At 40.0% G+C, this 70,047-nt stretch overlaps 7 protein-coding genes across 7 annotated transcripts; 5 read left to right on the forward strand and 2 right to left on the reverse strand.

Annotated features, from left to right (window-relative positions):
- Positions 1-2,731: 2,731 nt before the first annotated feature.
- LOC146630137 (uncharacterized) lies at positions 2,732-12,088 on the reverse strand. The gene is made up of 4 exons (XM_085356536.1): positions 12,019-12,088; positions 4,340-4,502; positions 3,359-3,482; positions 2,732-3,052 (listed from the first exon to the last, which is right to left on the reverse strand). The coding sequence occupies exons 1-4, from the start codon at positions 12,086-12,088 to the stop codon at positions 2,732-2,734; spliced, it is 678 nt and encodes a 225-aa protein (XP_085212662.1).
- A 7,169-nt stretch (positions 12,089-19,257) lies between these two features.
- On the reverse strand, positions 19,258-22,162 carry rps19bp1 (ribosomal protein S19 binding protein 1). Its single transcript, XM_085355614.1, has 4 exons — positions 22,018-22,162; positions 20,595-20,768; positions 20,241-20,338; positions 19,258-19,849 (listed from the first exon to the last, which is right to left on the reverse strand). Exons 1-4 carry the CDS (start codon positions 22,070-22,072, stop codon positions 19,700-19,702), a joined length of 477 nt encoding a protein of 158 aa, XP_085211740.1. The 5' UTR covers positions 22,073-22,162; the 3' UTR covers positions 19,258-19,699.
- Positions 22,163-22,839: 677 nt separating this feature from the next.
- LOC146630139 (3-mercaptopyruvate sulfurtransferase-like) lies at positions 22,840-27,173 on the forward strand. Its single transcript, XM_085355615.1, has 2 exons — positions 22,840-23,489; positions 26,380-27,173. The coding sequence occupies exons 1-2, from the start codon at positions 22,910-22,912 to the stop codon at positions 26,676-26,678; spliced, it is 879 nt and encodes a 292-aa protein (XP_085211741.1). The 5' UTR covers positions 22,840-22,909; the 3' UTR covers positions 26,679-27,173.
- Positions 27,174-37,291: 10,118 nt separating this feature from the next.
- On the forward strand, positions 37,292-42,227 carry LOC146630140 (uncharacterized). The gene is made up of 9 exons (XM_085355616.1): positions 37,292-37,487; positions 37,591-37,702; positions 37,820-37,910; positions 38,546-38,633; positions 38,754-38,887; positions 39,050-39,254; positions 40,270-40,354; positions 40,483-40,561; positions 41,244-42,227. The coding sequence occupies exons 1-9, from the start codon at positions 37,397-37,399 to the stop codon at positions 42,222-42,224; spliced, it is 1,866 nt and encodes a 621-aa protein (XP_085211742.1). The 5' UTR covers positions 37,292-37,396; the 3' UTR covers positions 42,225-42,227.
- An 8,225-nt stretch (positions 42,228-50,452) lies between these two features.
- Positions 50,453-55,037, forward strand: LOC146630141 (apolipoprotein L6-like). Its single transcript, XM_085356537.1, has 9 exons — positions 50,453-50,461; positions 51,602-51,703; positions 51,823-51,915; positions 52,188-52,280; positions 52,372-52,411; positions 52,506-52,557; positions 53,902-54,031; positions 54,106-54,294; positions 54,615-55,037. The coding sequence occupies exons 1-9, from the start codon at positions 50,453-50,455 to the stop codon at positions 55,035-55,037; spliced, it is 1,131 nt and encodes a 376-aa protein (XP_085212663.1).
- Positions 55,038-56,782: 1,745 nt separating this feature from the next.
- LOC146630142 (apolipoprotein L6-like) lies at positions 56,783-60,669 on the forward strand. Its single transcript, XM_085356538.1, has 9 exons — positions 56,783-56,791; positions 57,367-57,492; positions 57,612-57,704; positions 57,977-58,069; positions 58,161-58,200; positions 58,295-58,346; positions 59,501-59,630; positions 59,710-59,898; positions 60,247-60,669. Exons 1-9 carry the CDS (start codon positions 56,783-56,785, stop codon positions 60,667-60,669), a joined length of 1,155 nt encoding a protein of 384 aa, XP_085212664.1.
- A 1,765-nt stretch (positions 60,670-62,434) lies between these two features.
- atf4a (activating transcription factor 4a) lies at positions 62,435-67,214 on the forward strand. The gene is made up of 4 exons (XM_085355617.1): positions 62,435-62,613; positions 63,867-64,028; positions 64,284-64,592; positions 65,547-67,214. Exons 2-4 carry the CDS (start codon positions 63,980-63,982, stop codon positions 66,506-66,508), a joined length of 1,320 nt encoding a protein of 439 aa, XP_085211743.1. The 5' UTR covers positions 62,435-62,613; positions 63,867-63,979; the 3' UTR covers positions 66,509-67,214.
- Positions 67,215-70,047: the final 2,833 nt, after the last annotated feature.

Below are 70,047 nucleotides of genomic sequence, written 5' to 3' on the forward strand. Positions count from 1 at the left end.
GTCATGATAATCCATTGAAGACTTACTTTTACATTTTAATGTGATATTTATTACTTCTTGCTCATTTGTAGCTGAGAGGAACAGTGAAAAGGGATTTGATTTTATATTACTGATATTTTCATTTTTATGACACGGGATGTCCGCTGCTAGTTCAGGGCCAACATTTATGAAGAATTTATTGAACCCATCGGCAATATTACTCATGTTGTGATTTTCACCATTTGCATCAGTAAAATATTCAGGATATGATGTTCCAGAAGATCCTTGTTTAATTAAGTTGTTTAACACATCCCAAGTTCCTTTTATATTGTTTTTATTTTCATATAATCTTCTTCTATAATAAAGTTGTTTGCTCGTTCTTATAATATCAGTCAATTTATTTCTATATGCTTTATATCTTTGTTCCACTTCTTTTGTTTTTACTTTGATAAACTGTTTATACAGATTGTTTTTCTTTTTGCAAGCATTAATAATTCCTTTTGTGAGCCAAGGACTTTTTATCTTTTTTTTCTTTGTCATGTGTTCGTTTACAGGACAATGTTTGTTGTACCACATAGTAAAAATATCTAGAAAATTATCATAAGCCTTGTCCACATCTGACTCTTCATACACCGAACTCCAATCTTGTTGTGCTAAATCGAAATTGAAGGCATGAATTGCTTCTTCATTTATTGTTCGCTTTGCTATCATGATCTTGGTATCTATTTTTTTTAAATCACAGTCACACAAAGTAAAAACTGGTAAGTGGTCAGTTATATCACAGACAAGCAGACCACTATTAATTTGGAAATCCATGGCATTAGTAAAAATGTTGTCAATAATAGTGGCGCTATGTGATGTTATTCTGCTTGGCTTTGTTATTGTTGGATATAGTGATAAGCTGTACATTGTGTCAGTAAAGTCATCAATGGCTTTTAACCTTGTTGGATTTAGCAAATCAATGTTAAAATCACCACAGATAAATAGTAATTTTTGGTTCACCGAAGCAAACGTTTTTTCTATCCATTCATTAAAAGTGTCAATACTTGAACTGGGTGTCCGATATATACAACTTATTATAACATTTCTCTTTTTTTCATTCATAATCTCAATAGTCAAACATTCCAAAATTCCATCAATAGCCATAGACATAGTTGTTACAACATTATATTTTATAGAGTTATGAACATATATAGCAACCCCGCCGCCCGCCTTATTTAATCTATTCATGTATTTTAAATCATATCCATTCAAACAAAAATTTATTCCTTTATCGACATTGAACCAAGTTTCAGTGATGGCTATAACACTAAAGGGGCGAGAAAATTGTTGCAAATAGTCCTTAATGAAATCTAAATTAGAGTACATACTTCTGCTGTTAAAGTGAATTAATGAGAGCTTCCCGTCTAGGTTAATTTCTTTTTCATATTGTTCCTGAGTGAAATAATTACAATTTTTAACAAAAGAAGAGAGAAAGTTACTTTCAGAATCTATTTCTGGATCTATTATATTATGCTCCTTATATTCACAATCTAGATCAATTACTTTCTGTTGAAGAACTAATTTCAACGTGTCCATGTCATTTCCTGGTGTAATTGATACATTGGTGTCAGTTATACTTGTCCAGATCCTCCATGTTCCTCACTATCAGTACTTTTGCCTCTTCTGGTGTCCCGTTTAGCTTAATGAAAATCTTACAGTTTGTTACCAATGTATGTTGTATTTTACCGTTCTTCTTCAGTTGCCTTGCCTTCCTCGCGATGTCTGCGTTTTTTCGTGTCAGATGCTCATTAATGAAAACGTCCGTGCCTTTCAGTTTGCGTCCTTGTTTCAGCAGTGCGACCTTGTTCTTCCGATTGACAAATCTCATAATGATGGCCGGCAGTCTGTCACTCCTCCTGGGCAGTGAGTGACATGCTTCTATGTGCTCCAGGTCCATCTCTATCCCCTTGCTTTGGAGGAAGGACGCCACCTGTTGCTCTACCGAGCGGGTCTCCTCGTCGCTGGGCTCCCCGACGTTCCCGGCCACCGCGCGCGCGTACGAGCGCGGCTTGATTTTAATACCGCTGATGACCACGTCGTTCGTACGGGTGTACTGCTCCAGCTCATCCACCCGCCGCTCGAGATCCATGATCCGTCTGTCCTTCTCGGCATTTTGGAGGCGTAGCTGTTTTACCTCCTCCAGAAGCCCCAGAAGCAGCTCCTGCTGTGCCCTGACTGCGGCCACGTCTCCGCACAGCGCTCCGAGGGAGGTTTTAATGTCCTCAACCTCCTCTGGTGTTGGGCCTTTCTTGGGTGGCATACTGAAGCGAGAGCACGAGGCGGCCACCACGAGGGACCCGGAAGCGGAATTTCTGATGATGGCGCCTGGCTAGGCCTGCTGGCTGATGGTGGAGCCTGGCTGTGGCCTGCTGGCTGATGGTGGGATAAACAACCTCCCTGCCCGTGCACACTCTCTGATGCACAACAGCAGTCACCGGCTGACCTGGGACGAAAGACAGATTTCATGGAGACCCCTCTCAGTACTCATGAAAGCTGTACCCCAACCTGAAGCCGAGTCAACAAAGTCTCCATGTGCTTTGAAGAGGTGTTGCTTGTAAAAGATAAATTAATATCTAGGCTGTCCAAAGGTCAAACGTAAAAACGTTGCTGGAACTTTACATGTCTAAATAACACTGAGCAACTTGTGTGGTGTATCTTGCAAAAGTAACACAAGAACATTTCCAGTCAAAGTGCTGTATAGTCGATGTCTTTAGACTGTACTGTGAAGGATTCTTGCTCTGATTTCCCTGACCCGAGGACTCTCTTTCACGCTGCCAACATCAATGCCATACACGGTGGTCTGGATGAATGTGCAGAAGTTGTGCAATGCTTCGTCATAGGACACAGCAAATACAAAATGTGCCTTGAAAAGCTCATCAAAAGCTGCAACTCCCGTCTGCGTCACACAGGGGATGACCTTTTGATCTAGGACAATGTAGAAAGTCTGGATGATGTTCTTTCTTTCTCCAACACACAGGAGGAATGGCTGAGTGGGGCCAGCCTTAAGAAAAGTCTCCATGCTACCTCCCACCTGAGGGAGTGAAAGAAACCAAATGATTCACATTAAACAAAATTGGTAATTGGATGTTGAGTGGCAGTGCTGCCTAAAATTAAGACAATATTAGAATGTTTTACTTCGGGCCCACAGTTTTTTGTTCCAATGTGTAATTTTAGTTTTAATGGAAATAATAATGTGCCGGCGCTGCAACACCAAGCCTATCTGGCATAGATATATCTGCTGCACAGTGGAACCCCTTGCCCTCTTAAAACATCTGATAATCTGGATCTTTTCTCATCAAAAGAGAAAGCTACTTTAACACATTTCTAAAAATCATACCTTCATGAATTTCATTAGGTGGTGAGCAGCATCTGATGTGCTAATCTTTGAAGACTTCCTTCCTTTAGATGTTGGAGGTAACAAGTGAAGCAGCAAAAGAATGGCAGCCAACTCGCAGTCCCAAACAACAGAATAGGAATTAGGATAATCGCAATTACTGTCATTTTACCCTTCTCACCCTGCACACAGTCTGTTTGACCTGCTCCCCTCAGGCAGGAGGCTCCGGTCCATTCGCACCAGAACCTCTCGCCATAAGAACAGTTTCTTCCCCTCTGCTGTTGAATACATGAACAATAACCGTATAACTGTTCCCACCACTAACACATGACCCTATGCTGTGTTCACTGCATCATTCCATGTTTGGCACTGATCACCACCTGCACTCATGTATATATCATGTATATATCTATCTATCTACTTAGCACTTTTAATTCTTGTTCTCATTTTTATTTTCATGTCTATTTAAGCTTAATTTATAACAGTATGTTTGCACTGAAGCACCGCAGCAATTTCCTAATGTTGTAAACCCGCTCAACATTTGGCAATAAAACCCTTTCTGATTCTGATTCTGATTAAGGTCCACAGCAGTCATTTTTTCAATGTTATTCAGTTTTAGATAACTGATAATTTTTCAAATAAAGCAGTTTTCCACTGTCATCAGTATGGTATGAAAATTCATTTCAAGACACTTAAAATCTTCTGGCCACCAAGTGACGTAAATATTGAGTCATAACAATACTACATTATGTAACTTTTTTTGTCAAACTTTAAATGCCATTAAAGTTTGTAAATTCCTTTTCATACCATACTGAAATGAACAGAAACCCAACGTAATTTATAAAATCAAAAGCTGTATTCCAATTTGTTGTAAAGGTGCCAAAACATGTTTTGATTTAATAGTATGGTCCACTAATATATTGTGCTGTGGGAATTGTGAAAATGCTGTAAAGACATGTGAAGTCTACCATCTCCAACTTACCACCCTCGTCAGAGTCCCCCTGTGCAGAGACGAGCAGGTCATCCAATTCTGTACTCTGAGACAGATTTTTGCAATCTTTGATGATTCTTGGCTTAAAGAATGTTGGCCACTTTGCAAGGAATTTACCAGACACTTCCTCCCCAAACAGCATTGCGAAGTCTTGGTCTTGTTTTAACACCCACAGTGTTAAAATGCAGTAACGACTAAAATCCACACTTACACTTTTCAGGAATCAACTCCCGATGTGTTATTTTAACTCAATTAAGTGTTGAACTAACTCGGAACTCTGTTGAAATCTACTAACACTGAAAAATCAACACTGGCATTTTTGCTGTGATGATGTTATCCAAACTTACGTTCCGTGATGTTGTCGTTCTTTTTGCTCAAAGAGCAGGTTCTGAGAACTCACGACCGCAGTGCACTTCCCCAAGATGTGATCGAATTTGCGCTCAAAGGTGTTATTCGAGCTAGCCCCTCCAGATGTAATCCAGTTTTTCACTCAGAGGTCTTGTTCTGAGTATTCACGGCAGCTGTGCGTTCTCCAAGATCTTCTCCGTGCTGCACTCGACGAGCCCATTTTGAGAAACTCACGCCTCGTCCCACCATTTCAATCCCAGCGGGCAGCCTTGTGGGGGTTTGAACAGCTGGTTCCGCTTCCTTAATTCTGCGATAAGCCAGGGCCAAGCCAGCTCCGATCAACCAGAACCCTGTTATCATGGTTCCGAATAGGTAGATATCTTCAGCAGTCAGGCTCACCCGAGCCCAGACTTCTCGTTGAGAAGGGGTGTCAATTGCATTCAGAGACCAGTTGATCAAATCCATAATTCTCTTTTAGGTTTTAGAGAACAGACTGTAAGAGAATGTTCCAGGGAAAAGTAATACAAAAAACACGAGACTAGACAAGGACTAAGCAGGGAAGCTAAGGGAGAGGAGGAGGAGAGGAGAAAAGTGCGACCGCCTTCGTCAAGAGCAAGTCAATTTGGGGTTAGTATCTTGCCCAAGTACACTTGACATGCAGACTGGGGAAGCCTAGGATCGAACCACCAACCTTCCAATCAGTAGCTGATCTGCTCTACCACCTGAGCCACAGCCAACCTAAAAATAACAAAAATAAATAAATAAAAACCAAGCAACCTTTGTTACTTAACCTTAATTAGTTAACTAATTAGCTTTACAGCATCCACACTATTATGTAGCAAAGAAAAAAAAAAAACCTATAATATAGATTCCTGAAAGTAGCCACCCATTGCTTTGTTGAAAGTGCTGCAAACCCCTGGCCTTCTCTTAATAAGCTTCATGATTTAGTCACCTCACACCTGTTTCACTTTACAGGTGTGCCTTGTCAGGCCAGGTTGGTACCCTGCTGACAGGCTGATTTCACAACTGTTAGAATTCATATTATGGCAAGAACCAATCAGCTAAGTAAAAAAACAAAATCCATCATTACATTAAAAAGGTCCTGTCTTTATTCATTCATCCATTTTGTGCCACTTATCCAGGTTTGTGTTGTGGTCTGTCAGTTGGTTTGTGTACTAACTCTTAAAATTTTGTATTAGAATTTACTGAATTCCTTTCCTCCCAGTCTTCATCAGATTATCTGCCAGTTTTGTATGGTAAACAGACTAAACCAAGTTAATTTTGTGAAACTTACCTTTTGTGTTCTAGCAGTCCTTTCCCTCCTCTTCCAGTATCTCCTCATTGACTGCAGGAGTACTCCTCCTTTTCCATCTCATCACATGGACCCTTCAATGATTACCTACCGCTTCACCTGCCTACCTATGCTCAAACAACTCCTCAGCAAGTCACCACCCTGCAGACCCAAACCCCTTCTGGACGTCGCCTTCTAATAAATCAAGTAGGCAATCTGGATCAGTCTTTTTTTGTCTTTATGGATTTTTTGGGAAGCTTTGGGATTAACTCATCCTGTGTCCTTCTCCCTAGACAACTCACCTCTGCGACCTGTACATTTTCCCAGAGCTTTGTGAAAGCCCTATTTGTCGAAAAAAAAGTCCTTGGTCTTCCATGGTCTCTTGTGTTCTGGGGGCCTCTGGATGTCTGGAGTTTTGATCTCCTCCATACCCGCTTCACACCCCGGAGGACGGGGCTGTGGCCCCCCCACACACTCCCTAGCAGATCATTACATGGAGAAACCTTTGGAATGCAAGCGCGCGGATCCACACAGGTATGCACACGGGTGTTCACTGCTCGTAGACCCAAATTACACCTTTCTTGGCTGCTACTTCGAAGCACATCTGTCCTGTGTGCTGCACAACAACATTGAATATTTAGTATTTACTGCTGTTTACACTTAGCTAGATTAATGCGATGGTGTTGTGTTTAGTATGTTGCTTTGGTTTTTTTTTCTGCTTGTTTTCTATTCTTCTCTCAACAGGTGATCCATGAGATTTTTATTTTTTTTCTCCCCCCCCTTTCTCACTGTCCCTCTCCCCTTCTGTTTTTCCTTTCCTTCCTCTTTCTTTCTCCCTTTCCTATCCCTCACTCATGTCTGTCCCGTCTGTAACATCTGAAAATAAAATATAATAAATAATAAAAACAAAGATCGACCAAATGGACCAATACGGCAATGCCACGATGATCCATTTGGCAAAGTAAATCCATTGGGTAACCTTGTTGGTCTTCAGACAACAATTCTGATGGCTAAAGAACCAAATGGGACAGGCAGAAAAAAAAAAAGAAAAAAAAGAAAAAAAAAGAAAAGAAAAAAAGTCCTGGGTCTGCCTGGGTACCTCTTCCTGTTCAGACTTCTGGTGTTTATGGTAGGATATTAGAAAAGAAGTAAACTATTCATTCAAATATAGAAAGCTGCTGGTTGCAGTTTTCTATATTACTTAACAACTGATTTATTGTAAGCTTCAATGGCAAATCCTCAGTTTTAGCAAGTGCTACATGCTGGTATATACAGATATATATGATATGACTTCTAATTGTGATATTAACTAAATAGTCTGACTAAAGTCTCAGGCGAAATCCTTACAAAGAAAATATGACTAATAAACATGTTTAAGACATTTACAGGCTCATCATTTGGAGAACTAGTTTCATGACTTTAGTCAGAGAAATAACTGCTGACTGCATGTATCTGCATAATTTCTGGTAGGTTTCGAAACAGATACTGATTAAATGTGAACGTCAATCCGCGGTTTGTTCTGAATGGACAGATTTTAGTCATAATAATACACGTAACAGAAAAAAGAAAATATGAGGAGGGTTGGAAAATGGCTTCAGTGGCTTGCGTCACTATTTCATACTGTATGAGGTGGTAACTGTACTTAAATCTATACTCGGCTATTTGTTTTTCTCTTTACTTTTACTACCTACATTTTTTAACAAAGATCAGTAGGTTCTACTCATCATATTTTTAAACCAGATTCGTTACTCCAGGTTTATTTATAGCGTTTATATTCAGGGGTTAAAGTGGGCTGGAAGGAGTGCAGGTGTCTGCATTTTGTGGTCGCAATACTTCAAAATCTAGCTAGCTCTACAGAAGAAGAGGAAGCAGGAAGAGAGACGTGTTTTCAAGTGGCAGGTTATTTCAAATTCAACATTGTGTTGCTAAAGGCCCAGCTGCTTTACTTCACAGGGTGGGGGGGTCAGATTTGAAGGTAAAGACTGCTCAGTGACACTTGATAAACTTTTGGATTGAATCTGTATAGGAAGTGTTTTGATTATGTACAGTGGGGCAAAAAAGTATTTAGTCAGCCACCGATTGTGCAAGTTCCCCCACCTAAAATGATGACAGAGGTCAGTAATTTGCACCAGAGGTACACTTCAACTGTGAGAGACAGAATGTGAAAAAATAATCCATGAATCCACATGGTAGGATTTGTAAAGAATTTATTCGTAAATCAGGGTGGAAAATAAGTATTTGGTCAATAACAAAAATACAACTCAATACTTTGTAACATAACCTTTGTTGGCAATAACAGAGGTCAAACGTTTACTATAGGTCTTTACCAGGTTTGCACACACAGTAGCTGGTATTTTGGCCCATTCCTCCATGCAGATCTTCTCGAGAGCAGTGATGCTTTGGGGCTGTCGCCGAGCAACACGGACTTTCAACTCCCGCCACAGATTTTCTATGGGGTTGAGGTCTGGAGACTGGCTAGGCCACTCCAGGACTTTCAAATGCTTCTTACGGAGCCACTCCTTTGTTGCCCGGGCGGTGTGTTTTGGATCATTGTCATGTTGGAAGACCCAGCCTCGTTTCATCTTCAAAGTTCTCACTGATGGAAGGAGGTTTTGGCTCAAAATCTCACGATACATGGCCCCATTCATTCTGTCCTTAACACGGATCAGTCGTCCTGTCCCCTTGGCAGAAAAACAGCCCCATAGCATGATGTTTCCACCCCCATGCTTCACAGTAGGTATGGTGTTCTTGGGATGCAACTCAGTATTCTTCTTCCTCCAAACACGACGAGTTGAGTTTATACCAAAAAGTTCTACTTTGGTTTCATCTGACCACATGACATTCTCCCAATCCTCTGCTGTATCATCCATGTGCTCTCTGGCAAACTTCAGACGGGCCTGGACATGCACTGGCTTCAGCAGCGGAACACGTCTGGCACTGCGGGATTTGATTCCCTGCCGTTGTAGTGTGTTACTGATGGTGAGCTTTGTTACTTTGGTCCCAGCTCTCTGCAGGTCATTCACCAGGTCCCCCCGTGTGGTTCTGGGATCTTTGCTCACCGTTCTCATGATCATTTTGACCCCACGGGATGAGATCTTGCGTGGAGCCCCAGATCGAGGGAGATTATCAGTGGTCTTGTATGTCTTCCATTTTCTGATGATTGCTCCCACAGTTGATTTTTTCACACCAAGCTGCTTGCCTATTGTAGATTCACTCTTCCCAGTCTGGTGCAGGTCTACAATACTTTTCCTGGTGTCCTTCGAAAGCTCTTTGGTCTTGGCCATGGCGGAGTTTGGAGTCTGACTGTTTGAGGCTGTGGACAGGTGTCTTTTATACAGATGATGAGTTCAAACAGGTGCCATTCATACAGGTAACGAGTGGGGGACAGAAAAGCTTCTTACAGAAGACGTTACAGGTCTGTGAGAGCCAGAGATTTTCCTTGTTTGAGGTGACCAAATACTTATTTTCCACCCTGATTTACGAATAAATTCTTTACAAATCCTACCATGTGAATTCATGGATTTTTTTTTCACATTCTGTCTCTCACAGTTGAAGTGTACCTCTGGTGCAAATTACTGACCTCTGTCATCATTTTAAGTGGGGGAACTTGCACAATCGGTGGCTGACTAAATACTTTTTTGCCCCACTGTATTTTCATATTGTGAAAACTCCTGCAAAACAAAGCTATATTAACTATATACTATACTATATTTATTCAAATGATTTTTATGCATCATTACTTTTTGTGCAGTATGTGGAGTTCTTCTTCGAAGTTTAGGAGACAAGTCTCTATTTCTTGTTGACTAGAGCACACCATGGGGTTAATGCTTGTATCCTTTTAATGAGTATTGCATCAACTATTATACATTGCAATTCATGTTAAAAAGAGACTTTATCAAAAATCGTATGTCAATCGTATGCCAACAACCTTGTCCAGGTCATCTACGCTGCCTTTGCACCTATTGTAGAACAGGATTGCTGCAGGTTTCATATTTTCCCCATCACTGCCTGTGCTTTGTGCTTAAAAGCATTCTCCCCTCAACTGGGGACGTAGGACTCCGCCATGGTCATTTTGGTGAAGGCAAAGACGGATGACAGAGTCTTCCTCTGTTGGAGCGAAACAAATCTATCGTAACTCTGGTTTGTTTCTTGTGATTGTGCCAACCAGAGCCAATTTTTTTTTCTCCCTCTTCCTTCTGAGGAGTTATACTGCCAAGATGAATTACGCAAAGTTGTCCCATGTGACAGTGTGTCCTTGGAGTCCTTCTGTCAGTTGGAGCACAACTGCCTGGGAACTACCGGGTGGGGAGTGTGATTTTTTTTTCCCCCCGTGTAAATTTGCACCTTCCAGGCATAGGAGGTTACCGCAGCACGGGTGACCCAGATTTTAATGCCATATTTTGCGGGCTTGTTGAGCATATACCGTCGAAATCAACAGCAGCCTTTGAATGCAACAAGCTGTTCATCAACACGCACGTCAACCCCTGGACTGAACAACAGGGGAAAACAAGCAACCCATTTTTCCCACAGGATATGAAATGCAGCAAGCTTATCATCCCTGAAGCGTCCCGGGCAGGTGAGCCTGTCATCAAAGTGGATGTTAGCACTGATCTGAGAATAGCGGTAGTGGGACATCATCGCACGAAATATTGCCCATCTGGTCTTGTCATCCCACAAATCACGTGTTGCTTCATGCCTTGAGTGGTAGATGCCAGCTAGAATCAAAATTCCAATGTAGGCTTTCATCTCAACTTCCTATACATCCCTCCAATTCTCACACCTTTGCCACCCATGCACGAGCTTTGTCATTCTTCATTGGATACAAGTTCTGTTTGGATCCCAATGGCTTTTTCCCCCAAAATCACCTGGGTTCTACTTGTGTGTAATTCTGAAATTTAATAGTACATTGGTTAATTTATTATATGTTATTCTCAATTTGCTCTACAACTCCTGCTGCACTTATCATCTTCAAAATACCTGGTTCTTGGATTGTGTTTGTGATTGTGTTTACTGAGCTAAGTAGGCAGGACAAGTACCATGACATCCTGGACCCTCACAGTCCAGTAATGCTGCATGAACACTTTCCAGGAAATGGGTCTTTGGCGGGGTTTCCCCAACATCTTTCTGTAAATGAATATTCAGTGATGTATGAAACAATTTTTAACAATATTTCTTACTTTCATGCACAGTTATGTGTGGTGTTATTTAAATTTCTCATTAAGGTTTTGGTAGTTTAGATACACATGACAGTATGATTTCAAAATTCTATTTTTAAAAACGAACAGATTGCATTTTATTCAGTTAATTTATCTTTTTTATGTAACCTGCACCCAGTTTCTGTGAGACAATGAGACACATTCATTTGGAATGACAAAGTAATATTACTAACTTACTTTCCCGTCTTTGGCAATCACTTTTCATCAACATCCAGAGTCCCCTTTTTTGCATGAGGAGTTTCAAGTTGTAGTGCTTTGTTACGTTCCTGCCACTACAAGGCCTGCAAAAACATTACTGCTACACTATGGACAACCCCATCCATGTCATGTCTTTCATTGAAGAACAACATTTAAGGAGCCCAAACACATGCATTCCAAGCCTGCAGTTTTCTGAAATGCAGGGAAAAGTACATGGAACTACTGTTAGTAGTACTTTTAAACCAGAAATATTAAATTGTCATACAGTTATTGATATAAATGTACACACATTTCTTAATATATACACAAAGATCCTTAGCATTTTTCATGATGTGGCTCAAACATCAATGAAGACCAGGAAGGTTGAACGTCTATGATGGATGCTGACCAATGATTATTGAAAAGTACTTCTGCAGCAGATCCTCCAGACTTGTTTTGCAGAACGTAATTGAAATTGTTTGGAGGAGTACCAATGATCCATCACACACAAACATTACACGCCTTTTGTAGACCTTTTTTGAAGTACTTCTTGGGAAGAGAAAGTGGTTTCATTTAGGTTACAAATTAATTTCTTTAAGAATATTTACAGTGTCAAACTACATCAACTGAAATACGTTACCTGTTTCTTTGAAGGTAACGAGTTCATATTCTCCTTGAGCATGGAGGCTCTGGAGCATCAGCAACCTCATCATCAAGTCAAGTCAAGTCAAGTCAAGTTTATTTATAAAGCACATTTAAAAACAACCAAGGCTGACCAAAGTGCTGTACAATAAAATACAAATATAAAATACAATAAAACGCAAGTACATAAAACATCTCACTGATAAAACAATAAATTAAAACAATAAGTTAAACCTTGCTAAAAGCAAATGAGAAGAGGTGAGTTTTAAGAGCAGTTTTAAAAGTTCCTAGGCTTGTGGAGAATCTGATGTGAGGAGGTAAACTGTTCCACAGTCTGGGTGCAGCCACAGCAAAAGCCCTCTCTCCCCTAGTCTTTAATCTGTACCTGGGAACATCTAAAAGCATCAGGTCTGCTGACCTCAAAGATCTCCTGGGGCGGTAAATGCTAAGAAGCTCTGCCAGGTAAGGAGGTGCAGTACCGTTAAGAACCTTAAAAACCAGCAGTAAAATTTTAAAATCAATCCTAAAAGCAACTGGGAGCCAGTGGAGAGAGCAGAGGACCGGAGCGATGTGGTCTCTCTTTTTGGAACCGGTCAGCATGCGAGCAGCAGCGTTCTGCACCAGTTGGAGGCGATGCAGACAGGAACGATCTAAATCATCATTCTAACAAATCAAATCACTTTTATTGTCACATCACATGTGCAGGTACATTGGTACAGCACATGCGAGTGAAATTCTTGTGTGCGAGCTTCACAAGCAACAGAGTTGTGCAAATACAATAATGTAAACAGGCAAAATATACGAATGGCTAAATCTGAAACTAATAAATATATGTACAATATATAATAGTATATGCAAAAAATAATAATTTCTGGATGTGTATACTAAATGTTTTTCTACGTGTGTGTGTGTGTGTGTGTGTGTGTGTGTGTGTGTGTGTGTGTGTGTGTGTATACACACATATTTTACAAATTAAATAGAGTCAACAATAAATAAAATATATAAAATATACAGAGTTGAGACATGTGCAAAACAGTGGCATTACTGTACAGTACGGAGTGCATAATGTTGAAGTTCCAGTAGTGAAGCTGAGGTGTCTATGACGTGTTCAGCAGTCTGATGGCCTGATGGAAAAAGCTGTCTCTCAGTCTGCTGGTTTGGGACCGGATGCTGCAGAACCTCCTTCCTGATGGAAGTAGTCTGAACAGTTTATGGCTGGGGTGACTGGAGTCCTTGATGATCCTCCCCGCTTTCCTCAGGCAGCGCTTCCTGTAGATGTCTTGGAGGGAGGGAAGCTCACCTCATCAAATGAACTAATACTAACTAATTAAAACATGCTGTTGATGGACATTTCTATATCTTGGTAAACAAACTGACTTTTACGACCATATTTTTCAGACCATAAAGCGCACCGGGTGCACTGTCAATAAATGGGTCTGTTTTCATGCATAAGGCGCTCTGGATTATAAGGCACATTAAGCAAAACAAAACAGTCAGATAAGTCAAATTTTACTCAACTAATTCTTCTTGCTTCCTCCACTTCCGTACCATTGATTTATTAATGTTGAATTCTCTGGCAGCTGCTCTATTCCCATGTTGTTGCAGTATATAAATGACTAACCTCGTATTGTGGATGGATTGTCTCAGTTGTTCTCTTGACTTAAGGGAGCTGTTCTGATGGACTTTATAATGATAACGCAGTGCAGCCTGGTAATACTTATTTAGTGATGAAAACTTTATATGGCCTCATGTAGCCATCTGCCTGAATCACTTCACCGAGATGATATTTATAACAAGCTGAACAGTGTTACTTATTAAGCTTTTTTTAGTAACTATGCAACATACTTGGGCTTTTCAATTCACATTTAATTTTGATCTAAGTAATAACTAAAAATGCTGATCTTTCATTCCCTTATGTGATTATGTCACATTTGATACGGCAATGTGAGAAACTAGTATCATGTGAAAACGGTGACAAAAATAGGTTTTACAGAAGTGATCACACGATGGATGTGTAACAGCAGTAGAATAACACAAGCTGCTGTGTGACTGATAATAACAGTGATCATTGTATCAATAACCCACTAAACTACACAGAGGAGAGGCCAAAACACAAGGGGAACCTAACAGACAAGAAACTAAACAGGGAATACAAGGAACTCAGAGCATAGAATAAATTCAGGACTACCTAATGAACCTTAAATCATCATCATTATAATACATAACAATCACCAAAACACAAGAAAGTCAAAATGCTGGGTCAAATGATCCAGATCCATGACAGCTGCCCTGCCAAACAAAAGAGACTTTGAATTATGGTTCTGTCAGGAAGCTCCTCTTTGGTGCTTTCTGTGACCTGTGACCACGAGAAACATTAGGAGGTGGTCAGAGTAGGCCTTAGCAGGTCTACAGGGCTTTTTTGACTGACCGGGAGACACTCTGTGAGCCTCACACCAAGGACATCAATGGGCTCACTGAGTGTATCACTGACTACATAACCTGCTGCACCGACTCCATTGTTCCAGCTCTCTCTTCACATTGCACCGTTGCCTCTGGTGAATGTCCTGACACCCTTCTCCTACCTATCACTTTCACTCACGAACAGGTTCAGAGGCAAATGAGGAGACTCCAATCATGCAAGTCTGCTGGACCAGACAGGGTGAGTCCCCACGTCTTCAAGGTGCCCCCCAGCTTTGTGGAGTCTTTCAGAAACTGTTCATGTTGAGTCTGAGTCTGCAGAGGGTCCTAGTTCTGAGGAAGACATCACGCCTCGTCCCTGTACCAAAGACGCCACGTCCCAGTGGCCCCCAGGATTCCAAGCCGGTGGCACTGACCTCCCACATCATGAAGACCCTGGAAAAATCATCCTGGACCAGCTCTGACCCGTAGTCAGACCATATCAGCATCAGCTGGATGCATCAGCAGGGGTGATGAGATAGAGTACCGGGCTGTGGTTGACTCCTTCGTCACGTGGTGCAAGCAGAATCCTCTGCAGCTCAACGTGGCAAAACTAAGGAATTGATTGTGGACTTTAGGAAGACCAGGAAACCCTTGACCCGTGTTTCAATCCAGGGGTCGATGTGGACATTGTGGAGGACTATAAATACCTTGGAGTACACATGAACAATAAACTGGACTGGGTTACAAACACCACTGCACTTTATAGGAAAGGCCAGAGTCGTCTCTATTTTTTTTTTCAGTTCAATTCAACTTTATTTATATACCACCAAATCACAAAAATTGCTGAAAGCCAGGTTTTCATTGCGTAACTGTCTTTTTTTTTTTTTTTTTTTGCCTGTCCCATTTGGTTCTTTAGCCATCAGAATTGTTGTCTGAAGACCAACAAGGATACCCAATGGATTTACTTTGCCAAATGGATCATCGTGGCATTGCCGTATTGGTCCATTTGATCGACCTTTGTTTTTATTATTTATTATATTTTATTTTCAGATGTTACAGACGGGACAGACATGAGTGAGGGATAGGAAAGGGAGAAAGAAAGAGGAAGGAAAGGAAAAACAGAAGGGGAGAGGGACAGTGAGAAAGGGGGGGGGGAGAAAAAAAATCTCCTGGATCACCTGTTGAGAGAAGAAGAATAGAAAACAAGCAAAAAAAAACCCCAGGTAGCCACCGGGAGTGAGCCGGTACATACCTGAGTGCCCAGCCCCGGACACCAAGAACCACCAATGCACCGACCCCTGAGGGCATCAGTCACCGGCAGGGAGTGTGGTAAGGGGAGATAGGCCTTGGAGGGCCTGGGAGTTCCCAGAGAGGTGGAGTCTAAGACCCGACCTGACATATAGACACAGACAAACAGGCACACACAGACACAAACATGCATTCCCACCCTCATGCACACATATACAAACACTCAGCACTCACCCAACGTAAGGATTGACATAAATGGACATGTACACACAATCACACTCCCCAAACATACTCTATACCCTGGGTCCAGGTACCCTCGCCCCCAGAGGGGGAAACAGAACCCAGACCCAAGAGATGTTACCCTTCCCCCCGGGGTGGAGGCAAGCAGACCGTCCCAGGCTCCGCAGCAGCAGGTCGTCTCTATTTTCTGAGGTCCTTCAACATCTGTCAGACAATGCTCCGGAGTCTTTTGTGGTCAGTGCTATCCTCTATGTTGTTGCATGCTGAGCACCATGTCAACATTCTTGATATTTATTTATAATCACCTCCGTCAATCCTTGATATTTATTCTTGAGTGATTTGTATATATTGTGCTATTTCTTAAATGTCTTAAATCTGTAACATATAGTATTGTTATATAGTCTAGTCTGGTTCTGTTACTGTTATTTATACTGGAGCAACTGTAACCCACATAACTTTCTTAGGGATTAATAAAGTTTGCAGATTCTGATTTCTGGAAATCTGACCATCCAAAATGGAAGATATGGACCATAGAGACATCTCTGCAAACTGATGTAACAATGGTTGAAGTTAAGTTTTGGACTCAAATTCAAAATAATGGTAGAATAATGGACCAAGATACTAAACTGTATTTGAAAAGATACTGTGACGTCTTACAATCGCCAGTTAAACCATAAATAAATTTGGTCTGTGATATGGAGTAAAATATTTAAAGTTTGTTTGCAAAAAATACAGATTCTGTGGAGGACTGTATGTCTGGGACCAGCACAGAAGCACAGATGCACTTTTTAGAGATGTTTTAAAAGAAGAAAGACTATGCTATCAGTGCACCCAGGGTTCAGGTGCAAGGCTCATGCAGCTAAATGTTTGACAGAAATAGAGAAAATGTTATTTTATGTCATTTGTTTGACTTTTGTTGTAGAAAGTTAAGATGTTTCGTCGGCATGCAATGTGTCTGGGAGAATACGACGGCCGCGGGCTGAGTTCCTTTAGCCATCAGTATTGTTAACTTTAGCTAGTATACTAGTTTGCTAACATAGCTGATAAGACTAGTGTCAATCTCACTTTGGCCGTACAAATGATAGGTCCTGCATTCTATTGATATTATACTTTATATACATTGAACTATAAAATAAAATTTTCTTAAGATGGAAACTACATCAGAGCATTAAACAGGCTGATGTTATTTGGGGTTAGAGGGTCTAAAAGGCTAAAGATGATACAGATGATAAAGACATGACTTCCTTATGAAATATTATGTAATCCTGCAGATTAATTTACTCCAAAATATTGTTTTTGTCAACAAATGTGTAGCATTCATAGCATTATGTCCCATATTAATATAACGTTAAAACACAATGTTAGAAAAATGTTAATGATATAACTATGATGAAATTTAGGGTTCTAAAGTCACTTATGCACACTAGCCAAACAGCCACTGCGAAAAATCACATTAAGAACGTACCAGTGCTTTAGTGTGCCATCATGTCCATGTCTGGGTTGTTCACGTTGTACCCTAAACATTTCTTCGACTCAAGTTTGACTCCTTTTTTCTGAGAAAAGAGGATGTGGTGTTCTGATTTGCCTTGACGACATGAGTAATTAAAAAAACATGAAAAATGGTGGAAACCCTTTAGGTCTATGGTGGCACTCTTTCCCTTAAACAAAAAAGCCCATCTCGAAGGGGAAACAGTTAAGAGCTCACTAAATGAAACAGCTTTTTTTGGTTAATCTTTAAAAAAAATGTAAAGAGTGAAAATGTCTGTGCTCTTCCCCTCCAAACCTTATTAGTTCACCTTTTAACCTAATAAAAGCAAAATATTACAGTTTTTCTCCATTGGTTTGGCTCATTTCTTGAAACACTTATTTGGTTTCAATACCTCCTTTACCTGATTTCAGAATCAGTATTTGCTTCATCTGACTTCAACAATTTCAACAGAAAACTGCAGTTTACTGTATGATACAATTCTCATTATAATCCTTATTTTGTTGTCTCCCAATCAAATCTATCTAATATTGTAGGTTTTACTGTAACATCTCAGTAAGTCATCAGTATTTCCCACTCCCCTTTCTATCAAATACCCCTGCAGTACTTCCTCATAGGCCTATCACTAGTTTAGAACCACTGGAGTAGTGGCCTGTAGTATATTGAACCTGTGGGGGAGAACATGTAATTGTCTAACTGTAGTATATGATTCTTCTGTATGACTGATTTTACGTTCTTTACTCTATTTTAGAGAATAATGGCATTGGAAGGACATGAGACCCCTCACATCCTGGTGTTCGTGGATAAAGCTGGCTTCAACCTGGCCAAGGGCCGAAAACGTGGCCGATTTTGTGTTCATACAATTTACTACTGTAATGTACATTTTCTTTTTACATATGTATAAAACTTTCTTTGCATGTGAATAATAAATGGTTATAATTTCCTTGGTAGTGTGAGTGCAATCTGTGATGTCAAACCTTGGAGGCTACTCTTTTCTGTTGTATATTGTTGGTCCTCTGCTATAGTGACAAAACATCTAAACATTTTGTATGGCAGTACTCACACAATGCCAAAGGGACGATGCATTTTGGGGGCACTGACTATTCAGATTAGAAAGAAATATAGTTTTGACACATGAGTGAACTGTTTTAGGGGAGATATGAGCTTTTGCAGGTGGACCATGTTGTTGTGATCAACCATCCAGGTTTAGTTTGACAAAAGCACCAAGAATGATGAGAATGTCCAATCTGTGTCGAGAAATGAGCCAAAGCTATTGAGAAGGATCTTTGCCATTTTGGAGACACTGACTGTTTAAATGAGAAAGGGATTTAGATTGAAGCCCGAGTGAACAGTTTTGGAAGAGATATGAGCTTTTGCAGGTGAGCTATAGTGTTGTGCTAAACTGTAAGAGTGTTTTGCCAAATGATCTTAGAGTTTTGAGAATGTAATTTCTGTTTCAAGAAATGAGCCAAACCAGTAGAGAAAGACTGTAATCTGAACTGAACAAGAATAAACCCATGACAGGAGTCATTATTTCATTACTTTAATAAAGCAACAAGTTTGAGGACGACCATATCAAAACACGTGTTTATAGGAGGAATGATGAAAATGATGGAAGCTATTAATTCAAGGTCGTTGCAATAGAAATAACAAACCTTTGTGTTGACTGTGATATTATTTAATAATTGATTAATTAGCAACTAATATCTTTATATCTATCGAGTGTGTCATGCAGCTTTATTCCCAGAATTACAGCTTTTATTGAAAAAAATAATTCAATAATCTTAAAAAAAAATAAAAAATTCTAAGAAGTTATCAAAGAAGAAGGGATGAGAAACAGAAATGTATTGTATAAGTCATCCATAAGCCCATAATTTCAGGAATTTGCTCTCTCACACCGCCCTGTAATGGCTCTTGCTAAGCTTATCTGGTTATTAAGCCATGAATATGGTGTTTTTCTTGGCTGTGAATTAAAGGGGAGCTTCATTACGTTTGTAGTTCACAAACAATGAAACAAAGGACTCGCGAGCTATGACTGACACAAGTCATATCTCAGTCATTTCCTGTCTCTTTGTCAATGATTTTTCATACTTTGTCTATGAACTTCAACCTGTGGTTGGTTCAAAATGTACACATTACTCACACAGACACCCTTGAAAGAAAAAAAAGAAAAAGAAAAAAACCCTGAACCATACAGACACTACATGAACATTAATGAGAACAAAATCTGGTCCAGAAATCCACTTCGATCCTCCAAACGCAGCCCTGGAGCTTCTGCTGTGGGCGCAGTGTCTTTGTGTCTGTTTTATTTCTTTTCCTCCACAGTCCTGCCAAAGTATTCCTTCTGAAACTGCTGGAACTCCTCCTCTGTGAACAAAGACTTTGCCTCTTTGGCCTTCTTCACAGGCCTGTCCGGGTGATTTCTTGACTGCCTCCCTTTATTGTGGTTCACGATCTATGTCAGACAGAAATCAAATCAGCACGTTAGGGCCACCTGTAGACAACAAAAGCAGTTCATCAGTAGCCAGTGATGGCTATGAATCTATTTGGGTTATCAATAATGCAAAAAATAAATAAATAAAATCCTGGGATTTGGATCTTTACTGTACAGTTTATTTTTTGCCGACATTAAAATTGATACCACTGCTGAATCTACGAGCAGGCTGAGAGATACCACCGGATGCCACCAGTGTTTTTGTGGCTGTGAGCAAGCTGCTTTTTTATGTAAATATGACTCTTCTTTTTAAATCCTGCTTAACATTTTGGACTCCAGTGTTTCAAGAAGAGATAAAAGTCACAGACAATGACAGCACTTGTAAAATGTGAGGGACTGATGACCTGGTTACCTTCAGTGTGTCAGAATCTGTTGCTTTACAGCCAGTTGCCATAAAGTATTTGAGGTTCTCACTCAAATGGCTCTTCCCCTGCTTCTTCCTGAACTCCTCTACAATTCAAACCAAAGAACAAGAAATTTAGAGCAACATCAACTAGACTGTAAAAGAGTAACAGAACAATTATTCAGGTTTAAGTTCTTTTTCAGTGGAAGGCTGTACATTTTACAACTGAGTTTAAGACCAATGCTGCCACCTACTGGTCCTTACATAAAAACGCAAAAGCCTCTGTACCAATTGTTTTTACTTTTTCACAGATGTCTTTTATTCTAAGCATGAAGAAGACTGAAATACAGCAAGCAGACTGACCCACTGCAGACTTGATCCTCTTGTCTTTAACAGTGGCTTTGCTCTTGCCAGGCCCGAGACGGCCTTGCAGTCTTTTGACCTGCTTGGTAACTCCCTGCCGCTTGGTGCTCACCAGCTCCATCACTGTGGCTGAGCTGGGGGTCTGCTGCTGCTTCTTCTTCACTTTAGTGACATCTGGCAGGAAACACATGGCAAAAAGACACGCACAAAACCCAAAGTAAGCTGCAGACAAGGAAACATGTTCTTTTAAGAGTGTGAATCGATCTTTTTGTCATTCAAAAGCTATACACTAATTATAGCATATCTGAATGGAATCGTGTTGCACTGGCTCACAACATTAATAAAAATTGTAGTAACAAACAGAGCTATAAAAAAATGAATGTGAAATGCATAAAAAAACAGCAGTATTGTTAAATTACCAGTGTATTACACTTATAGATAGCAATGGAGTATCACAGCAGCAGGGAGATCAGTCCAAGTGTGGTCCACTGTGTGTGTGTGTGTGTGTGTGTGTGTGTGTGTGTGTGTGTGTGTGTGTGTGTAGATGGGAGGGGTATTAAAAAAAAAATAGAATTTAGAAGCCTGATGGCTATGAGAAAGAAACTTGGAGAATCTGGCTCTTCTGCTCCAAATACACACTCTTCATCTGAGACAGGAAGTGCAGACATTGCTGTGCTCCCATTACAAGAGAACAAAGCTAGAAACTTAGTGCTGCTGTCCACCTCCTCCACAATGTTATTGATGAGAAGCTGTGTGTGGTACACCAGTCCCCATCAATTGTCTCCACTTGCCGCATGCTTTCATGCTGGGAGATGATTTGTGTTGAATGCGGAACTGAAATGCACATTGTGAGTCCTAAAAGGTGATAATCATTAAGACATGGAACTGTGGACTGTTTTTAGGAACTAGTATAATGGTAAAATTCTTGAAGAATGATGGTACAACTGCATGGTTCAGTGAGGTATTGAAGAGGTCTGTGAGGACATGACCCAGCTGGTCAGCACATTCCTTGAGCACCAGTCCCGAGGCGCTGCTTGGGTACGTCAGTTCTTCTCAGGGTCCTCCTGACATCAGCTGTGCTGAGACCAAGTACCCGCTCACCCGGATGAGGAATTGCTTTCCTCACAGGAATGTTATGTAGGTTGAGGTTAAGCATAGTACCGTTATTCAAATACGTCTTCTTCGGGCTCTACGTTGCTATGGTTTAATGACGACAACGTGAAAACCTCCGAAATAATATTCAAGTAATCAATTTTAGACCTTAAAGCAACATTGTAAACCCCCTCTATTACGGCCTAACTATAACAATGTAAAAAAAAAACCCAGATCAGTCACAAGTTATGGTCAGAATTATAATAGCGAGAGCGCTAATATCCAATACTGTTAGCCAACTGGCACAGCAAGCTCAAGAGGCTAAACTGACCTTTAATGTCATTGCTCAGCAGCTCCAGTCCTCTCCTGATCAACGAAGCCGACATCCTGATTCAAGCTACAATCGTTTTCTTCTACTTTCCACAAACTACATCCACAGAAATGTGCTTTTATAACCGGGTAACAACATGTGGTTCCATAAACATCCGGCAAGCTCGCGTGCGTCGGTTAAAAGCAGTCGGCTTGACGATGTAAAATGAACAAAGTTCCTACCTGGATGACCTGTTGTGCTATTTCAATTACTTTAGTTTTAAATTTTTATTCTTCTTATTCTTCTTATTATTATTATTATTAGTAGTAGTAGTAGTCAGTGCGCCCCAGGGCAGCTGTGGCTACAACGTAGCTTGCCATCACCAATGTGTGAATGTGTGTGTGAATGTGTGGATGACTGAATGTAGTGTAAAGCGCTTTGGGGTCCTTAGGGACTAAGTAAAGCGCTATACAAATACAGGCCATTTTAGTAGTAGTAGTAGTAGTATCAAAACAGAACTGCCAACTCTCAAATCAAATATGCTACAATATTTGATCTTGTTCAAATATGGAACAAGTGGCTCCAATCCTCTGTTATTTTCACTTCACACGGAGATAGGTTAATAGATTACGTTTTCTGTTGGAGTTGGAAAAATGTGCATGTCTCGCTGCAGACTTATGAATGAGTGTCGGTTCAGACTTTGTCTAAAATGTAGGCTAATGCCATTTTTACTGTGTCCCCCTTTCACTTTTATCAGTGTCAGGTGAGCCGAGGGGCGTGACGGTTTGGCTTGCGCTCTCTCGCCACCATTAGTACCTTTGCTCACTCGACCGCTCCCGACTTTTGGCTCGGTTTTGTTAAATATTGTGAAACTTAGGTAAACTTTGTAGCCTGTCTGCATCTCCAGTTCACCATGGCTCTCCAAGCCACCGCTCTGGTCACCTCTAAGTGGCTGGCTCAGGCTGTAAAGGTCCAGGGGAAAATGCGGGTCTTGGACACTTCGTGGTATTTGCCCAAACTGCGGAGAAACGCAAAGACCGAGTTCAAGAAGAAGCATGTGCCGGGAGCAGCTTTCTTTGACATTGACCAGTGCTGTGATAAAACCTCTCCTCTGGACCATATGTTGCCGTCAGAGGACTATTTTGCGGAATACGTCGGGAAATTGGGAATAGAAAACGACACGCACGTCGTGGTCTACGATGGCAGCGAGTTCGGGGCGTTCTCGGCGCCCCGCGTGTGGTGGATGTTCCGAGTGTTCGGGCACAGTGCGGTCTCTATGCTCAATGGGGGGCTCAGGAACTGGGAGCTGGAGGGTCGACCTGTGAGTGACCGGTACGTCAGACCCACAGCGACCGAGTTCAAAGCCTCTCTGAACCGCTCGTGGATAAAAACCTATGAGGATATCCTGGATAACCTGGAGACTAAAAAGTTCCAGGTGGTGGATGCCAGGCCCACAGGCAGGTTCAAAGGACTGGACCCTGAACCCAGAGACAGTGAGTAGTCTGCATTAGAGCCTTTATGATGGTTACATGGTTACAGTCCTGCGTGCCCCACTCAGGCTTTTGAAGAGATCCATTCTTCTCAGAACTTCATTACATTTTCAGATTACTGACACCCTTATTTCAAATAGCATCCTCAGACTACAGGCACACTGACATGAGGGGGCGTGCACTGTATCTTTATTCTTATTGCCTCTTGATGACAAATGCGTTGATTATGATTAAGATAACTTCACAACTCAGCTATTGTTGGGACACACTTGTGCCAGGATTTCCGGCCTGACTCATGTCCGTGTGTAACTGAAATACTTCTAAAGAACCCAACGTTACACTCTTTTCCCTTGGAAAAGATGGTGACATGCATTTTTTTAATAGAATTTTTATCTTGGTCAAAGTGATGACTGAGTGACTCACAGTAACGTCCCACAGTAGCTTTTATTACGTGCATTGTTGATAGTAACTTTTTCATTAAAGGGTTTATAGACAACATTGATGATCTTATTGTGCCTGTTTTTAAGATAAACAGAATGATTGAACCAGTCAACTTGTTTAAGAGTGTTTAAGAATGACTGATCAAAAACTGGTTCGAGGATTGCACCTGGAGGCGGGTATCAATTACCAGTTTGAAATTCTCCAAATGTCTTCCTGTTGTCTGCGCAGATTTGTTTTTCTGGCAGTTGTACACTTCAGACTTCAAACTGATGGCAGTGGAGGTGGATAGACACACAAACGTGTCACAATAAGTTATTATTGGGGAGGATATCATGGCTCATGATATTTTATGTTATTGACCCCTGACACTCCTCTCTTTACTAGTGATGGGATAATTAATGAACAAACATGGACAATAATTAGTATCTTATAAAACACAATTACAGTTTGACTCTGACAGTGACGTCAGGGTGACACGGGTATGCAATGGGGGGGGACAAGATAATGGTTTGCTAGTTCCTTGTACATTACATAGAGTTTTATGGAGTTTGCGGCTTGGATGACTGAACAACACAAACATGAAAAGAGGTCAGGCAGACAGGCCGTACTTAGCCCACATTTTAGCTATAGTCAATGAACCACACACACACACACACACACACACACACACACACACACACACACACACACACACTGCTGTGCCACAGTAGCAGACAAAGTGAATGGTTAAACGTTTAGATGCAGCAATAGTCCAACCTTTGATCTGCTGATGTTTTTAAAGACGGCACTCAGTGAATGGACAAAACAGTGATAAGGTATAGATGTCTTATCCATATACGTCTCACAGTACACACACTGTTAGAGGGTAAAGCTCTGATGTGCTGTTACAGGGCTCCTCTGCAGGCAGAACACTTCTGAAAGCAGTTTGAGCAGTGACCTTTCTGACTGCTCTCTTAAAAAAAAACAAAAAAAACTTCCCTTTTCATTGCATGTGTAAATCCAACCTGGATTTAATTTTGGGGGAAACAAATAAAACTTTCACATGCTAAATCTGCTCTTCTGATTGACTCCCTTGGGAGTATAAGCATCAGTTTTTGTAATGTCTGTTTTCATATCAAACATCGATACAAACACACATATTTGTCTGTGGTAGTAAAAACGTAGCAAATGCGGGTTTCGCTTTCTTTTCCTCAATTCAGAGTTTTGCTTTTGAAACACTGAACCAATTTCCCACTATAACTGATATAGTCAAGACTAAAATACCGCCTGTCCCAGTGTGGTTGTGGTTTATTAACACCTGGCTATTTTTTTTTTTTCACATTTAAAATGTGATCTGAAGAAAACCCTTTCTGGGGTTTCGTCCACATGGTCCTTCTGTAGCCAAAAGATCACAGGGTTGAGTCATCAATGATCACATTATGTTCCGTTTTTTTTATCTTATATTTAAGACTGTCATCTTCGGTCATGGACTTTAACAGTCCTCTGACTCATGCCTCTCTACTGATTTATTCAGAGTCGAGTGCAGCTGAGCTGGACCAATATAACTTACGCCTCTTACTCTTTCTGATGCTAGCAGAGTGGAGATGGAAATGCCGTAATAAGAGGCGGTCAATACAAAGGCAGATTATAATGATTTGCTAATCATGTGTACTGTATAACAAGTTATTCAGAAATGGGGATCATAACAGTTTTACTAATGGCACTAAACATGTGTGGTAAAATTATTTGTGATGTAAAAGGTCACTCCAGGATTAGAGACTACATCAAGGAGGGGTGTAGCTAGAAAGGTCTAAAAAGTAAAGCCAAAACAGAAGTGCCGTAAACATGAATTCTTTTTAATGGCTGGCACAACTTCAATAGTAAGCCTTTACCCAGTGATTGTGCAGTGTCATTGGTTTCACAGTTGCTTGCCACATGTGGTTTTAAAACACCACAGTCACAATGATGAAAATGCATCACAGCGAGACTTCACTTACTAGTCAATGGGTGATGTCATAGTTACTACTTGCTACTTAAAGAAATGACAAGAAAGCTTGTCTAAGAGAGTTTGGGCTGTGTTGAAGAATAAAGGTTGTCTAACCAAATAATGACAAACTCTGTTTTTGCCTCATATACTGTATTTCCATGTATCTTTGTATGTGTTTCAATAAATTGCTGCACATATTTTCCATTTTCCCTGCAAAATATTTAGAATAAAGAGCAACAGCTCAAGAATTTTACTGTAGTCCACATTCAAAGTGTAGAACATAATCCAGACTGAGAAAAACAGAAGGGATCAACACAGGGTTAGCATGACTTAAAAGCCTCACCAAGGCTAATCAAGATCTCTAAAGGTCTTTTTAATTGCATGTTTCTGTGTAACTGCCCATTTCTTAATTAATTAAGAGTACACATTTGCTATTTCAGATTATTTAATCATATTCTGAATGTATCTGCTCTTTCTGATTGACAGACACAGAGCCGGGCCACATCCCTGGCTCCATCAGCATTCCTTTCCACGCCTTCCTGTCACCTTCTGGCCACTTCCTGCCAAAGGAACAACTCCAGGCTCTGTTTGCCCGTGCTGGTGTGGATCTCGACTGCCCGCTTTGTGTCTTATGCGGCTCTGCAGTGACCGCGTGCCACGTGGCACTGGCGGCCCACGAGTGCGGGCACCCGGGGGTGTCGGTGTATGACGGTGGATGGTCGGAGTGGTACACCCGCGCCGTGCCCGAGCACGTCATATCAGATGGGAGAGGGAAACATTTGTGATAACAGGAAGGACCTGTGACCGATGGTTTTAGGCTGGATCACTTGTGCTGTTGTTGCTATTGAAGTTTGGTCATTTGGGATTTGTATGACTTCCTCCTGTGAAGCCACAGCCAGCAGCACGATAGCAAAATTTCCCAGAATGTCCAAAAAGCTCCTGTATTAATAATACACCACTGGGGATTTTTTTTTTTTTTGTTCATCTTTTATATACTGATAGATGATTTGTGATTAAAGTCAACAATATGTGGACACTAAACTGAACTTCTTAACCCCGTCCCACCACCTCAAGTCTCCACCTGTTGGCAGCTCATGGACTCAAAGACACCTACACTTTGTAATCTTGTGTAATCTTTGGTAAAATAAATATGAACATGTTTATCGACGCAGTAACTGATTAAAAAGGACTGAAAATAGACAAAGAGCAGAGTCTCCTTTGTTAGGTTCTTACAATAATGCAGTTTAAACGATGGACTTTTGACTTGTTGACTGATTAGAGCCTAAGGATAGTGATGTTTTTCTGTTTGTTTTTGGGGGTTTTTCCGTTTCCAAAGTCAGATATCCTGAGAAGTTTGTGTCTAAAGAAAAAATAAATTAATATATCATCATGATTGCTACTGTCTCATGTCATGTTACACATTGCCAATTACTGTACAGCATTTTAGAAGACTCTTTTTCTGTGGTGGCTTAAAATGATTTCAGTGATGCAATGTTGATGCTAAAAATATTGCTTTTAATATAACAAGTAAATCACTTTTGCCATATACAATAATCATTTCTTGAGTAAAGTTCAGCATGAACAGATATAAAATAGACTTGCACTAAAGGAAACAAAAAGGTGGCATCAAAACCCACTTTGCTGTGACGTACTTAGTGATAGTCACACGTATTACACGTAAGGCATTTTTCCACTGCATAGCAAAGGGGTTGCTGTACATAAGTTGAAATGTTAAAGCTGACCTGTGACAAGGAAGTGAGACTCAAATGTCCTCTCTTCCTCTTTCGCATTAAAAAAGCCTTTTGCTTTTTCTGAGCAGTATAGTTGTACATGTGTCACCGAGAGGACATGTTCATTATTTGTGCTGTTGCAGTGTGGGAGTAGTCACCCTGTCCTGGCTCTTAACTGGTGAGTGTGGTGCTCTGATAAAAGATTTCTGTTATCTTGCTGTGAACATGAGCTCCTTTGGGAAAGTTGTTGGTGATAACTTAGAACAGCAGTGAAGTCCCAAGATAATCTCTTGGTTTGTTTTTTATGTCATAAATAATTGGGGGGTTTTACATTTTAAGTTTAATTTTATTTTATTTCAGAACACAACATAAATTCTAGTTAGACTAAAAACAAATAAAAATACTAACAATAAGAAAAAGCTCGCTTGTTTTAACACTGATTATATTTTCAGGGCTTTGATGTGAAGTTATCTTTGTGAAGTTAATATTTATCCCTTTCCACTTTATAATAACCAACATTAAATGCCATTTGAGTTTGTGTTTCTAAAGCTTCCACTCGAGGGCAGCACTACACTAGAGTTTTAAACCTTGGCATTCAGCACTGTTGTATAATAGGAGCTCAGGTGAAATAGTCTGAACATTTAATCATGAGTATTTTTAATTAGTTTCTCTGAGCAGCTTTGCTGAGCACCTGCATCTACACACAGAGTTGTCTCAGGATTGTATCCACTTGAAAAATGTGTTACTTTGTATAAAAAATGGCTTTAATTCTTAAATAATTCTTGTTAAAGTGTTGTCGTAAATCTCACCCAAACGGTCGCAGCAGATGGCTGCCTCGCCCTGAATCTGGTTCTGCTGGAGGTTTCCTCCTGTTAAAAGGGAGCTTTTCCTTCTCACTGTCGACAAGTGCTTGCTATTTGGGGGTCATGTTATTGTTGGGGGCTTCGCTCTATCATTATAGTGGCCTTACATCACAAAAAGTGCTGTGAGGGAACTGTTATTTTGATTTGGTACTATGTAAATAACATTGAACAGAATTGAAACTGACATTGTTAAAAAACTTGTGGAACAGTGAAGCATTTACTCGTCAAACAGTAAATGAAGGTTTTTCTTCAAGAACATCTCCAACATTTTGACATTTATTAAGTATCTTTTGGTTAGTTACATAATTAAATTCATATTACGATCATTTATTTGTCTATACATAACTATTAATGTACAGTTGGTGATCTTAACTTGGCTTTAATGTCCTTTATGAGTCTAATGGGCACCATAACTTATATAAATCACGTTTTAAATAAATGTTGGAACTTGTCATTAAGACCCATCAGGAAAGTGTTTCCTCAGGTCTTTTTTTCTTTAGAGTTCAAGGCTTTTTTGAAACTAGAGTCTTGAGATATTTCCATCTCTGGTTGGTCTCTTGCTGTTAGCTGTTTTTAGCATGCTATTGATGCTTAGAGAGATCTAATGTTCTGTTCGCAGCAGTGCAAAGGCAGACATCACAGACAGAAAAATAATATAAAAGATAAAGTTGTAAAAACACTTTACAAACTGTTCCTTTTTTCATCCGTCTCAGAAATGCATGATTTAGAAAGTAAAAATACAACATAATCGTATTTTTTTCCTTAAAATGTCAAGCATCATGGACAAATGACATTACATAGCAGTCAACAGTAGTTACAAAAGGTGCAATGAGCAATCAGCTAATACCCGCCACAAGATGTCACAACAGTACAAAATATTAGTATAATATTATAATATATACGACTATAATATTAGTTATAATATATGCAATGTGCTAAGAAGTGAAGAGTGTGCTGAGAAGATTAAAGGAATACTTTAAGAAGCTAATGAATGTAAAAAACGAGAGCCAGAGGGGGACGGAAAGTGGATAGTTAGCCAATGAGGAAGTGCAGAGGATTAGTAGCAAGGAAGTGAGGCAGCTCTAGAAGAGTGGAAAGGCAGTTAATCCAGATGACATACAGTGGAGGTTTGGATGTTTCTAGGAGAGAGGGCAGTGGACTTTTTAACTAGATTGTTTAACACAATCCTGGAGATTGAGAGGACCCATGAGTAATGGAGAAGAAGTACACATCTTCTTCATTACTTTCCAAGAACAAAGATGATGTGAAAAGCTGTAGCGGTATGGCTTCATGCTGTGAAAGAGCACTTCAGGTGTAATGTTTGCTTTAAGAGTGTTGCTGGGTGGGCACTGGTTTAGCATAGTTGGATGAGCAGGCGACCATGTGCTGCACGTCTCCCCCTCTGTCTCTTTTTGCGTTCCTGTCAGTCTTCACTGTCTCCATCTAATAAAGCCAGAAAAAGGCCAAAAAATATATTTTTTAAAAAGTGTTGCTGGAACATCAAAAAGGGGTTGCAGTGTCTTCATGGATCCAGAGAAAACATATGATAGGGCGCCTGAGGTAGTGTGTTAGGAAATCAGAAGTGTATGTGAGTGTGGCGCAAGACATGCAGGACGCCAGCGAGACAGTGGGTTAGGTGTGTGGTAGAAGTGCCAGATGAGTTCAAGGTGGGTATGGGATTACATCAGGGTTTGACTTTGAGTCCTTTCCTGTTTTTGATGGTGATGGACAGCCTGACAGGTGAAGTCAGGCAAGGGTCTACGTGGACTAACGATGCTTACTGATGATATTTTGCAGTGGCGAGAAGGTAGCAGAGAGCCTGGACATGTGGAGGTTTGCACTGGAGAATAGAGGAATGAAAGTCAGTAGAAGATAGAATACATGAGTGAGAATGAGAGGGATACAGGTGGAACGGTAAACATGCAACTAGCACAGGTGGTGAAGGTGGGGTCAACCATCCAAAGCCTCATATAGTAGACAACAGAGGTGAAGAAGAGAGTGCAGCGGGTGGAGATGAGGGTCAAGGTTGATGTGTGACAAGAGTGAATGGAAAGATTTCCCGTGTGGTGGTGAAACCTGCTATGATGTATGGTTTGGAGACGGTGGCACTGACAAAAAGGCAGGAGGCTGACGTGGAGGTGGCAGAGTTGAAAATACCAAGATGTTTTACTAAGAGGATGGACAGAATTGAAAATGAGTACATGAGAGGTATAGCTCATGTTGAAAATCATTTTTGGAGGGGTTAAAGGTTTTATTCAACCCCTCATGAACAAAATGTATTGCCTAAACCTTTTATACATGTCTGGCCAGGTTCTAGTAAGTTATGCACAAGTTGGCTTCTTGTATATCCTGTGTGCTGTGGCTTAAAAGCCCCCCTAATCGTGAGACTGGCCTACTTTTTGGTGATCTGCTTGTGTGTGCCTGACGTAGGATAGGTAGGATGACAAATAGAGGTTTTCACAATTAACCAATAAGCTTATTTAGTAAGCCAGCTGTTTCCCCCATTCTCAGCCTTTCTCACTTGCTAAGCTAACCTTCATATTTCTTATGTAAACATATGAGATATCGAACTTTCCATCAAACTCTCAGTAAGAAAGCACATTTCCCAACTAATCATTTAACCTGGCCCTAAAAAGAGTTGACTCTGAATTTCAGTTAGCAAAGCAAACAAAACAGAGGCATGAAATTATAGTTTCTGCACTAGCATATTACTTTTACTTCTTACCAAGTCATAGTATTTTTAACAAATAATAGAAACTCAGTGCAAAGGGAACAGAAAGTGTTTATGCGAACATAGAAAAAGGGGTTTTCACCATGTTTCACATTTCTTGACACGCTGATTGAATGTCACCGAGTTACAACCCCAAGGGAAACCACAGCACCGCAGCCTCTTCTTTTCTCAGAAAATTTTCCAATACGTCACTAGAGGCAAGACGGCAAAACTTTAGTCAAAGAAATGTTTAGGGTACACGGCCTGAATAACCCTACAGACATGGAAATGACAGCACGCTGAACAACTCTGGAACGGTAAGTTCAATTTTTACTTGGTTTACTTGGTCTTTTCTAAGAGAGATCAAACACATTTTTTAGTTGCTATGAATGAATGAACCTGCGGTGAAGAAAGATGGTGTTGCAGTGTGATGGAGAAAGTGATAAAGTCTACTCTGAAGCGAGATTAGAAGTGGCTGGTTACGTGCATGTGATGAATGGAAAAGGCTTTCTTTTTTCTGTATTTAATTCATAAAATCATAACAAGTTAAAGCTCACCTATTGTGTTTATGCAAGAGTTCTCACTGTATTTTCCACAATATCATTGTGAACAAGACTTTTCACAGTTATATTGTAATTGTAATATATTCTGCACTAAAGATCACCTAAAAGGTCCAAGTAGACAGAAATATATTTAGATATAAAAACTAGTCCCAGTAAGATACCTAATGCTGTCTTTTTAATAAAAACGCTAACTCGGAAAGGTGCACTTTAAATGGCACAGGAAAATAGGTGGGGGGGTGAGGCAGGGGGAGGTGGCAGAATAGCAAAGACACAAAATAGTGTGGAGGAGCGAGAGAAGGAAAGGACGCCAGAGTTAAAGGGTTTCTAAAAGGACATGTGGATAGTTTTGTCAAATAAACAAAAGTTGTCCATGCACACAACAGCTTTTTTGGGGGTTGCAGTTTGAAATGTGTCAGCATGCTAACAAGCAAGTTTATCATGTTGATTTTACACATAAACAGTATTAAACAAATTGAAATTCAGACATTTCACAAAGCTCGTGGTAAGCTGTAAACACCCAAATTTCTGCCTGCCAGCAGCATTAGAGGAAACAGCTCAGGGGATTTATTGTATGTCTGTACAAAATTATGTGTCCCTGCATGCTCAACAGTCATACTGCTGCTGCCGCTGTTGTTTCAGGATACGCCTACTCCTAGACTGCGGCTATGATATGCTAATTTATCCCACCTTCAACCCTTTCAGTTAAGAACTGAAGCCATAGCGGCATAATCAATCCAACCATCTCATTTCCAAGTATCTGATCACATAAAAACTACTCGGCAGATTCTTGTCTCTGACATCATAATAATAACGATACTTCAATTAATCACTTACAGTAAACAAGACAAGGTTCCACCAACTGACAACCATGCTCATTTTAGCTACTTATAGTCAGAGAGTAACAAACATCTTTACTGCCTCTTTTTGGTTGAACATCAGCCATAAAAACAAAAGAAGGAAAGAAAAAATACCCAGACAGGTCAGCAACTTTCTGGTAACCACCAGTTGCTTAGGGAAAATCTGCATTTCCTGACACCAACTATCTAATGAGTGACATTTTTGTCAGTCATGTAGGTTGACAGGGTGGACCGGACTTTAAGCCCATGTGACTGAAGCTTAACATGATGACTATTATGAAGCAGTTCTGATCTGTATGCCCACAGAAATGAATAAAACATGTTACTCCAGCTCACCACTAGTTGTGGTTTCAGAAACCGCTGCACCAGTAATTTCAAGAAAAAAGTAGTTCAAGAAATGAAGAGCAGACTTTCTGGATTGTGAATGGTTGCTTTTTTTGTTATTGGAAACAAACATACCTTTCTGGGAAGACAAAGGGGTTAGGATGTGGTTTAAGTTTTTAGTGTGTATTTGTATTCAGTTTGTGGTTGTTTTTCTCGTGTGTCAGTGAAGTGAGTAAGGAAAGAGAGAAAGAGACGAAAGAGAAAAAAAAGAGATCAAAGAGTGTCAACTTTTTCACTTTGCTGTCGGACCAGTGTAGGGGAAGTCCAAAAGTCAGTAGACAAATGATATGAAGAGAACTAATGCTTAACACATGAAAAATGGTTCTTAGAAGGTAAAGTATTAAGATAGTGTCTGATAAGAAGAGGCAAGAAGAGGAATCTTGATTTTCTGAAGTTATTAACAAAGCGGGTTTTCCACAATTGGATAAGTGGTCAACTGACGCAAATCATTCAAATCTCCTGTTAGCTGGGGAAGTCTGTGGATTGTCCAGTATGACTTTGACTCGTATCATTAATCACATGACTTCAGGTTTGATTAAAAACAGACTTGTGATTTCAGTCTTATGAACTTTTTAAAAAAAAAATCCACCATAACAGAAAAAGTCTTGTTGAAGTCTAACCAAAAACAAACAATCCATCCATCTTCTTCCGCTTTATCGCGGAAGAAGTCGCGGGGGCAGCAGCCTAAGCAGAGAGGCCCAGACCTCCCTCTCCCCAGCCACCTCCTCCAGCTTATCCGGGGAACACCAAGGCGTTCCCAGGCCAGCCGAGAGATATAATCTCTCCAGTGTGTCCTGGGTCTGCCCCGGGGCCTCCTCCCGGTGGGACATGCCCGGAACACCTCACCCAGGAGGCGCCCAGGAGGCATCCTTGTCAGATGCCCGAACCACCTCAGCTGGCTCCTTTCAATGTGGAGGAGCAGCGGTTCTACTCTGAGCCCCTCCCGGATGGCTGAACTTCTCACCCTATCTCTAAGGGAGAGGCCAGCCACCCTAGGGAGGAAGCTCATTTCTGCCTCTTGTATCCGCAATCTCGTTCTTTCGGTCACTACCCACAGCTCGTGGCCATAGGTGAGGGTAGGGACGTAGATCGATCGGTAAATTGAGACCTTCGCTTTTACACTCAGCTCTCTCTTCACCACGACGGACCGGTGCAGCGTCGGCATCACTGCAGCCGCAGCACCAATCCGTCTGTCGATCCCTTCTCCCATCACTCGCAAACAAGACCCCGAGATACTTGAACTCAGAAACGTTGGACATAATTGGACAATATTACTCAGCTGAAACAAGGCTGTCCATAAGACTTGGCTTTGATGACACTGTAAGGGTAAAAAAGATGGTTTGTCAGAGTGGAAATAATTGAGGCTGAGGCATTCCTATCCAAAGTAATTACAGTGAATCATTTCATGCTCTGTATTCCATACACAACACCAGAGGTTACAAGTAGACAATTTTACATAATCCAGACCTTTATGTCTTTAAGAAATGCTTAAATGTGACTAAATGGACAGTTTCACCTGGCTTCAAAGATAAATATAGCTTGGCTCTGTCATCATAGCTATGAAAATGTGTGCAGTGTTTACTAGTGATATTGTTGAAGTTGAATAAAGGTAAGTGTTGGCACAGAAGCTCATGGAACTTCATGATGAATCTTTTGCATTTAAAAGACTCACCGTTCTTTGAAAGTCTGTCTGAATGCTTTAACTGCAGAGGACTTCTACCCACGCAAGAAGAAAGAGTTAGCTGTGATTAAACCAAAACACCCACATCAAACATGCGCCTTGTTTGAGCCGTCTGCTACAGATTGATGTGACTGCAGTGCGACCTTTATAGATCTGGTAGAGTGAAAGGTCAGTTTCTACAGATTCCTCACACTGAGGAGCAGCAGTGCATTAGCGGTGTCAGGTAGGTGTATGTTGTCAGACCATTTGCATGCGGAAGATCAGATAACGAATAAAATATAAGCAGTCTCATATCATAATTTGACACAATAAGTAATCTACTTCATTTCCTATCCCATACTGGTGTTTCTCTTTTTTATTCTGGAAGATTGCAAGGCTGTTATCTTCTTGGATCACTACATGCAACATTGTCACCCTAGAAGAGCTCTCATCAGAGAGTCTCAATGTCAGGATGGAACTGATCTTGCTTTATGCTGCAGCACATGACTCAATCTAATAGTACATTTTAAGAGGATGTAGTTAGTGTAACTTCCCCCCCTCACCTTTTGTATCAACTGACATCTTGTTAATTTTTACACAAAGTGCCTCCTGTTAAGCTTATCAACTTCCTGACTACTAAAGCACTTTCTTGTAATGTGCATGACTGGAAATTGTATACTTCATTTATTAAAATCATGTAAGTCTGAGCTCATTGCATGCAATCAGATTAAGTTTTTTTTAAGAAGTGCCGTTAGCAGGAAGTGAACCTGTCAGAATAATGGAACATTTGAGTTCTCAGAAAAACATTTTGACCTTTATTAAACCTTGCAAACAGGTGACCGTAGAAGCACCAACATAATGTGCTTTCCCCTGTGCACGGAAATGGAAGAAAAACAGCAGTGTGCAGCGGTTTGGGCTAAAAAAAAAGGAGAACAACACTTTTTCTTCTTTTTTTTTCTTTTTTTTAAAGAAATGATACTGGCACCACAAATATTTATCAGTAAATGATTTTTAAAATGTTCCACTGCATTTTAAACTGCAGCAACTCATGGTATACTTGCCACGAACTGCCACAAGTGTTGACTTCTGCATGACACTTGGAACGTAGTTTGTTAGACAGTTATTCTATGGATTGTGGCTGAAGATAATATTTAGGGTTTTAGCTGCAGGTTCAGGTTTAGGTTTTCTATCATGCTACAAAGCAGAATACATGTTATGTTATGAATGTGAATCTAAACATGTAAAGAATCTACGTCAGCGCTGTGCAGTATAAACTTAATATGTTTGCGTTAATCACAATGAAAAGAAATGTTCGCTTGAATATCAATGAGATAAAATGCTTTTAAAAAAAGTCTTTACAGATAATACTGCAGTAAACGCACAAGGTGAAAGTTTTAGGTCAGGCTCTGGGTGTTTGTGGGTCAGCTTGCACTTGGCTGCAAAACCACAAGAACCACGAATCCACACAAACACATTTTTTTTTCATCCTGTTTTTCACAGAGTTTAAATGTCATTGCGGTCCACATGCAAAGGCAGCTGCAGCTAATACATTTATAAGTATTAGCTGTAGCATGCCCTTTGTGTGCATTGCTGTGCACGGTTAAAAATCCAACAGGCTGGGGGAAATGGCAGGCTGTAGTCAACAAACTAATAAATGATGATGAAGTTTAAAACTGAAACATTAACGCAGAAGCTGCCAGTTTTTACTTGACTGCATGTTTAAATGTGTCATCAGGTACTAAATTTAACCTTATCTGTCAGTTGAAAGAAATGATAGGAAGTAAGAAACACGTGTTGACATGCTTCAGATGCTCAGAAGTGAAGAATAATTAATCAGAAGTTCACATTTTAGTCTGGAGAGCAGTGCCGATTCAAAGTAAGATCCTCTACAGTGTTAATTGCTTGAATTGAAAAGCAACGAATTCAACCTTTTTTTTTTTCCTTTTATCTGTTTGGGTTTGTGTAGCTGACACAATTATTATTATTGTTTTATTAAGAGAACTGTTTGATATTTAAACTGTATTTTATTAAATAGTTGTGCTGAATTCCAGTGGAGATTGAATGGAAACTGCTGACATTTTTGCACAAATGTGGGTGGGATGAAAAAGGCAGACTGTTGTATGTTCCAAAAAGGAAGCTGATGAAAGGTTTTGCATGTCTTGAGTGTGCGTGGCTGAGTGTAAAATGAGAATTTGACCAGAGTATTTCTTTTCATTACCTGTTTTAATGGCTGTATGAGTGTGGCCTTTCAGAAAAAACAGCTGGTCTTGTTTTACCCTGAAAAAGGAAATATCAATGACATTGTATTTGGTGTTGATTTTGATGCATAAGCCTGATTTACACTGGAACTTTGTTGTCTCAAATCATCATTGTTCATTTATCCTGTTACTGCAAGAGAACAAATGTCACATTTGTACAGATGTGGAACCGCAGAGGAGTGGGGCAGGATCTGAAACACTTCTATTTCTGTTTTTCCATCGACTGCTTATGTTACAACTTATTCTTGATGTGTTTGTAGGCAGCAGTTTTTTTTCTATGTGTATCTCTGTCACATTGTTGCATCTTGTCAACCAGATGATTTAATAAACACTTTAAATTTATTTATTTTTTATCTGGGCAGGATGAGAAAAATTGGGAAGCAGTGAGCCAAAGTCTGGAGCGACTACAATGCTTCAAATCTTCCAGTCACTGAGCTTTGGAAACAAACCATCCCAGTGGCCTCAAAGGACTTAACAAATGGAGAGAAATAAGAAAAGACTTTCCCTGTTTATTCTGCTGCCTCTGCTGCTGCTCTGCACAAGTGATGAGTGTCCCAGGCTTCCAGAGAGTTAGTCTTTATTCCTCTTTATTCATGTTTAACTGATTTTAAGATCTGTTGTTTGACATATTTACTCATTTTCATTTAATCTCTCCTGTTTTAATTCTCACAGATCTCACTTGCTACACTGACTACAATAGAAACATCACATGTTTGTGGAACAGCAAATACGTGTCTGATGACACTGCATGCACCATACATGCTCAGTATAAATCTCGCTACATGTAAGGACCTCAATCACAAAAAGAAAACCTAGATGCATAATACTTACAATACACGAGTCACAAATGTCATCAGTAACATCATCTACAGCAAAATCAAATGAATATTCTTCTTCTCAGCTCTTACAGCACTTCCTGTCACCTAAAGTCTGTTGACATGTCCAGACCAGACCTAAAGGAGTGCTCCCTCATCTTTGAAATGGAATACACTGTGAGTGTGTAAACAACTAGCATTGTTGGTGGATACCCTGTTTATTAAAAATATGTTTAAAATCTGTAGAAGAGAGAAAAAAAGAATCATCTGCTTTTTAAGGTATAGACAGCTGTGAAGAATCCTGTGATGAGCATATGGCCAGCAGGACATTTAAAGCACACTGCTTTCCATTTAATATTAGAGTATCTATGTATGAATTTCAGGAAGTACAACTCCAGGATCAGGCTTCTTTTTTATTTTTACTTTTTTGCACATGAAGTGAAATTAAAGCTAATTATGGCCTCTGTGCAGACACAGACTACTGTGTGAAAATGCTAATTTCTCAAAACGTAGAAGCTAAACTGAGAGAGCATTCTGGACCCCTTTTTTTCTAATATGTGCGGGTATACCTGCACATATGAAATAATAATATGTCAAAAATGAAGAAGAAGCATAACTGGTCCCACCCTTGTGAATTTCACTCTGTGACACCAAGGAAAACCTCAAGCCTCAAGCATATATACATCACTTCTAGATTTACATCGAAACTATTATCTGTAGATTTGAATCAAAACATTTTAAATTTACCAATCGATTTAGATCTTCACTAGTTTTGGATCATTTTATTAATTTTTCAAAACAATTTATTTCAGTTTCGGTCTTTCCATGTGTTGTCCATGAATCTGAGCTGTGCTCATATGAAGCAGAGTCTAATCACTTCCTACATGCCGTCCTGTCACAGTGAGTGTAATCTATACTACCTCATTGTTACTTACAATATGACCTATTTACGGAGCCCATAGAACATATTTGTCTGATTCGTGTGTGTGTGTGTGTGTGTTCATGTGCACACTCTTACAGTAAAGGTGAATCCTCCTTCGAAGCCAGAAGTCAACGTCACCTCTGTTTCCTGGTTGTCCGAAGACCCCGAACATGAAATGATCAGATCATACGAAAGTGAAGTGCAGTGGAAGCAGCAGGATCAGTCATGGAGTGTAAGTTTAGATTTTGTATCACAATGTGAATGAGTTTGGGTATGAAGTCGAGATCCTGAAAGTGCACGTTTAAATAGTGTGTACACATGATCCTTGCCCTGTGTTTGTGTGAATTCATAGCAAGAGTAAATAAAGTGATATAAAAATCTTTCTGTCTGTCAGGATCCCCCCTTTCAGAAAAAAGGTGACATTCAGTGCGAGAATGAGTGCAGGGCAGAGCTGGACCCAGACAAACTGATACAAGGCGAGAAGTACGAGGTACGAGTTCGTGTGCGGTCTGTTAAACCTCGACCCAAGGGAGCCTGGAGTGACTGGAGCCCCACTGCATCATGGGAGTCACCAGTAGGAAAAAGAAAACCACCATCAGGTACTTTTTTTGCCAAATGGCTCCAAAGACAAATAGTTTAGTTTAAGAAACTCTGCAGAGTTCTCTTTTACATTCAGTCCTGCCTTCTCTCATTTTTCTAAGCTAACGTGATCGGCTCTGTCTTCTGTTTCAGTACAACAAGGACACACATTTTATAAGAGCAACTAAAGCCCACAGAAATTCTGTATTTGTTTTACCTGATGAAGTCAGTACAGTCAGTACCATTGTTATTCTCTGTTTATGTAAATGACGTGCAGCTCCAAGATAGGAAAGTGAAAATGTGAAAATATGCTGATGATATGGCTATTGTTGGTCTTCTATAGAACTCGAGCCCTAATGGTTTTGCTCAGGGATGCAGGTTGAAAGAAGGGTGTAAATTTCATTATTTCCTTATTAAAAATGAAAAAGCTTGTCTTGAATTACCCAATCCCCATGACCGGCTTCACTTTCTGATCAGTCTGTGAGAGTCATTAATATCTTTAAGTATCTGGAAACACATTTTAAGGACAAGATTTATTTTTTTTTATGCTCATTCCATTTACAGGAAAGCTAATTGGAGAATATTTTGTTATTTTGTAACATGATTGTTAGAACTACCAGAACAATTACTGGTCGATAGCAGCCTTGATTGGAATCTAGTATCTTCAAGCTGTCTTAAGGAAAGCCTGGTCTATTGTTACTGACCCCAAACACCCTCTTCACTCTGATTTTGAATTAATGCTGTCAGGATGACGTTACAAGATGCCTCTAGCTAGCAAAAAAGTCTATAAGAGATCCTTTGTGTCAAAAGCATTTAATATTTTTAAAAAATCCATCATATACTGTGAAGTATTTCTATAGGTATATTGGAGTGTTATTTATGCTTAGGTTTGAATGTGGTCTGATTCCTACCAATATTTTTATTATGATTTTATTGCCTGGTTGATTTTTGACTTGGTGAACCAAAGACAATTTTCCATTAGTGTGGACGATAAAGTTATTCTATTCTGTTTTTTGGTTTTTTTGTATTTTTCAGATGTTCCTACACTTGTTGTGTGCATAATTACAGCAGGTGTTGTAGTGTTAATGGCAGTCATTCTCTGCACAACTAAAAAACACTGGTAAGCAAACTTTTCCAAAAATATCTCAATGTGCAGTATATTATGATTAGTTATTCTGGTATGATGTATTAAAAACAAAAAGATTCTTTTTGACAGCTTCGGTTTTGATTGTAATTTTGTTGCCTCAGGGTTTATGTAGTAAAGACAATGAAAGGTCAGCCCGTACCAGACCCAGGAAAATCCTCCCTGCAGAATGTACATTTTAAGGTAAGCATACAGGCTGTAGATGCGTCCTCTTTACTCTCTACTGTTAAATCATGTAATCAGGTTACAGTTTACAGTTTAAAATGAAAAACAATTGAAGCTGCCATTTCAGGGCAGTAAAAAATAACATTTGTGTACTATCATGGTGAACATGTTTGCAGTAAATGTACATGACTAGCAGCTATCGTTAGCATTTATTTTGAGCTGTGTGTCAGCCACATATGACTGTAAGTCGATGTGGCAGGCCGTGGCTTGCGGTGCCGTGCAGGGAGGGCAGACGCACCTGCATGGCATCTGCAATCATGCCCCGCCTACTTAAATACTGTAGTGGGTCCTGCGTGTGCACAGCAACCATCAAGTATTAATAAAGAATGATTAAAATGCCACTGGGTCAGCCGTGGTCGTTTACAGTCGAATACTGAATCTTCTTTAGTTTTCAGTTCAATACTTTGTCATAACCATCTACAAATAAAAATGAGATAACTGCAGCTCATAAACAGACACAGCATGCAACATAAAAAGAGAATTACTGAAAGTTGTGCTGCAGACAGTCTAACCAGACAAACAAAATTGATCACCGATCCATTCGTCTTTTTAATCCTGGTCTTGAAGTGCAGACTGAATATCTAGTATATTTCAAATCTTTCTAATCTCTTCTTCTGTTCTGTGACTTTCTCTCCTCCAGAGTGGGTTCTCCAGTGAATACTTTCACTCCTTCTTGAAACCAGTGGAAATTATCACTGTAGAATTAATCTCACCTGTGGATGCTGCTGTGGCCTACAAGCCAGATGAGAAGATGGTGTTGAACAAAGGCAGCTATGACTCCACCAGCTCCAGCTTCACTAACCCAAGTTACTCTGAGCTTTGTAGCCCTCCTCCTATTTCCTCACTCACTGCTGGGAATCTGAAGCCCTGTGCGGTTGACACGCCTTATGGTCCTGTTGGTACTCAGGGTGAAGGAAAAAGCGCAGAACAGGAAAGTGATGAAGCGAGAGAGAAAGAAAAGGAGAAGTTAATGTTGCTGCTCAAAGGCAGCAGTAACAGTGAGCCAGTGCAGGTGATTTCAGACTACGAGAAAACTGAGAGGCTCGACAATGATCGATTTAGGCTCCAGAGTCTAGATTCAGGCATGTGCAGTTGTGAAGAGGTCAGTGAAGAGAGCATGGAGGCAGATAGCATCAATATGACTGATAGCCATGATGAAGAACCTGAGGGTGAGGAAGAGAAGGAGGGAGGGAATAAACAAAAGGCAGATTTTCAGAGGTTGTTTGGAAGCAGCGGAGGTGTGTTTGGCAAGTCTATCCAGGTTTGTTCTGATTATGAGCGAGTGGAGAAACAGCAGGCTGACAGCCCGGAGCTTCCCAGCTTGGATTCAGGTGTTAGCAGTGGGGGAGAGGAGCAGCTGAGTCAGGATGAGGGCATGGACGATGTTGATAAGTCCACTGAATCTACACGCTTCCTGTTTCCGCCTCATCCTTCCAGTGCTTTACCATGCTCCCTGCTCTCTTTTCCACAACTGCCTCTGAACTTGCCTGGGCCACGACTGAGTCCAGCGTTGCAGCTCCAGCCAGGTCACATGACACAGGGGTTTGCTCTGATGTCAACAGGCAGGTCGGTGGAGCCCTCTGGTGATGGATATATGCCAGTGAAACAGGAGGACGGCTGAGAACAGACAGCAGGCTCAACTAGCAGGACAACATAGCATGTAGCACTTGGAGGAGTCATCACAGTCAGTCAGTTCTCAGGAAAATGTGACATCACATAATTCTTTCTCTTCTGCTCAGTTTTCAGCAACTTTGACAGTTTCATGAATGTATTTTACTTTTGTTTTTTATATATTTATATCAATATTTATGCCTGCTCAGAAGCTCATACTGTCACCCCAGAATAAAATAATGTGACTCTTTCTACAATGTAAAGGCTGCCCTCTCTGCCATCACACTAGCTGACCTGACTGACTCTAAACTGCGTAAATCTGTGTAAACTGTGGTAAACTGTGGTAAACTTCCCTACATGGACTAAAGTTTTTGGCCACATACATATTGAGCGATTTAAATCCATACCATGAAGCTTCCAGTGCACATTTTTTATCCTGATGTCAGTGGCAGAGGAGGTTTGGAGCTGTACAGAGCAGAGATGGGCAGTAACGCGTAATCCGATTACTTTTTTCAAGTAATGAGTAAAGTAAGGGATTACTGTTGCAAAAACGGTAATTTGATTACCGTTACTTTCCCGTAGGAACGCTGCGTTACTGCGTTACTAAAACCGTGATTTTTTTGCGAGAATGTCTCATGACAGTAAGGTAAGCAAGTGCGACGTTCGTGACAGCAGCTGTGTGCAGATCAACAATGGATAATATATCGAGTGCAGAAGAGAGTATGAGCATGCAGCGTTTAAAGCGTGGAAGTACTGACCTTACTTTAAGTTTGATTCCATAAAAAGTGACAAAAACCTGCCCCAGAGCAAACCTCCGCCTACGCCACTCTTGCTTTACAGGTGAAAATAGAGCAAAAGGGCCGCTGAGTCTTTGATTTTATTTATTTTCTGCTGTGTTTCACTTGCATCTATTTGAAAGACTGAGTGTAAACACAAAAAATATATATTTTATGTGCGGGAATGTGCAGAAAATAGGTTTAAATATTAAACAAATTTCTTCCAGTCAGAGAATGTTGCATATAATTAAATTTTTGCTTGATGCATAAAGTTAAAAGATTAAAACTAATAAAACAAGTTTTAAAAAGGGACCTTTCCATTTGATTACATTTTGTATGATGGATTATGTAGAAAAAGTAGAATTGGGCTGAAAGATCTATCGCTTTATCACCTATTCAGGTTGTAAATCGTGTTTTTAAAAAGTAACTAAGTAACTAAGTAATTAATTACTTTTGAAAATAAGTAATCAGTAAAGTAACGGGATTACTTTTGGGGGGAAGTAATCAGTAATTAGTTACTGATTACTTTTTTCAAGTAACTTGACCAACACTGGTGCAGAGCCTTGGTGGCTTTTATCTCAGCTTATGTTGTCTGACATAGTATTACGGTACCACACTGTGAGAGCAGTGAACTGTTCAGACCCATTCTTTCACAAATACTTGCAAAGGCAGACTGCATGGATGCTTAATTTTATACACCTGTAGTCATGGAACTGAAACACCTGAATTCATTGAGTCAGAGGTGTGGCCCAATACTTTTGGCCATATAGCAGCGTATTTAACAATGTTGGATTGCTTGTTTGTAACAGACTAACTTGGTAACTTTATTGCAGGAAACATATCCGGTCGTTAAGTGATGACGTGACGAATTCTACTTCTGGGCCTAAAGTAGTCTGCGTTTAATATGGCTTTTGTGTTGTTAACTTGTTTAATGTTTTGTATTTTCTTCTATTTAATCTCAAAAAGCTCCTAAAACAGTCAGTGATCACTGTTGACCTCCCTCGGCTTTTATTACCGCTAATCTACAGCCCAGCCCATGCAGCAGTATATGAATGACTAACCTCATATTGTGGATGGATTATCTCAGTCGTTCTCCTGGCTGAAGTTTGGTCCTTTTACAGCATCCTGCCATGCGATTACATTTGTTCCTGACCACCGAGAACACTCACGTTAACTTTTATCGAGTGGGAAAAAAGTTAGCTTGTATATATTATGCTAACATAGCTGTGTCACTAGCGGTCATGTAGCACAGCATTATATACCAGCTAGCCAAACTTCAGTAACCCTACAAACGTCACTGCTGTTTAGTTTTCTGTCTTCATTTATGTTGGAAGTGATAACAGAACTGTACGTTTTAATTTGTTTCCAAAGCCCCGCAGTCAGGACATGCTATATTGTATCTAGATAGAAGCTAGTGAGCTAACTTCCTGCTAACTTCTAACTCCGTTAAATATCATAAATTAGATTTTATTTATTCTTGTGTGGCAGCTATTTACTGACTTTAAGAAGTTATTTGAAATTATGTCATTTCATGAATAACAGTTATTTTCCATGAAAACTAAAAATGGTTAAAATCTCAATAAAAATTAACGAGAAATACATGCAATTTTGCAGTTTTTTGGCTCAACATGTCATTTTGAGGTTAGGGGTGCCATTGGGTCATGGTTAGGTTTTTGGGTAAGGGTTAGGGTTAGGCATTGATTTCTGATGGTTGGTTAAGGGGTAATATGTCAATTCAGTGTCCTCACTAAGATGTGAAAACGAACGTGTGTGTGTCTGTGTGAAGTTTTGATGTGAATCTGAAAAACACAATTTTGAAAACACTGGAAAGACCTGGGCCCTGTGCTTCGTACGTCGCTTACTACATCCAAGATCAAATGAAACATCCAAGACCAAATCATCGCGCTAACTCTGAGCTCGCTAATCCGGTTCCCCGAACACACCTGTTGTTGACGATTAGTATAGCTGGATGAAGTAATGTGAGATCACTGGGTGGCCCAACAGGGGCTACGCATCGATAGTAGAAACATTGATCGGCAACCCTTTGATTGGTCGGCGAAAATGTCGAAGGAGCGCGCTCGGTATTTTTCGGCAGCAGAGCAAGAACTCTTGAGTGAGGGATTTCAGGAGTTTCAGAGTTTAATTAAAACGCAAGGGAACACTGCAAAGGCTGCAAAAGCAAGGAGAGAGGGCTGGCAGAAAGTTGCTGACAAATTAAACTCGTAAGTAATTTAATAATAACAATAATAATGGAGTGGATTTATATAGCGCTTTTCAAGGCACCCAAAGCGCTTTACAATGCCACTATTCATTCACTCTCACATTCACACACTGGTGGAGGCAGCTACGGTTGTAGCCACAGCTGCCCTGGGGCAGACTGACAGAAGCCAGGCTGCCATATTGCGCCATCGGCCCCTCTGGCCAACACCAGTAGGCGGTAGGGTAGATTTATCATATCACACCATATTATCCAATATTATATTACATTATATTATATTATAATATGTTATATTATATCCCCTTTCACATTAGAGCCACAACAGGACCCACTAGAACATGGGAACAAGTAAAAGTGAAATATAAGAATATTCTACAGAATGGTAATATTTATCACTTATATTGCTTGTCGTCTCTTGGAAAGAGACCCTGGAATACTCTGTTTGTTTGTTCATAACAGCAACCAAGAAAAGGGCAGAGCAAAAAAAAAGACAGGTGGTGGTCCTGCACCCCCTCGTCAACAAGTTGGTTAAGTGAATAATACCCTCACGGGAAAATCGATATCTCTCTATGAGCACACTGTCGCGCTGAGCTAAAGGATCCTGTCTGTCCCGCAATATACGCTGAATTCTGAAAACTCTCCTTATCAATCTTGGACCTTCCGCAATGGGTTGCTCGCGTAAACGGACAGGATATGACTGCGACAGACTTCCCAAATCCACCTTCGCTTTTATAGCCGTGGTCTCTCATCTTGATTACACGAAGTAATTTACAATTACTACTCTGAAATATGAATTACATCTGTAATAATCACATACATGTAATAGAATGTTAATAGTACATTTCCCTTTTTTAGGGAATGACCTGTATGTATCTGTGTGAAATCAATAAAAGGATCAAGTGCTGCATTATCTTTAGTTACATTGATGTTATTTATTTATGGTGAAACAGTGGTGGAATATCGCTGTTGCTTTCGTATGAATGACGCGGACATACCTGCGTGGCCGCGATCTAATCCTGTTTACATAAAGTAAACCTGCTCCCCAGCAGGTTTACGCTTACGGCTCTGTTGCTATGACAGCAAGTCCCGGATGGGCTTCGGGGAACCGAACGATCCAGGATCACGCGAAATGGTCAACAATCTCATCCAGCTAACTCACTTAGCGCGGTACGAAGAACAGGCCCCTGAAGACACTTTTTCCTTTTCTTTCTATGCAAACAAAAATTCCCACTGAGGCTTTTCAGTGTGAAATTTTGTTTGTATAGAAAATACCTGTGCCATTTGTCTCTGTTGCCATCTACTGGTGAACATCACCTTAACACTACGTCAGGTGAGATTTTCACTCTGCACAGCAACACAAAACTCTTTTAACAACACAAACAAACAACAAAATTAATACATTTTAAAATGATGTAGACAGCTCAAGATAATGTTAATAAAGACTCAGTGAAAACTGAAGTTTATCTTAATCCTTAAAATATGCAGGGAATCACAGTTGCTTATGTCCAGCATCACTCTGTTATTATAAAATTTATCTAAAACGTGGCCAGTTTAATGTCTTAAACTGAAATCACATTAAAGTTTTGATCAACTATAATCCAGCTGATTTTTTACCCAAAAAGTTAGATGCGACATATAAAAAGTGGGCAGGACAAGGCTTAAAGGTATACTGTACATTTTATGATAAGGGAACTCTTAGGGACTTCCAGTCAATAAAAGATCAATGCCAGTTAAGCAATAGTGATTTTTTTAGGTTTCTCCAAATCCAGCATCATCTACATAACTTTATACCCAAGAGAATAGATCTTTTCTCTCTTCCTGTTCTGAATATATTTGTTAAGGCATACTATGCGGATCCTGGTCTCAAAGTGATTTCTAGACTGTACAAGTGTTTACAGGAAATTAAGAATATGAATACAATTTACATCAAACAGAAATGGGAAAGGGAAACAAATATGGTAATTTCAAATGACACTTGGTATCAGCAATGTGCTCCGTTATACGGCATTTTGAGTCTGGCTGTCTGAAAGACTAAATGGCTCGGTGTAAAAATTCCATCACTAAATGACATGAAGTTGTGTATCGGTTGTTTAAAATGGAAAAAATTACATTCTCTAACAGATTTCAATATGACACATTTGTTGAAATTTGGGACATATGGAAACATTATATTTAGTCAAGGCGTCCCGAACTTGTATGAACCTCCATATTCCAGTATCTTATATTTTTGAATTGTTATGTACATATGTTAACTAGTAGGTACATCCCTTGCTTTTTGTGTTTGTTTGTTTGTTTATTCTTGTTGTACATGTTGTGTTTTATGTTCCCTATTTTAAAAAATGTATATTTAACAAAAGGTCGACATACTGAAAAGTGACTTTCACACACTTTAGAATTGTGCCTGTACCTCTGTTTTTGCCTTATGTTTCAATAAATTGCTGCACATATTAAAAATAATAATAATTAAAAAAAAAAAAAAACTAAAACTGAGTCAGCACCAAAAAAACCTCGTATCTTTTAAGAATTTGTCCATAAACAGTAGCGTTGCTCTTGAAATACTGGGGCTAAATCCAGACCTGAAATCTATGGGATTTTCAGTCAATACAGTATACTATTATTGTATTTAATAGTAAAATTTATGTAAAATGTCAAACATTATATGCTACCTAAAGGTTGACGTCACAGAATGATACTGAAATAAACAATCAATGCAATTTGAGTTTGTTTGATGAAGCTCTGGTGATAGAGCTTGTGCCTTTATTGTGCCATAATGTCTCCTTTTAAACTGTCCTCTTGCTCGTCTTTAGGATGCTACCTTCTTCACCTTTCCTGTTCCTTTCACTAAACTGCTCACTCTTGTTCTCCCTGCTCTCACTTCCTGTTCTGTTTAGTCAGCATGTGTCAAAGAAACTCCCCCCAAAACTATCATTTTTTGATATGATTGATATATTTAACATGTTATTTATCAACTTATTTTATGCACTGAATCAATGAATTATTAAACAAATACCACACTGTAGAAAATCAAATTATTAATGCACTAAGCCAGCGGTCCCCAACCCCCGGGCCTCGGACCGGTACCGGTCCGTGAGTCGTTTGGTACCGGGCCGCGAGAGTTGAGGCTCGGGTGTGAAATGTATGGTTTTCGGGGTTTTTAGCGTTATTTTGTTATCGTTTTTATTGTTAACTCGGTTTTCCTGGGTCTTTTCACATGTGTTATGAATAAATCTTCTTTTTTTCGGTACCAGTACTAGTTTTATTTTGTTGTATTTATCCGCGACACCTTGAAGGCCGGTCCGGGAAAATATTGTGGCGCAAAAAAGGTCGGGGACCGCTGCACGAAGCAATTTCCTGCCACAACAGCTAAATGGTCCTCAAAGAAAATACTGAATGCCTGCACAGTACAGGCCAGTATTTAATGCAGCCACAGATCTACATCAGTCAGCATTCTGCTCTTTCCACCTCAGTCATGTCACTTTCTCATGTGAGTGACTTCTTCAGTCTCAGCTGGCTGCAGGTTTCCACAATCTCATAAACAGTACATTTGCACAATGACTGACACAAACAATGTGCTGTGAGGTCAGTTTCATGACCTTTAATATGCAAATTGTCATGACCATTGATCAATGGCCATTTGCAGAGAGTTGGGAAATGGCTGCAATCACAGCGTTGTAAGATGGTAAAAGATGCACCGTTAGGCTATCTGGCTAAGTGGATGGGACAACGCAGAAGAGCTAACTCATCAGGCAGTTTATTTATGCCTACAGGCATGATGAAGACATGCTGGACAGGGAGGAGCGCTGGTTTGAGTGCAGAGTCAAAGAGGCCATTTACGTGAAAAGGGAAAGACCATCTCTGAATCGAGGAGGGGGCCTAAGGGAATCATAATGGGCATGGTTTTTTGTCTGACTGGTATTCTTGGTCTTCTTGAAGCTTTGTTTGATTTCATGAGGCTGTCTTGAACATGTCTACATGCCTAAATGCTTTGTATTGCGGACTCACAATTGGTTAATTTGATATTTGCATTATTGAGCAGTTGAACAGGTATACCTAATAAAGTGGCTGCTGAATGTATGTAATATGACTTTGCTGGACCATACAGTAGTCGGTGCTATGCTGTCAGGTTGTATATATTTTCTTTGTCTTGTTTCTGATCTGTATGTTTTCATGAGTATTATTTTGCTTTTCTCCATTTCAGCAATTTTCCACATAAATCCGTCACATGTAATTTTTCTGTCTGGATCCTTTTTACAGAGTTTTGCAGAAATCTTTGCAAAATCAGTAAGATTTTGTAAAGGTAAAGTAAAAAACAATTTAATGTCCAAGTCTTAAAAAGGTGGTGAAAGATTGTTACTCATCAATCACAGAGTTGAAGTGACTGACTGACTGACTGGCACATTTGACAAATGTGAAAAACGTTTTGATTATTGTCCTGTCTTTAGTACAGGTGAGTCTGTGTCATAAAACTATTTTGAGAACTACATGAAGTGCAGTGAGAATAACAATCCTGCTGTGAACATCGTGCCTAATTGATTGAGACAACCTGTAAAGCCAGGGCGTGAATTACAGCGGATCCTGGCATGACATTAGCACTCTTCATTCTCATACCTGAGAAAAGGTTTGCAGTTTTTCTCAGTTGCTTTGGTGCAATTCTCACATCTGTAGCCGCTTTCTCAAAACAATGATCATTAGTGGGAAAGAGTGATGAGAAGAATGTTCCAGCTCTGAGATTTCCACCAAAGTCACTAAAAAACAACAAAACAAACTGTGTTGCAAATATGAAATTTTGTCTTACTGGTGCAACTGTATTACAGTAACATAAAAGACAGTTATCCTGCTTAACATACTTGAAAAGGCACACATAGAGACCTCTGTATAAGCAGTTACTAATGAGATTCCCCCTAGTGTATATCCCAGTTTAGAAAAACTTAAGCAAAAGTGGAAGTTGTCTTTCTGTTCACAGAATAACATTTATGCGTTCAATTTCATTAGAAAAAGAAAAAAAGAATCTAAGTATTCTTTTAATATTTCTTGTTACGAGTGGCGGGTGTTGTTATGCTAAAAACATTTTCCAGTCCAACAACAGAAATGAATGAAAAACGGAGAATGAATACCATGACGTGACGTTTCAGTCACCGTCATGCCTAACCTGTTTGGATTGTGGGATGAGCATTCATTTAGTGGAGCAGCCAGCCAAAGTGCAGCATCCTGTAGTGACACAGAGACAAGAGACAACGTTACACAATGCCACAGGTAAGAAATTCAAATGGAATTTTAATGAAGTTCAGATGACTCAGAACAACTTTTACTCAAAATGCCATTCATATTGTTTTAGTCAAAATAGCCTACCTATCTGGAATTTGTTCCAAAATATTATTTGGCAGAATTATAAAATATTTTTTTAAAAATCAAGTTTTGGCAGTTAATTTGGTCATTTTGTGCTGAAGAATGAGGCTCTGTCCAGCTCTCAGTCTCCGCAAACCTCACAGTAAACTGTTATCTTTAGAACGGCTTTCTAGTATTTTCTATATCACCATGTTGCTGCAAGGCTTTTCAAATGTCAGTTTTTGTGCTTGCTTTGTAAACTGCAAACTTTATGCAACTCACCTTGAGTCACATAGTCAAGAAAAACATCGTCTTCACTGCTTAATACCAAGCATACGTAGGGAGGGGTCATTACAGTGTGAGCATGTAAATGTCTTAAATATGTTGCTTGTTTGTGCTTGTTTTTCATGTCTTTTTTTGGTGATTTCTTCTGAAACTTTATTTAGATGTTACATTTACGTTACATTGACATACATATATTCATATATACAAGCATCGTGCACTTGATTACGCTGAAGATGATTGGAGTCAATAATAAAGGAGTTATTAAGTAATAATGTAGTCAGAACAAATCATTGGAATTCCTATTGCATACAACTGCTTCCCATATTTACTGTATGGGTACCATCATTGCCAACATTATATTCCCTTAGAAATGCTTGTATGTTTGAATGCATCTTTAGTATGTCTTCAGTTTTGTTACTTTCTTAGTCAAAGGCTGACTTTGGAACAATGCCACTGATAGATAAACTGATAAACAGCCATTATCAAATTTTACTCGGAGCAAAAGTGAAACCAGTCAACAATCGGTGTGTCAGCTGCAGAGATGCCATCAGCCTTGTTTAGCGGACCTGAGATCTTGAGACAAATTCCACTGTAAAAATGTATAGATCACAAGATTTGACTCAACATTGTAATGTGAACATGCACTTATGGTCTCTAAGAATAGAGGGGGGGGGGGGGGGGGGGGGGGGCAGTGAAACTGCAGATGCATTTTTTGATAAACTTACATAACTCTTTTTGTAACATAGTGGCACCACCTTCAATTATGTTCCTTCTTTTCTACAGCCAAAGCATCCCCTTCCCCTGCCAAGGAAACAAATCTCACCTCCAATCAGTCTTGATGAGCCAGAAAAAAGTGCTCCCCTGTCTCCCACGAAATCTGAAGAGGTTTGGGTTCAGTCGCCTACACTCTCAGAAGTTTAAGCAGTGGCTATATATAAACATATATGGTTTAATTCTAATAGTTTTTAATTATTTGGTGATTTTTTTCTCTATTTTAAACTCAGGACATCTGCTCGAGTCCACCACCAGTGTCACCAAAGAAGTGGACTGTTAAAAAGAGTCCAGAAGGAAATGGAGTTTTTGTGGAAAAAATAAAGGTACCGCTGGTCTATATCTAATGTTTTTTTTCTGTCCACATCTACTCACACAATGAATGCTTTTAATGTGTCACAGAAATGTAGTTTATCTGAAAGCAGTTGAATTGCAGCAGTACAAAGGTCAGACATGTGCATCCAAAGAATCTGAAACTGGTGTGTCTGATCAAACTCTCTGTCATGTGAGATAACATATGAAGTATGTGCACAGTTCAAACAGGATTACCATGTTCAAGGTTGCTCTAATGAACATGGATTGTTTCTCTTTTTCTAAGATGCTGGATCAGTGTTTTAAGGATAAAGGTGAACTCCCTCTACTGCCTCCTAAACCCCATCTACTGCAGCTTGATGATGAAAATGAAGCCCTGGTAATTACTTAAAATAAACACAGCATTAAATTGATATCAAGTGATTGTTTTGTCATGTTGTAGTCACTTTAAATCATCTTTCTTTAATTAGGATGCTGAGAGTCTGTCAAACTTCTTTGAAGAGTCAACACGTGAGTAAAAAAATCCAGCTTGAAAAGATTTCAATAGGATGTTGTTTTTTGTGGTATCCTGTTGTTGCTGAACTGTAGTGTCATTTGCTTCTAGCCTGGAAAACTCTGTCCAGTGAGCTCCAACTTGGTAGAGTACCAGAAAAAGTGTAAGTTTTTTATCCATGCTTTTACATGTGGGAACAGTAGTTATAGTTAAAATGATTGTTTGTTGGCACTAAGTTTGTCTTTGGATTAATTTCATCTTCAATTCAATGCAGCTTAATTCAATTCAGTGACATGCAGACACACCACACAAATGTGAGCATCTTCCTCTCTTCAGACATCGTTGTACTTGAGTCTTTAACAAAGGGTGGACAGACTGACAGTACTGTCATGAACCTACTCGTGCACTCCTTTGGCTACAGCACTTCTTTTATACCATACAGCTGATTGGCTGATTGCATGTGTTTAAGTTCAGGCCTAACTTTAGTTCCCAGCCATTCACATAGCCTTTTTGCTTAAAGAACATCTTTGTATGCTACACTGGCTCTCGCTGCCCAAAGCTGAGGAGGAAAGCAGTTTTCAAGACCACAAAATTTCACAAAACATTTGGAAGAAAGAAAGAAAAAGAACAATGCAAGTGAAAGTGAAGGCATGCAGAGATGCCGGAAGGGGCTCGTTCTCTCTGACCTTTTTGTTCATGAACATACACAACTAGGGCAGGGCTGGCAACTCCCATATCTCTCATGATAATAATTAAATATGAATGCCTTTTTGTTATGCATTAGTTTCACTTTCTTAAATTAATTAAACAAGTTAAACAGGAATAAGTTCCATAAACATGGAAGGGCACAAAAGAACATTTTATTTTATTTGACATTGGTGACTAAGGCAAATAAAACAGTTTTTTGTGTGTGTGTTTTTATTTTTACTAAATGAGATTCATTAGAATGATGTGGCTAAAGACATCTGAGGTTAGTTGTTGATTTGAGCTGTTTGGAGAAGTCTTTCCTGTACTTTCATTACATGTCTCCTGCTTCAAATGATTAACGACACGCAGATTCACACTGATTTCAAATAGTGTCCTGAGTAAAAATAAATAAATAAATAGTGTCCTGAGTGCTGCTTTCCATCTGGTCCAAATACTTCTGTAGAGAAAAGAACCGAAACAAAAGCAGACTTTTAATACAAAACAACTCTTAATAGTTTGAAACACATAATTAAGAAAAGATATACTCACAGCAGGCAGTCATGACACACGTGTTTCACCAAATAATCTACCACAAACTAAATTAAAGAAGCAGCTCGTGAAGCAAATGAAGACTTACACTGTAAATTAAAGTGCAGTTTTCCAGTTATCCGTGATAAATGCAGTGCTTTTCCTAATTTAGGAAAAGTCAGAGAATCACCAAAGTTATTACAGTCTGTTATCATGAATAAGTGTGTTTAAAATGCAATTGGTTTTGTTGATATTAAAGGTGAATTAATAAAGTTTTTATAACACATTCTAGGGTCATAGAAGTTAAAGCCGAACATCTTCATAAAGCTTTCAATTCTTACATCTCGACGACATCTGGGTGTCAAGGCGGGCTGAAAGAAAAAATAGACGAGCTTGGCTCCATCGCTGACAACTTGGATAAGGTGGTGTGGATATATTTATGGATATATGTACATCTGTGTCCATAGGTTCCCTTTTTAATCATTTTCTTTTTCAGGTTTCAAAGGGGACAAAAATCGCTGGCATCACAGGAGGCGCTACAACTGTAGCAGGAGGTGTGGCAGCAGCTGCTGGGGTGATCCTGTCCCCGTTCACGCTGGGAGCCTCGCTGGCACTAACTGCTGTCGGGGTCGGCGTGGCTGCAGCCGGCGGTGTTACTGGTGCATCAGCAGCCATCGCAAATAAGGTGATGGTCTTTAAGGCACTGGGTTAAAACATCTTTGTTCATGGTTTTTGTAGGTTGATAGGTTTTCCTAAATTTTTAAGAGAAAATACATTTTTCAAATCTATTCTGACTCACTTTTGTTTTTGTTTTTTTGTTAATTTGGAGGTCCAGGACTTCAATCTAAAATGCTGAATGTCTTCTTTTACAATATAAAGTCTCTCAAGATCAAAAGCCCTGTTTTCATGTTATCACAATTTTTAAAAAGGGTACTAACTGGAAACTACCCACACTAGTTATCTGAATTTCTGGTATTGAACTGATTGTGAAGCATGTTTTTCCAGGTGAACTGCAACCAGGACCAGAAGAAAATTGAAAAGGTCTTTACCGACTACGAGTCCCTCAGTAAGGGCATTCAGGAGAAACTTGCTTATGTCATTGAGGGCATAGAGCAGCTGAGGCAGCATGGTGTCATCATGCTCGAGAGGACCAAGGTGAAGTCAGAGAGGGCCTCCAAGGTGCTGGAGTTCTTTGGTCTAGGAGGGCCATGTGCCAAGGTCTTGGAGGCAAACTCCAAGCCATCTGGGATGATAGAAGGCTTCGCCCTCGGCATGGATATGTACTTCACCAAAGGAAAAGATGGAACCAAGGTGAAGAAGGGCTTTGAGTCAAAGTTGGCAAAGAAACTCCGCTCCTTGGCGGTGGATCTCCAGGAACGACTGGATGAGTCCATCAAAATCAAAGAACTGTTTGAAAAGTATTGTTAGGAGGGTATTTTTCTCCACTTGAATATCTTTTGTTTTGGGGTTGTCTTTTAATGTTAATTTTCAGCTGTTATTAAAGTTTATTGATCAATATAGATATTACCTCTTTGGCAACAGGTTTGAAAACAGAACAAAACTTTTAGTGCAACTTTAGGAATTGTAACTTCAAGCAGTTTCTTTTAAATGGCATGTGGTTATTAATGCTGTATAAAACTGAGATTGTGTTAACCTCCCTTACTTTAGCCAATTTTTCCTGTTAAGATTATTTCTACAACTAATCTAATCAGATTTTGTCGATTCACACCTTAAGCTAGGTGTTAAACAGAATGCCATGACATTTTTAAAAATGACTTCTAAATAAACTACTTAAAGACCGACACTATCCACCAGGGGGCAGTGTAATTCTTTTTTCTGTTTTTTATTTCACCTGATACTGAGTACAGTTTTAAAATACATAGACTTTTGTCATTCCTAGCTTGACTTTATATGTCATGAGTGGTTGTTAACCGTAAGCTTAAAATGAAACATTTTAAATGTTACTTCTCCATAAACCTACTCAGGCCCCAGACCTGACTGTGTGTCATACAAACCATATGACAATTACAGAATGCAGTCAAACTTTTTCTCAGTGTTTATTCAAATAGTTCTGCCTATCATTCAACCTATTTATGCTATAAACCTTTTTACATTTTCACACTATCATAAGGTGTGGACACCTTGGGTTGTGAAAAAAAATTTGAATGACCTAAAAAAAAAAAATTAGGGTTTGGGTCCAAATTAATGTGTGGCTTCAAGTGTGGTCTTCTGCTGCTGTAGCCGAACTGCTTCAAGGTAAGATTTGTTGTGCTCTTCTGCATGGTTTGTTTATAATCGCTGGTTATTTGTGTTACTGTTGCTTTCCTATCAGCTCTGGTGATTCTTCTCTGGTCTCTGACATCAACAGGGCATTTTCACCCTGAGAACTGCTGCTCTCTGGATATTTCTCTTTTTTTGGACCAGTAGTTTTTGACACACTCAGACCAAAAACCATGCCTATTATACCTTACTTCTTGATGCTCTGTTTGAACTTCATGAGGCTGTCTTGGACATGTCTATATGCCTGAATGATTTGAATTACTGACTCATGGTTGATTAATTTGGTATTTGCATTATTGAGCAGCTGAACAGGTATACCTAATAAAGTGGCTGCTGAATGTATGTAGTGTGACTTACAGTAGTTGGTGCTATGCTCTCAGGTTGTATATATTTTCTTTGTCTGTTTTCTGATCTGTATGTTTTCACGAGTATTATTTTGCTTTTCTCCATTTCAGCAATTTTTCACATAAATCCATCACATGTAATTTTTCTGTCTGGATCCTTTTTACTCTGCATTATTCCTGCATTTTTTGCAGAAACCTTTGCAAAGTCAGTAAGGTTTTGATAAAAGTAAAAAACAATTTCATGTCTAAGTCTTTAAAAGGTGGTGAAAGAAAATTGTTATTTATTCATCACAGTATTCCTAAAGTGTTCCTTTAAACGATTTCCTTTAATATTTCTTGCGACAAGTGGCAGGTGTTGTTATCCTAAAAACAACATTTTCCAGTCCAACAACAGAATGAATGAAAAAAGGTGAATGGATACCATGCCGTGACGTTTCAGTCACAGTCATGCAATCTGTTTGGTTTGTGTGATGAGCATTCATTTAGTGGATCAACCAGCCAAAGTGCAGCATCCTGTAGTTACACAGAGACAGCAGGCACTGTTACACAATGCCACAGGTAAGAAATTTAAATAGAATTTTATTTAAGTTCAGACGACAACAACTTTTACTCAAACTGCCATGCATATTGTTTTGGTCAAAATATCCTACCTATCTGGAATTTGTTCCAACATATTTCAAAAGAACTGCAAAGGTTTTGTTGCCAGAATCATTAAAATTTTTGAATTAGATCGGTAGATTTGCACACAAAGCAAAAGTGAAATCAGTCCACAATGGGCGTGTTAGCTGCAGCGATGTAAGCAGCCTTGTTTGGCGGGCTTGACCAGGTAGATTAACAGTTTGGTTGTCTGGAATTTCAGCTCTGTAAGCTGACTCTGAATTGAAATATAATGTGTTCAGATTTGTAGTTCCTTAGAAATCTTGAAGCAAATTTCACTGTAAAAATGTATAGATCAGTAGATTTGACTCAATGTTGTATCATGAACATGCCTCATGGTCTCTAAAAGTAGGTTCAGGGAGGGGGCCATTGAAATTGTAGACCACAGTTCTACTTTGATAAACTTATTCTGTGTTACATAACTATCTTTGTCACATTGTGGCAGCACCTTCAATTATGCTCCCTCTTTTCTCCAGCCAAAGCTTCCGACTCCCTTGCCACGTCCGACTCCCCTGCCAAGAAAACAAATCTTCCTTCAAATGAGTCCTAAGACTGATGAGCCAGAAAAAAGTGCTCCCCTGTCTCCCACGAAATCTGGAGAGGTTTGGGTTCAGTCGCCTACACTCTCAGAAGTTTAAGCAGTGGCTATATATAAACATATATGGTTGCATTCTATTCATTTTTAATTATTTGGTGAATTTTTTCTCTATTATAAACTCAGGACATCTGCTCGAGTCCACCACCAGTGGCACCAAAGAAGTGGACTGTTAGAAAGAGTTCAACAGGAAATGAAGTTTTTGTGGAAAAAATAAAGGTACCGCTGGTCTATATCTAATGTTTTTTTTCTGTCCACATCTACTCACACAATGAATGCTTTTAATGTGTCACAGAAATGTAGTTTATCTGAAAGCAGTTGAATTGCAGCAGTACAAAGGTCAGACATGTGCATCCAAAGAATCTGAAACTGGTGTGTCTGATCAAACTCTCTGTCATGTGAGATAACATATGAAGTATGTGCACAGTTCAAACAGGATTACCATGTTCAAGGTTGATCTAATAAACATGGATTGTTTCTCTTTTTTTAAGATGCTGGATCAGTGTTTTAAGGATAAAGATGAACCCCCTCCGCTGCCTCCTAAACCCCATCGACTGCAGCTTGATGATGAAAATGAAGCCCTGGTAATTACTTAAAATAAACACAGCATTAAATTGATATCAAGTGATTGTTTTGTCATGTTGTAGTCACTTTAAATCATCTCTCTTTAATTAGGATGCTGAGAGTCTGTCAAACTCCTACAAAGAGTCAACACGTGAGTAAAAATATCCAGCTTGAAAAGATTTCAATAGGATGTTGTTTTTTGTGGTATCCTGTTGTTGCTGAACTGTAGTGTCATTTGCTTCTAGCCTGGAAAACTCTGTCCAGTGAGCTCCAACTTAGAGGAGTGCCAGAAAAAGTGTAAGTTTTTCCTCCATGCTTTTACATGTGGGAACAGTAGTTATAGTTAAAATGATTGTTTGTTGGCACTAAGTTTGTCTTTGGATTAATTTCATCTTCACTTCAATGCAGCTTAATTCAATTCCATGATAAGCAGACACACCACACAAATGTGAGCATCTTCCTCTCTTCAGACATCGTTGTACTTCAGTCTTTAACAAAGGGTGGACAGACTGACAGTACTGTCATGAACCTACTCGTGCACTCCTTTGGCTACAGCACTTCTTTTATACCATACAGCTGATTGGCTGATTGCATGTGTTTAAGTTCAGGCCTAACTTTAGTTCCCAGCCATTCACATAGCCTTTTTTCATAAAGAATGTCTTTAAGAAAAAAGGCTGTGCTCGCAACTCTCATACCTCTAATCTAGTTACATATGAATACATTATTGTTAAGCACTAGTTTCACTTTCTAAAAGTAAGTTAAACAAGTTAAACAGGAATAAGTTCCATAAACATGGACAAAGAACATTTTATTTTCCTTAGCAACCAAACATTAGATGTTCAGAGTTGTTTTTTTTTTAAGTATTTATTTTTACTAAATGAGATTCATCAGAATAGTGCGGCTAAACACATCTGAGGTTAGTTGTCGATTTGAGCTGTTTGGAGGAGTCTTTCCTGTACTTTCATTACATGCCTCCTGCTTCAAATGATTAACGACACGCAGATTCACACTGATTTTTTTTTAGACATTGTCAAATAGTGTCCTGAGTGCTGCTTTCCATCTGGTCCAAATACTTCTGTAGAGAAAAGAACCAAAACAAAAGCAGACTTTTAATACAAAACAACTCTTAATAGTATGAAACACGTAAAACTAAGTGCTTAAGAAAAGATATACTTACAGCAGGCGGTCATGACACACGTGCTTCACCAAATAATCTGCCATGAACAAAAGAAGCAGCTCGTGAAGCAAATGAAGACTTACACTGTAAATTAAAGTGCAGTTTTCCAGTTATCCGTGATAAATGCAGTGCTTTTCCTGCTTTAGGAAAAGTCAGAGAATCACCAAAGTTATTACAGTCTGTTATCTGCGGATCATGAATAAGTGTGTTTAAAATGCAAATGGTTTTGTTGATATTAAAGGTGAATTAATAAAGTTTTTATAACACATTCTAGGGTCATAGAAGTTAAAGCCGAACATCTTCATAAAGCTTTCAATTCTTACATCTCGACGACATCTGGGTGTCAAGGCGGGCTGAAAGAAAAAATAGACGAGCTTGGCTCCATCGCTGACAACTTGGATAAGGTAAGAAGGTGTGGATATATTTATGGATATATGTATATCTGTGTCCATAGGTTCCCTTTTTAATCATTTTCTTTTTCAGGTTTCAAAGGGGACAAAAATCGCTGGCATCACAGGAGGCGCTACAACTGTAGCAGGAGGTGTGGCAGCAGCTGCTGGGGTGATCCTGTCCCCGTTCACGCTGGGAGCCTCGCTGGCACTAACTGCTGTCGGGGTCGGCGTGGCTGCAGCCGGCGGTGTTACTGGTGCATCAGCAGCCATCGCAAATAAGGTGACGGTCTTTAAGGCACTGGCTTGATTAAATTCTGCTGTTAAAAACAATCACAGCTTTTCTTTATCACTTTCACACTCCAGTGATGCATCTGAGTTTTTGGGCTTCAGTGTCTTGGCCGAGAACACTTCTCCCCACTGTCTAAGTGTTTGCTGTCATAGGGGACCGTTGGAGGTCCAGGACTTCAATCTAAAATGCTGAATGTCTTCTTTTACAATATAAAGTCTCTCAAGATCAAAAGCCCTGTTTTTATGTTATCACAATAAATAAAGGGTACTAACTGGAAACTACCCACACTAGTAATCTGAATTTCTGGTATTGAACTGATTGTGAAGCATGTTTTTCCAGGTGAAATGCAACCAGGACCAGAAGAAAATTGAGAAGATCTTTACCAACTACGAGTCCCTCAGTAAGTGCATTCAGGAGAAATTGTTTTATGTTAATGAGGGCATAGAGCAGCTGAGGCAGCATGGTGTGTTCACGCTTGAGAACACAAAGGTGAAGTCAGAGAGGGCCTCCAAGGTGCTGGAGTTCTGTGGTCAAGGAGGTGCATGTGCCACGGCCTTGGAGGCAAACTCTAAGGCGTCTGGGATGATAGAAGGCTTCGCCCTCGGCATGGATATGTACTTCACCAAAGGAAAAGATGGAACCAAGGTGAAGAAGGGCTTTGAGTCAAAGTTGGCAAAGAAACTCCGCTCCTTGATGATGGATCTCCAGAAAGGACTGGATGAGTTCATCAAAATCAAAGAACTGTTTGAAAAGTATTGTTAGGAGGGTATTTTTCTCCACTTGAATATCTTTTGTTTTGGGGTTGTCTTTTAATGTTAATTTTCAGTTTTTACAAACGTTTATTGATCGGTGTATATATATTACTTCTTTGGCAACAGGTTTGAAAACAGAACAAAGCTTTTAGTGCAACTTTAGGAATTGTAACTTCAAGCAGTTTCTTTTAAATGGCATGTGGTTATTAATGCTGTATAAAACTGAGATTGTGTTAACCTCCCTTACTTTAGCTGTTTTTTCTTTCAAGATAATCTAACAGCTTAAGCTACGTGTTAAACTGAATCCAATGACATTTTTAAAATAAGACTAATAAATAAAGACTGACGCCATCCACCAGGGGCAGTGTAGTCCTTCTTTTAAAACATTTCAGCTGATGCTGAGTACACATTTTGAAAATACGTAAACTTTTGACATTCCTAGCTTGACTTTATATGTGGTATAGTTTTACGTATAACATTTAAAAACAATTTACACACAAATGTGAGTGGTTGTTAACTGAAAGCTTAAAATGAAACATTTTGAATGTTCTCCATAAACCTACTCAGGTACCAGACCGGACTGTGGGTCATACAGACCGTATTACAATTACAGAAATGTAGTCAAACTATATCTCAGTGAGATTAAAACGACTACAAAAAACATAGCAAGAGACACTGGTTTTGGAGAAGCACAAACCAGACCCAGGTGTACTTTCAGAGTCACTGTCCTGCAGCTTGAATCTTTCAGTACTGTCTGCAGAACAAGTTTGATGTTTCCACCCCTATTTCAACTTTGGATGGAGTTTTGTTTTTGTTTTTTTTAATCTATGTTTGCTTTATTGTCATTACTTGCTTATTACACTATGACTGGCTCTAACAAGTGTATCTACAAACAATGCTGAAGATTTCATTCAGATGCCAATTTTGGGTTTTAGGGGGCTGCTCTAATATTTGGCTTCAACACCATCTTTATCTTCGGTTTGAAAAAAGGAACAGTGCACTTGAGTGACAATCAGCCTTTTATTTACCTCGCTGACTACTTTGACAGTCATTAAATGACTTCCCCATCTAAAATAATATCTTCCATTTACAAAACCATCCCAACCACATGAAACCTTCATGTAGGGTGAAAAAAATAATTATGATGAAATGTATGAAGTGAGACTCCTCGCTCTGCAGTCTGCACAGTCTTGTTCAGTCCAAATAATAGTTACCAGGCTTGTTTGACCAGAGGCTGCTCAAAATGACAAGGGTGTGACCCTACATGTGTTAGACATAAGCAGTGAATCATGTCCGTCTGTATGTGAATAAAATATAAAATGGGACACGTTGTGATCTAAATTAACTGTCGGCCAGTTAAAACAATAGACATCTTCGCTCCAGTACAATGAATATTATTGCAAAAATGCGATTTGGATGGGTTTTTTTTACAAACAGTAAAACAGCTAAAGGCCCATAAAATACTCAATACTCAATGTTTACATCCTGGATTTGACCTATATTTTACGTCACAGCAGCCTGTGGATCTACTTTGTCCGTTGTAAAAGCTATGATTCATCCAACCAGTTATAAACATGAGTCAGGCGGAGGGATCGCACTCACAAAAAAGGCTCGTTTGTTTAACTTAACCAGCATAGTCGAGTGGCCACGCTTTTGTTGACGTTATAAATACTGTTGTGAAGACCTCCCACTCGCGCTGCTGGTTTCACAGTGAACAAACGCCCTCGCGCTTGGTGCGGAGTGATATACGCAGTAGTACTTCGTTCCTATATAATCCCCACGCGACGGCTCTACCTGCTCTTCGTTCCTACAGCTCCTAAAGTAAACACACTTTGCGCATAGTAGCTTTAGCGGGCCAAAATGGCAGTGTAGAGGCGTGCGGCAGCTAATTTTGCAGCGGCAACAAACCGGCAGTGCAACGGCTAAGTGCACTGGCTTTTTCTGGCAAAATGGCGTAAGTAATTTTTTTTTATGTTTGCAGTCTTCTAAAGAGAAAAAAAAATATAGCCACTTCCTGTAGTAACTAACCTGTCAACTAGAATGTGTTACTGGCTATTAAACTTGTTGATCAAGGCTATTTGTTTTTGTAAAAAAAAAAAAACTTTAAGTGTGTTGATTCCTAGTTCCTTGTTTGGAGCTAAGGTATCAAATTACAGTATACCAGCTGAAGTAGACCGAGCCGGCCCCTTACGTTGTGTTGTGAATCATGCTAACGAGCCGTCGTTTGGGCACGGGAAACATTTCAGACGTCTCATTTGAAGTTGTAATTTTTTTCCATGGCTGCGACACTGTTTTTAGTGTTTTGTATACGTTTCATATTGGCAACGTGGCGTCCAAAATGGCGCGCGCTGTGCTCGTTCCCCACCTCGCGCAGATGGCTCTGTTGTGAAAATGGCGGTTTGCCCTCCCACATCTCCGCCGTGACTCATAGGCGTGGGTGGAGTTACCAGCCAATGCATGACCAAATTAGGCAAAGTTATCCCCCGGTGTAGGGCGGAGTTTCCCACCAATACAGCTTTGACGCTTAAGGGGAACGGATTAGCCAAAATTAGATACAAACCCCCCCCCCCCCCCCATAACGGGGATGTCAACTCCTCTAATGACCCTAGTACAGGGGTGTCAAACTCAAATTCACAGTGGGCCAAATTCAAAACTGGGACAAGGTCGCGGGCTAACATTAATATTTATTGGAAAAAAAATCTTCCTCCAGATTTAAGAATGAATCTTTTCTTATGGACTCAAACAAGTTTTGCTGAAAAACTGAATATGGAACAAGCAAAGCTTAATACTAAACAATATATATATTAGCTGTATAATACCAGTAGGCCAGCTCTAATAATAATTTGGTATGGCTTCACGGGCCAAATGTAATTAGGCTGCAGGCCAAATTTGGCCCGCGGCCCAGAGTTTGACACCTATGCCCTAGTACATACCACCAAAGAAGCCTACATTGTCTGCACAATGTTGTCAGTCAACAATATGCTTGTTTCAGGAAGTACACCTGCTCTGGGGAAACTTTGCATTTACAAATAAACTTGGCCCTGCCGAACATTGAATTTTCATAAAGTTTGAATATATTGTTTCACAACTTCCTGCAATAAAATGTGTCACTTCATTTTAGTTTCCATGAGAATCAAGACTTACATTTGCTTATATTCCTTATTTTTCTCCCATTAACATGATTTCTGTTTTCTCCCCTCCAACCAGGTCTCTCCCGGCAACCACCTTCAGCTTTGCTGCCGCCGACAGCATACCTGGACCTCTCGACTCACCTTTGTTCTTGTACACCTTTTCACGGCTACCACTGACCAGCAGCAGCCATGACCCTCTCCCAGCTAGCCCTGGAGGACGTGGAGGCCCTGTACTTAGGTGTGTGTTGTGATGATACATATTGCCAGAGCACTAGTACAAACACTGCTGAATGTGCTGCTTTGTTTGCATAACATTTGGTAATAATAATACCATTCCCAACAATTCTAAAGCCAATGAAGTACAGTTCCATATGGTCAGCATGGAATTATCTGTAGATGGGTTAGATGTTTTAGTGAGTTATTGGATGAATGACAGATTGTATGTATTGGATGCCCAAAATTAGAAATTGACGCGCTGATCTTTTGTTCTCAGGGCCCTCCTTTCTGATGGCTGACCCCATGGGGCCCCTTCTGGACCAAGATGAAGAAGAAGCTCTTTCTCCCTCCTCCCTAGAGGGGAAGGCGCCAGCTTCGCCCTCCCTTTCTTTGTCCACTTATCCATCCTCCTCGTCCCCTTATCAGACTATGTCTTTCTCCCCGCTGTCTTTGTCCTCCCCATCTCCCTCTCCCACCCATTGTTCCTCGTTCCTGGGAACCAAGGCCGGAGCGGACTCGCTGTCCCTCTCTTGGCTGGGTGCCGGCGACCTGCTCGACGCCCATGTTGGAGCAGATGATGGCAAAGGTGAGCGTGCTTTAAAATACATGTTTAATGAGCAGGGGGAAAGTCCTAAATTTTAAAAATTATTTTTCAAAAGGAAATAATTTGACTACTTGTTGAGCTGATTAGAAACCAAATAAAAGAAATGATGGGAGATTACTAATTGGAGTATGTTTAGGACCAAACTACATCTTCCACTCTTATTAGACTGTGAAGTTGGGAGTATTTCTTGTGCTGTGAGTATTTCAGAGGAGAGGCCCGCTGGCAGTTAAGTATTTGAGGTTTGATTGCAGGCTGAGACCGGACGTTAAGACCGTGGATGAGAAACCTCGATGTTTGTAGGGCAACAAACATTTATTGGTTTGTGAGTGGCGGGTGTGGCTCACAGTTGTGCTGTAATGACCGGCTCAATCTGGTTTTGTTAGACGTCATTGTGAAATGACACATTTAGCCCTTTGTTCTTCCTGACATCAGTTAAAGGTGTAAAAGTCCTTGTTTTATGGATTTAGTCTCACTTGAGTATTTGTGAGACGAGGGAGAGATCAAATTTACGCCTGAGGTCATGTGTTGAATACGGTTGGATCACAACATTTCAAGAAAATTTGATGTATAAAAAAATAAACACTGTATGTTTTGTTGATGCTTGCAGCCAGCAGCTCTCATAATATTTTGGGATATTGTATCTTGGGTCAATATTTTAAACAGCAGCTTTCACCGTGTAACCACATCAGTAATTTACATCCGCCCATTGTTTTTTCTGTCATATGCAGTAACGTGACTATAACCCACATAGTGTTGAGATTGTCATACGGCTTTTTTATAGGTTGTAAAAAATTGATCCAGTACAATTCACAACCCTGGTATTTAACAAATAAGTAGCTTTATGGAGTATGACATGGAAATGATTCACTGTAAGATTAATGATCCAAATCTCTGAACTGTTTATTGCGAGTATTAATGAATAATATTTGTCAGCAGATGATGCTTTTGCCGGCATGGACTGGATGTCAGAGAAAATCGACCTGAGTGAATTTGACCTGGAGTCTTTCATTGGATCCTGCTCCTCTGATGAGTCTCCCAGCTCCCCTGAAGATCTCCTGGCTTCCCTGGACTCCTCCATGGATTTGGATCTAGATCCCTTTAACACAAACATCCCCGTCCCACACAGCAGCCTTGAGCTGAGTTTGCCTCTGCCCGACATTCCCAGTCCCCCTCTGGAGCTCCCTCTCCCTGTGGCAGCTGAGGCCAAGAAGATGGATGTTGCTCCTGCTCATGAGGTTAAATCTGAACCTCCATCTCCCCCATCTCCAGTCTACACATTGGAGCTGGGAAGCGAAGTAGATGTCCTAGATGCTGACAAGCAGACCACATCCCTCACAATCATCCCAGACCCCAGTGGAAGCGTTCAGTCGACCCCCATTGTTCTCTCCATCCCCACCTCTGGTCACTTTGTGGTGGTTCTCTCAAACAAAGAAGAGCCCTCCCTCGTATCTCTCCCCGATCAAGCTGTTAAAACCTCTCCACCAAGCGAATGCGACAGTGACTCTGGCTTTGAGTCAGCCATTGGTTCTCCGGTGCGCCTTCCTTCTCCTCTTCCTACCCCGCCCCCTGCAGCTGGTTCCTCTAGGACCAAACCCTACTCCAAATCTGAAGCTTCCACCTCTCCCAAGACCTCAAAGGTCAAATCAGTGTCTGGTGCTCCCAGAGGGGTGGAGAAGAAGCTCAAGAAAATGGAACAGAACAAGACAGCAGCCACACGTTATCGGCAGAAGAAAAGGGTTGAACAGGAGGAGCTGCACAAAGAGTGCGAAGAGCTGGAGAAGAAGAACCACGAGCTGGCGGAAAAAGCAGAGTCCATCAGCCGAGAGATCCAGTACCTCAAGGACCTGATGGAAGAGGTTCGAAAGCACCGCCGTGTAAAGACCAACTCAGTGGCTTAAAAAGAAAGTAGTGAGAGAGTGGTGTTCCTGCTTCAGTGATCACATGCTTAAAGAGAATCCAAACTAGTAATTGAAGAAAATTGTAAAAGAGCTGCGCGTGAAACCTGCCACTTGGTGGAAAAGAATGAATAGCCAGATAAAAAGTCAAACTCGTATAGAAGTTATAGTAGTGTAGATTAGGGGGCTGGGAGTTTGTGAGGTGAAGCATCTGTACATGCTTGTCTCTCAGTCCCCTGTCTTATTCCTGGTACAAAAAACAGGGTGTAAGTTTGTCTTTGTAGACTAGGCATGCAAAGCACGAGTCACCGTAGCTCCTGGTATTGTTGTAGACCTGTAACTCATTGACTGAGATCTCCTTGCTCCAGCACCACTTCATCACCAGACGTCGAATGGGCTTAAATACATTTAGTCAGAAAAATTAAACACCACTTCTACCCCGTTCCTACTACCTTCTAACCCCATGCAACCCTATTTTGACCTTCTTCTTAACATCTTGACTTCCAGTAAGGGGCCTCAGCCTACTTATGAATCCGTGATATTACACTCGACTCTTATGTATATATTTTCTCATTTGCTTGCAGATTGTGGGTATTTTTCCCCTTTTTTTTTTTTTTTTTAATTATTATTTAATGCTGGATAAAATCTTATCACATCTTTGGTAGCTCTGTCTCCTAGCACTGGTGTTTGGCTTGTAAAAAATGCTTTGCTGGTCTTTTTTTCTATTAAATATCTATCAGTACTCCAGTGATGATCTGTCTTTTTTTTAATTTTATTTAGAGTACATTTGATAGTTAAGTCTGTCAGGCTTTTCTGGAAAATTGATACGACAGACTGTAAAACACACATTGGGTAGATAAAAACGAGATTTTTAAGATGAACCAGTTTCAGTGACAAAAATAAAATCTTAACACAGATCCTTTGATATATTTATGTTTATAAAAATGCTGAGTCATTTGCAGAAGGCAATGAGAAGATGAAAAATTAGTCGTGTAAGGATCGATTACTAAGCCAGAGACTAGGACTTGAACTTATAACTCAAGGTTATGAAAGTGAATGTTGTTATTAATAAAAATGGTGCCTTGTATTGGGAAAAGTTGTGCACAAATATATATTTAGAAATTTTCCTTTCCGGTTACATTTGTACCTTACCTGGTTTGTATTGCCTTGTCACAGACCAGAGCCCTATTTCAGGAAGCCGGTTTAGAAAACTCTAAAAATGATACATGGGGTTGAGTAACCCCGAACTGTCCAACTCGGAATATTCGGTTTCAGAAAGGCTGTTAACAATTAGTTCAATCAACGCAGAGTTGCTGTAACCCCAAATTAAGCGCGCGCACGAGGATACATAAAGCCCTGATTAGTGGAGCACAGATTAAGCGAGTCACCATGGAGACGGAGGGAAAGAAGGCGCGGTCAATGTATTTTACAGTGCTTGAGGCCGAAATTCTGATGGCAGCATATGCCGATAACATGCAAATTTTGCGGAAAAAAAGTAACACAGCCTCAGCTGCAAAAGAAAGGGAGCATGCATAAATGGCCTGTATTTATATAGCGCCTTACTAGTCCCTAAGGACCCCAAAGCGCTTTACATATCCAGTCATCCACCCATTCACACACACATTCACACACACCGTGGGAATAAATGTAAAATTTAAGTAGTAGTTCAAATATCACCACATCATGAATTAAGTTTTGTTCATCCTGCTACCTGCAATTTTGTGGAATCCCTCTTTGATAAATCTTGTGGGTCTATGACCGGGGAACACCACAAACGAGTACAGGAGACGTTTCAGTGCAACTGTAACATTCCTGACTGCCCGACAGACGGTAGCCTTGGAAACGTGCTCAGCGTCACCAATATTATACAGAAAGCTCCCGTTTGCAAAAAAACCGAAGTGCAATACAAATAATATGTACAGAACTGAGAGAATGTCTGCGATGTGTCACATGAGCAATATTAGTCCTGAGGATGTTATTCAAATGAATTATAGATTGTGCTGAAAAACGGTAACGTTCACACAGAAAATCATCAGGAAATGATAAAATGTCCAAACGCGCTCTGATCACTCTCTCCCGGCGGAGAGCTCTGCGGAGAATTTGGGCTTCAACATCTACTGGCTCTTCAAGGAAGGGACACGCCATGTCTGACACTTCCTACAGTCAGGTTTCTGACAAAGAGGCGGAGAAGGTCAGGGTTAGTTGAAGTAAACCTGCTAGGGGGCAGGTTAGCTTCACGGAGTGTGTCGTCATAGTAACTCACTCAGAATTAATCTAAACTCGCTTTGTGAAACCGAAAACCCAGAGTTTTCGTTAACTCAGGGTATACTTACTCAGAGTTTGCACTAAACCGGCTTCCTGAAACAGGGCCCAGATCTGCTAATGCCTCAAACCTTTGGAATGAAAACAAATCTCTTTCCACAGAGCTGCGTTACAGTAGTATTTACATATTCTCTGTGTTAGTTGGAGTTCCTCTTAATGTTATTGTGTTAAAGAAGTCTGGCTGGTTTACTACTAAGTAGAAATATGTGAAGAAGAGTGAGGGCAACACATTTTATCAGTTGAAGGCCACGATGCATCGTGTTCAACATAAACCCAATGTTTGAGCAGCGGTAAAAATTGCTTTATACAAAGAGTGAGTGTGTGCAACTTTCCCTTGACTTAACCTGCTAAATAAGTTTAATCACAAAAACTGAAACTTGTGTCACCATCTGGAGCTGCAAAAGCAGCTTTTCTATCTGGAAATGAGACAAGAACAGAGAAAGAAACAGATGGGCCAAGGTTGTATGGGAAAGTCCTTGTAAGTGTGAAACGAGACAACACTCCCCAGGCTCGCACAGGGTGTCAGAGTGAGGGGGGTTGCACAGTTTGTTCCAAAAGAGTGTGTGTGTTAGAGGCCACATTTGGAAAGTTTAATTTGCTCATACCTTGTGTGTTAAGCATGAATTAGTATTTTAACTTACAGTTAAGTCGGTGTAAAGTGTGTGTGGTTTAAAGCCAACTCAGTGTGCTGACTTGTGTTGACCAGCTGTGTAAATTTAGTCTTGTCAGTAAAACCCCTCAGGCGCACACACAGACGCACACATGCACACTCCTCCTTAACAGATTCCTCAGTAGCAAGGCCTTGCCCTCCAGCGAAGATAGCGATAAGAAGAGTGGCTACGCTGGAAGGAAAGACAAGAAAAGAGATGAGGAAAAAGGTCTGCTTTGGTATTATGTGGACCCTGCAGTCCTTGTTAAGGATTTGCTCTCTGATGTGTTTAATTGTTACAGTTATGCTTTTACCTGAAAACTTTCAAAGGGCCTTTATGTCGCTGTTGTAGGCTGTTATAGAGTCATTCTTAAAACATCTATCAGTGCTTCCCACTGAGTCGCTCAGAATCAGCTGCTTTTCTGTCTACAGTAACCTTTGCATATTTAATGAAGTTAGGCAAACCTGTACCATCAGAGTATGAATAGTTTTCTAGTTACATTTTATTTTTATTTATGAGACAAATAATAAACTGAATTCACATTTTTATGCCCAAATTTGAGCCCACACA

Source organism: Diplotaxodon limnothrissa, linkage group LG6 (assembly GCF_057381915.1).
Source record: "Diplotaxodon limnothrissa isolate DT_005_m linkage group LG6, D_limnothrissa_male_GT1.1, whole genome shotgun sequence".
NCBI lineage: Eukaryota > Metazoa > Chordata > Actinopteri > Cichliformes > Cichlidae > Diplotaxodon > Diplotaxodon limnothrissa.

Bases quoted from the DNA above. Each gene is read 5' to 3' on its own strand.
- LOC146630137 (XM_085356536.1), bottom strand. From the start codon at position 12,088: ATGAGGTTGCTGATGCTCCAGAGCCTCCATGCTCAAGGAGAATATGAA. The intron at 4,503-12,018 runs GTAACGTATTTC...TGTTAAAACAAG, and splicing joins CGTTACCTTCAAAGAAACAG to ACCAAGACTTCGCAATGCTG. The intron at 3,053-3,358 runs GTATGATTTTTA...TCACTCCCTCAG, and splicing joins ACCTAATGAAATTCATGAAG to GTGGGAGGTAGCATGGAGAC.
- rps19bp1 (XM_085355614.1), bottom strand. From the start codon at position 22,072: ATGTCGGCTTCGTTGATCAGGAGAGGACTGGAGCTGCTGAGCAATGAC. The intron at 20,769-22,017 runs GTCAGTTTAGCC...GTTTCCTGCCAG, and splicing joins GCTGAGCAATGACATTAAAG to ATGTCACTAAAGTGAAGAAG. The intron at 20,339-20,594 runs GTCAGTCTGCTT...TTTGAATTGTAG, and splicing joins GAGGATCAAGTCTGCAGTGG to AGGAGTTCAGGAAGAAGCAG.
- LOC146630139 (XM_085355615.1), top strand. From the start codon at position 22,910: ATGGCTCTCCAAGCCACCGCTCTGGTCACCTCTAAGTGGCTGGCTCAG. The intron at 23,490-26,379 runs GTGAGTAGTCTG...TCTGATTGACAG, and splicing joins GGACCCTGAACCCAGAGACA to ACACAGAGCCGGGCCACATC.
- LOC146630140 (XM_085355616.1), top strand. From the start codon at position 37,397: ATGGAGAGAAATAAGAAAAGACTTTCCCTGTTTATTCTGCTGCCTCTG. The intron at 37,488-37,590 runs GTTAGTCTTTAT...TAATTCTCACAG, and splicing joins GTGTCCCAGGCTTCCAGAGA to ATCTCACTTGCTACACTGAC. The intron at 38,888-39,049 runs GTAAGTTTAGAT...TCTGTCTGTCAG, and splicing joins AGCAGGATCAGTCATGGAGT to GATCCCCCCTTTCAGAAAAA.
- LOC146630141 (XM_085356537.1), top strand. The intron at 52,412-52,505 runs GTGAGTAAAAAA...ATTTGCTTCTAG, and splicing joins CTTCTTTGAAGAGTCAACAC to CCTGGAAAACTCTGTCCAGT. The intron at 52,558-53,901 runs GTAAGTTTTTTA...AACACATTCTAG, and splicing joins GGTAGAGTACCAGAAAAAGT to GGTCATAGAAGTTAAAGCCG.
- LOC146630142 (XM_085356538.1), top strand. The intron at 57,705-57,976 runs GTACCGCTGGTC...TCTTTTTTTAAG, and splicing joins TTTTTGTGGAAAAAATAAAG to ATGCTGGATCAGTGTTTTAA. The intron at 58,347-59,500 runs GTAAGTTTTTCC...AACACATTCTAG, and splicing joins AGAGGAGTGCCAGAAAAAGT to GGTCATAGAAGTTAAAGCCG.
- atf4a (XM_085355617.1), top strand. From the start codon at position 63,980: ATGACCCTCTCCCAGCTAGCCCTGGAGGACGTGGAGGCCCTGTACTTA. The intron at 64,029-64,283 runs GTGTGTGTTGTG...TTTTGTTCTCAG, and splicing joins CGTGGAGGCCCTGTACTTAG to GGCCCTCCTTTCTGATGGCT. The intron at 64,593-65,546 runs GTGAGCGTGCTT...ATTTGTCAGCAG, and splicing joins TGGAGCAGATGATGGCAAAG to ATGATGCTTTTGCCGGCATG.